The sequence below is a fragment of the Taudactylus pleione genome, unplaced genomic scaffold (genome assembly GCF_031769625.1).
Source record: "Taudactylus pleione unplaced genomic scaffold, aTauple2 ptg000040l, whole genome shotgun sequence".
Classification (NCBI taxonomy): Eukaryota; Metazoa; Chordata; class Amphibia; order Anura; family Myobatrachidae; genus Taudactylus; species Taudactylus pleione.
Genome location: NW_028284442.1, coordinates 11,698,991 through 11,771,079, shown reverse-complemented (window position 1 = coordinate 11,771,079; position 72,089 = coordinate 11,698,991). Strand labels below are relative to the sequence as shown.

Here is a 72,089-nt window from a genome sequence, read left to right as displayed (position 1 = left end):
ACACAAAGCTTGTTAGTGATCATATGGCAATGATTATAAGGAAATTTTCCTACCTATTAGCTCTCACTGCACAATTGTGCAGCAGATCATGATTAAAAGTATAATCAATGCAGAGTATGTTCATGAAACATCATACTATTGACCACTGAACAAAATAACATTAGATAGGGTATGGGAAATATAGAAGGTATAATTCGCAGAACATCATATATGTCTATTCCCATCATGTCATAACATTATATCAGTGTCCCAAAACACTCCATAGTATTCCTTAGTAAAAAATTAGAGGTGAGACAGTAAACTAAACATATAAGTGCAATGATAACAACAATAAACAGTGAAGTACGTGAAAGTGTAAGTAAAGTGTTCTAATGTGTTGCGTTTAGTTCTTTATCATCAAGAAAAGTGTAACTTAAGTGTACATATATATTACATTTAGTTCATTCTCGTCAGAAGAAGGAAGATGATTATAAGAAAAAAGTATGATGTGTAGTGATAAGTGTTATATGAGTAATCACAAAATTGGCTGCGAGCCAGGTGGAAAAAGAAAAAGAAAAAAAAGAAAAGAAAAACAATCAATGTGACTCTCACGGTGATGCCCTATTTGGCGTAGTAGTGCAAAAGAAATATAAATATATATATATATATACACTAGGGATGTGCAGGCTCGGTTCTACTCGGTTCCGTTCGTTTTTTTTTACCGAATCTTATTGGGTTTCAGCTGTCATGAGTTTTGGATAGCCAATAAGATTCGGTAAAAAAAACGAACGGAACCGAGTAGAACCGAGCCTGCACATCCCTAAATTATACACACATATGCACACACATGTACAGTATATACACATACATCCTAGACAAGTGTAGTTAAAGCATATTATTATTGATATAAAAACAGAAAAGATGGCCTAGGAGTGAAAAAGTGCCAATTAGAAGTATAGAAATAATGAAAATGCATATATAATCTGAAGAAACAGATTATGGCTAAGCATGTGTTGGAAACCATAAGATACTAAAGACCAACACCAAAATTGAAGTAAGTGAGTAAAAGTGGAATAATACAATATGTGCAGATAAATATAATCTGATATTTGATTAATGCCCTAATCTTAGTAAGTACCACTTGGAAGCCGAAATCCTTATCAATAATTTGTGGGGCATAACGATCTTCGGTATTTCCGAGTAAGTTCTATATGATCTTTATGGTTATCTACCCAACAGAGGAGTAGAAATAAGAGCCTCTATAGGGTGTTACAGAAATTGAGTGATATATAGCTCAATTTTATAGAAAAACACTATAGTTTATATATTCATTCATTCCTTGAGGATTGAGAGCGCCTAATTTGAAAGTCCACATGCTTTCCCGTTTGATTAACTCCTGTGTAAGGTCGCCACCTCGGATGCCCATATTGATTTTTTCTAATCCAAATGCTTGGAGTTCTTTATAGTTATTGTTATGATGTGTATGGAAATGATGTGCTACCGATGTCAATTTTTTTAATTTAGCTTTGTCTGAGAGGGCATTTCTAATGGTCCCAACATGTTCAAGGATGCATTGTTTAAGATTCCTTGTAGTCATTCAACAGACTTTGCCACATGTTGTAACAACTGATTGCGATTGGCTCTTAGAGCCTTACTTTTAGACTGTAACAAATTCATTTAAAGGATAACCCCTATCGATAAATTTAGCAATCATGATTTCAAGTTGTTTCTCTCGTTCTTTCCCATCACTCATGATGTGACAGACCCTAAGCATCTGTGAATAAGGCAAACTACGCAACGTAGAGAGTGGATGGAAACTATTATGTCTCAGCAGGGTGTTGCGATCAGTCGGCTTGACATAAAGTGATGTTTCAAGTTTACCCAACACAGATGTGATCCTCATGTCTAAAAATGTGACCTCATTGGTGCTAATGGTATAAGTCAGCTTAGCCGGGGAATCAGATGAATTATGGGATATAATAGTGTCACACAACAACTTTTCTGTGCCCGTCTAGAAGATCAAAATGTCATCTATATAACATAAATAAAGCAAAATATGTTGACTGATCTCTGGACGGGTAAAGAATAGTACCTTCTCAACCACTTACATGAAAGCATTGGCATACGATGGGGCCACACAGGACCCCATCGCACATCCAGCTAGCTGCATAAAAAAACACCCATCATACAAAAAGTATTGTGCGTTAATGTGAATTCAAACAATCTGATGAACAGATTGATATTAGGTCCTACATACAGATCATTGTCAGTAATCAAGTCTCTAACAGCACGCAATCCCTCAACATGTGGGATGCAGGTGTAGAGACTTGTTACGTCAATGCTGCGTAAAAGGCAATGATTTGGAAGATGATCAATTTCTAACAGTCTCACCAACAATGATGATGTATCCTTCAGGTAAGTATGAAGGATCTGTATGCAAGGATGAAGCATAGCATCAAGGTAAATCGATAAAGGTTGGCACAGAGACCCACGGGCAGAGATAATAGGTCTGCCCAGGGGACTCTGAGCATTCTTGTGAATTTTGGGAATGGTATAAAATACCGGTACTACTGGAAACTCAACACACAATGACCTCACAATCTCCGCTGACAAACTTAGTGAAGACAAAGCCTCAGAAAGTAACAAATCTAACTGCTTTTTGAAGACAAAGGTAGGATCTGCAGAAAGGGGACCATAGGTGAAACTATCAGCCAGCAATCTACCACATTCATCTTTGTACAACTGCAAGTCCATAACAACAATAGAGCCACCCTTATCTGCTCCACAAATTACTATGTCATTTCGTTTGCTTAAAGATTTTAAAGCATAATGTTCCTGTTTAGTCAAGTTAGAATAAGTGTGATGTGACCCATCACTAATACTTTGTTACAAAAGTCTTGAAAATGTTCTAATAGAGGAATTAGAGGATTTGGGCTCAAAGTGTGAACGTGGCATAATCTGGCGTAATTGTCTCGGAATAGAATGGTGACCATATGAAACTGCAGAAAGATCACATCTACCAAAAAATTATTTTAATTTCAGTGTGCATTGGCGTTTAAATGTATCAATCTTCCACTGAAACCCATCATGTTGGTTCGTGGGAACAAATGAAAGTCCCTTACTGAGAACTGAAATTTCAGAATCATTGAGAGGGACTGAGGACAAGTTAAAAATTACATTTTCTTGACCCTTGGGGGTTTGGCTCTTGTTCTGCCTCTTGGTTTGTCCCCCCCATCTTGTTGCTGTGGTCTGGTACCTGCTGGCCATGCTCTGGTATCCACACCTAAAAGGATGTGTTTACCACTCCTAGATGTTGAAGGTGCATTCTGTTGTCACTAGCTGATGTGCTTGAATTGAGCATTTGAGCAGTAATGGGTCTCCTTCGCTTAGAGTAAAAGGTAAAACTAGGTTTACTGCCACTATTGAGCCAGCTATACACATTGTGTTGATCGTAATCTTGTTGTATCTTGTCACGTTTTTGTTTTTTTATATTGTAACAAATCTTGGCGATAACATTCAACCTGTTGTTTCATTTTATCCAACCAATTGACACTTGAATCCTCAATAAAAGATGGTAAATGAGCATCCTCAAACACTTTTATTTTATCTTGTACTAACTTTAATTCACGGGAAGATTCCTCCACGACTAACAGTCCATAGAGCACTTATTTAATATCGCAATCCATTTTTTGCAAAACGGAATGCTGTGCCTGCCAATAGTTGGCATATTGTGGATGCGAAAACCACAAGGAATATGCTTTTCTTTGTAGTAATCAGATAAGGTAATTTGTGTGATATAAAAAATCTAATTCACGCTTTTCAACTTAAACAAGTCACGATGTAAGTCTTGCAAGGACTTGAGTATTCAAGTGTCAATTGGTTGGATAAAATGAAACTATGGTGCTGCCCGGTACCTCTCCGGCTCACTCCCACCAGGTGGGTTACATTAGGATGTTGATTGGGTAAGTGATGTGGGTATTTAAATGTGGGTTATGTTTGTTTATTTTTTGCTGTATGTCCCCGATGACGGGTTGAAGTTCCTGAATAAAGGACTGCTTTAAATATTGCTGAAAAGTCTCGTGAGTGCCTCCCATCTTCTATCTGTGTGTATTGGGCTGCTTAAACCCTGGAGGGCACCGGAGCCGTTGAAATTCTATTTTGGAGCGCCGGGCATATGGACATGTGTTTGTGAAGCATATCACTGACTAAGTGTGAGTACCTCTGCCAAGGCACACTACTAAAGATTATTCAATTTCACTGTCAGCGTTATCCATGTATATGTACCAACATATGGGACTACCTTGAATCAACACTTGTATTAGTTGTTGTTTGTTTTTAATATAATTTTTTGGGGGATTACCTCTACTGTGCACCAACTGTCTGCTTTTAAACAAGAGTGTGAAATGGATACAGACAGAGCCCTAGATTTTGCACAGATTGACCCTAAGAAACAACACAGCTACTCAGATATTGAGGCTGAAAGTATCCTATATACACAGGTGCTAGATGACGACGCCCCGGCACCTACAGCTGATTTACTTTATGGCCAGTGGCTAAAATGCAACAGAAAGAATGTGATTATTTGTACCATGGAATCTCTTTATCTGATTATTATAAATTATTATTATTATTGAACAAGTGTTTGATGGATCTTCTACTATTAGTAATAGAAGAATCCACCAAAGAGCTAAATATAGTTAGAGAAAAATTGGCAACATTTGTGCAAGTCCACAAACCAGCACTTATTCAGGACCCCAAAAACAACTGGGGTGATAAACTGAATCTGCATATGAAGCAATATAAAATGGAATTGATAATATTCAAGAAGAATAAATTACAGACGGTCCAGCTGGATTATGAACAGAGGAGGGTTTACCCTTGGTTAAGCAGTGCCCAGACACACAATGATCACTTTACTACCCAGCGACCAAGATGGAATCGATACCGCTTTAGAGCAATGGAAGGCACCAGCACAACTGATAGCAAGACTGAATCAGTAGCAACTACTTCTGCAGACAGCATGCTCCCTTTAGGGTTAAAAACCCGCTGCAATGTGTACAGCCCTACCGTCGGCCAATGAGGAGGGCACGGCAAAACCAGAGGCAATGCCAACAAAAGGCCACCACGGAAGTAGAGGATTCTGTGATCAATATTTCCCCGAGCCCTTTGTCGGTGGTGGAACAACGGGTACTATCAAAGGGTCTATCTTTTGTGCCAATGGAAGGGATAGATCTGTTGTCTTCCCATCTTCTATCTGTGTGTATTGGGCTGCTTAAACCCTGGAAGGCACCGGAGCCACAGAGATTCTATTTTGGACATGTGTGTATATATATATATATATATATACTATATATATATATATATATATATATACATACATACACAAAAATATACACAAATCAGCTGTAACAATAAGACCACCGACAGGTAAGGTGAATAACATTGCTTATCTCATTACAGTGGCGACTGTCAAGGAGTGAAATATATTATGCAGCGAGTTAACCATAAATTCTTGAAGTCGATGTGTTGAAAGTATGAAACACGGGCAAGTGCAAGGATCTGTGCGACTTTGAAACTGGACGAATTGTGATTGCTAGATGACTGGGTCAGAGCATTTCCAAAATGGCCGGTCTTGTGGGGTGATCGCAGTATGCAGTAATTAGTACCTACCAAAAGTGGTCAAAGGAAGTACACTCAGTAAACCGGCAACAAGGTCATGGGCAGTCAAGGCTTATTGATGTGAATGGGGAGCAAAGGCTAGCCCATCTGGTCCTATCCCACAGAAGAGTTGCTGTAGCACAAATTGCTAAAAAAAGTAATACTTACTATGATAGAAGGGTGTCAAAATAGATCACAGCTTGTTGCGTATGGGGTTACATAGCAACAGACCGGCCAGAGTACCCATGCTGACCCCTGTCCAGTGCCAAATAAAAATTAAGGGTGGTCACAAGGTATATGTGAAACTAAATCCCTTTAGATTTCATATGTCACCCATAGTTTCATTATTTTCACACCACTCTTAAGCTAAATAATAAATAAAGATATGACAACTGTATAAATTGCAAAAACAGGTCACAGCCAAATTTATTAATATGAATTAGAATTAGAATCAGAATTAAGCCTGGTGGCGAAAAAAGCAGTGCTCACTCGGTCTACAGCCCATATAAGTATTATTTACCAAAAATGGGGTGGAGTTTCCACCCCATATGTAAACCATCCTGGGTAGTACCACCTCCCCTTAACTAGCACAGTGCTGGTCCCTCCTTAGGATGTTGGCCTGGTCCTCTCATAAAGTAATGACCGACTCGCCTTTCTCAAAGGGGAAATGCTAGCCAAGATCTGTTGTGCTAAATTGAGCCACCGATGAGCACTGCTTTCCGGCGCTCACCTGTTGGAAGAATTACATAAAAAATACATTCCAACAACAACAATATTGGTACAAACCAATTCATTCCAAATTTGGGTGGGTGGGTGGGATCACAATCTGGAAAGAGGAAGCTAAATCCCTCCTCCAGCCTTTAAATAGTAATACTAAACCCTGATTAAAAGGCGCAGCTAATAGGATAGACAATTTGATTGACAACCATAACAATCAATCATAACCTGTCAACATCAAACCAGCTCTAACTAGTTTTGCTCCAATAGAAAACAGAGTGCTTATATCCTCTCAAGCTTATACAAGCATTCGAGTATTTTAAGTCACCCATAGTTTTATTATTTTCACACCACTCTTAAGCTATAACTAAGTAATAAATAAAGACACGACAACTGTATAAATTGCAAAAAGAGGTCACAGCCAAATTTATTAATACGAATTAGAATTAGAATCAGAATTAAGCCTGGTGGTGAAAAAAGCAGTGCTCACTCTACAGCCCATATAAGTATTATTACCAAAAATGTGGTGGAGTTTCCACCCCGTGCACAAACCATCCTTGGCAGTACCACCTCCCCTTAACTAGCACAGTGATGGTCCCTCCTTATGATGATGACCTGGTCCTCTCATAAAGTAATGATCGACTAGCCTTTCTCAAAGGGGAAATGCTAGCCAAGATCTGTTGCACTAAATTGAGCCGCCGATGAGCACTGCTTTCCGCCACATAAACGTGGACTCTGACCATGTTACACCACCAAGACCCCGAAAACGCCTCTAAACTATGCCAAACACAACAATATGGCTGCGACAAATAATTCTAAACCTTCGTCTGTCAGGTGAACTCCATCTGGCCTATACAAATGCTCCTCCTCGTAACGAATACATGGATGCCTCACAACAATCCCATTCAAACCAACTACAAACCTGCGGCATTCAACTTTCAAATGAAAAATTACCTTTGCTGGAGGCAAAGGCAGAGGGAAAGACAAATAACGTCTATGTTGGGGCACTCTTAAATATGAAGTAAAAGCCGTAATGTGATGATATGAGAGAAGATATAAAACTTAACCTTTAATAAAGAACCTTAAAAGAAAAAGAAAGATAATCTAGAAAAACACTGGATATACAAATGAATAATCAGTTAACTAATCATCCTAGTCAAGGAGCTAGTTAGGGTAAAATGTACAAATAAATCATGAAGATATGTCCAGTGAAATCCATAACAATAGACGTACACACTTAACACATATAACAATAGAGGTACACACTTAACACATATACATATTAGTCATCTAATCAAAAAAGATGATAATAAAACTCGTGGTACTCAAGAACAAATCAACAAATTCTAGTCACAAGAAGACATCTATTGTGACACATATAATGACTCTGTTACACAACAAATATCAAAATAAATCATAAGGCGAAAATATTACTGATGCGACCCTCAATAAACAAATTGTATTGATCAATTAAAGTGATACCACACAAAAAGGTAGTATGTAAAGTGCTGATTATAGGGATCATCCATAATATTAGAATAATATTGGATAATTAATGTGCTCTTAATCCATACATTGATTTGTAAGAAGAAAGTAAGACCTGGGATGGAATAAGAAAGTAAGACCTGGGATGGAATTATGCCCATACACTTCTGCTGTTGCCTGTCTATATCAGACAGGGGATGAGAGAGTGTCTGATGCGATAGTCCCAGGTGAAGAGAAAGGCAATGCTTCTGCTTTCTGGGATGTCTAAATGTAACTCTCCTCTGATGCAAAGTGCATTGCAGAGGGAGTGACAGAAAAATGACCCAGATGAGAGAGCTTGTTGGAGGGATAGAGAAGATATGGAGATGTGTGCTATGATAAATCCAGTCTGCACCTGAGAATAAATGGTCTCATAAGTTGAGCTTATAGCTCATGCTGGTACAAAATATTTAATATTGTCACCAGAAAATAGGGCTATATATTGGTGTACTACTGGTGCTAGGAACATAACGGGCACACATATATGGAAACAGAATGAAATAAATGCAGTCTAATGCCAGGTGTAAAATAAGAGAAAGAAGAAGGAAGTGAGTCCTGTGATCAAAAAGATGCGGGGCCCCCTCAAATATCCCCAGTCTATATCAAACAGGGGACGTAAAGAGGGGTAGCCGCCAGGGTCACAGGAGACAAAAAAGAAATGCCGCTGACAGCAGAGATGTCAGCTGTGTCTCTCCCCTGTTACCATCAGGTATTGCAGGGGGAGTCACCCGCCGATGTCCTCAGGGCAGCGGTGCGGTATAGAGACAGAAAAGTACCTGTAGTCTGGAAGGTAATGAGCAGCACAATGTGTGGAGGGCAGCATGCAGGCTACAAACGATAGGACGCGCGTTTCGCCGGAGGGCTTGGTCACCTTGCCAAGAAAACAAAAGAGTGTCCTACAATCCACACCTGACAATCTCTTCCCAGAAAACCTGTAAGTGTGAGGTTTATAACAAAGTATTAGTAACTTGAATTCATTTAAATGATTAACCAAGGCAGGGGAAAACTGAGTTATTTGGGTAACCCAGATGGAGGTGAATGACACCAAACCTCTTTTTACTTTTGAGGGCAAAGGTGAAAAGGACTCCAAATCCCCCCTAGCGTTCCCAAAGAACAAACTCGCAGGGAGCGCCACTACTTTTGCAGCTTATCGTTTCTTAGATAACTTTTAAACGCAGATTTCCACCTTCCTAAGTGTTTTATCGACTCAGCAGAATAGCCTGACTCTGCCGCACATGTTGCCACCCCTATTCTGAACTAATGAGTGCCATATAGCTTGACTGGCAAGCCCAGAGCTACAAGACAATCATTAAAAACACTTGTGAACTGAAACTTAGATAGCGGGGAAAGATCCGCATGTGCTAACCATTGCACCCCTCCCTTGGGCCTGCATTGATTGTAACTACCAGCCAACGCCACCGGGCATATGCTCACCTCCAGATGTGATGGGACAAAAATCCAACGCCCCATCCCTAACTGATCTATCTTTGATCTCTGTATTTTAATAAGAATTAAATCTGTTTTAACTATAACAACATAATACATGTACTAATGGAATTCTTATTAACAGCTGTTAACTCCCCTACCCTTAATGCCCCAAAAAATGCTAATGTAAAAGCCAAACTAAACAACCTGGCCTCAAAATCGTCTTTTGCTATACCCGATACTGCCACTTCCAAGTCCTTTAGCATCCCTGTGTCAATAGGCCTACGACAATCACTTGTCTTCAACTGCTCCTTTGCCCATCCCTTCAGTGCTTTAAAGATTACAAAGGACTTGGTAGGGTCCACCAAACCATTTAAACCAACAAAAAAAGGAAATTCCTGCCAAAGCGCCTGACATAGATGACTTTGAACGGCCACTCTCATGCCAACGCCAGATGAACTCTAACATCAAATCCTGAATACTCTTACCCTCTTCTTTGCCAACCATGAAGGCCTGCCATTCATTCCAAGCCGCTGAATAGGATCTCAAAGTACCAGGAGCGAGTGCTCTTAAAGAAAGTCCTATAATGCCGGCCTTATGATCTGCCAAACATAATCAGGACAAGACAAACCATGAACCGCCGCAGAAGGCGCAAACGCTATAAATCTCTCCCATTGAAAATGAGATAACGCGTCCGCAATCCTATTTTCAACTACAGGAACATGCTTAGCTGTAAAATCAATATTCATAGACAGACAAACAAAAACCAAATGCCTAAGAAGCCTTATCACTTGTTGGCAAACTGACCTTTGAATATTGATGGCCTGCACTACCCCCAGATTATCACACCAAAATATGATTCTATGATTACTAAGCTTTAAAACCCAAATCTCAACCGCTACCACAATGGGAAACAGTTCCAGCAGAAGTAAATTGCCTGTCAAACCTTCAACGCATCACAATTCTGGCAAAGCTTCCACGCACCATTCTCCCTCAAAAAACGTCCAAAGTCCATAGACCATGACACATCCGTATACAGCTGCAAATTATTATTAGCCACTGGTGGAGGCAGCCAAATTCGTACCCCATTAAATTTGCGTAAAAACTCAACCAAACCTTGAAGTCATCATTCATTTCCTCAGACAGGCGAATCATGTAACGGGGCTTTTTTACACCTGCTGAAGCTCACTTTAACCTCCTGCAAAAACCTTGCCCATTGGAATGACTACACGCGAAGTTAAGTAAACCAAACAAAGACTGCAGCTGCTTCAAAGAAACTTTTTTAGCTGAAACCAAACTGAACAATAAATCATTAATTTTCTGCACCTTATCAGATGGCAATCTGCAAAGGCCCAAATCAGTATCGACTTCAATACCTAGATAAGACAATCTAGTAATCGGGCCTTCCATCTTTTTTCCAATGATGGGGACTCCCAACACAGAGAAAAAAGCCTGCACCAAAAAAAGAAGCTCACTGCACACATCACTATTACTTAACCTTATGAATAAATAATCATCCAAGTAATGCGCTACACCTGACTGATTTGTACCCGCTTGAATACACCACTGTAAAAAGGAACTAAAACACTCAAAAAAGGAGCATGAAATAGAACAGCACATAGGTAGACATCTGTCTACATAGAACGAACTGCCCACTTTAAAACCCATATAACGAAAGGAATCAGGATGCAGGGGAAGCAACCTAAAGGCGGATTCAACATCTATCTTAGCTAACAAAGCCCCCTTCCCAAAACCCTGCACTATACTAAGGGCATCCTCAAATGATTGGTAAGTGACGCTGCAATCCACTGGATCTAAAGCGTCATTTGCCGAACCACCCTCTGGGTAAGACAGGTGCTGAATTAACCTGAATTTCCCAGGGTCCTTTTTTGGTACCACACCAAGAGGTGAATACAAAGGTTATCTAATGGAGGTGAGGTAAAAGGACCACACATCCTACCCAAACTAACCTCTACATTAATTTTCGCTGCTATCACCTCTGGTAAGTCCCTAGCTGATTTTCCTTTTGGCCACTACTAAAACCGGTCGAACTAACAGCAGCCTAAAACCTTCTTTAAAACCTTGAATTAAAAATTCCACCTCCTCCTAAAGAGGATAATGATTTAACCAACGCTCTAAAACTTTGACATTAATCAGAGACTCAGCTTTACTTAGAGTTAGAAAGCTGTTCTCCTTTCCCCCCTGCTAGACCTCCGGGATGACTGCATTCCTTCGACGGGTGATTTCCCCCACAGAGAATGCAGACATGTCTATAATGGCAGCTTGTCCCTCTAGCGCATTGCGAGTTGTTAAATGCATAACACTTCCCTCTACCTGCTCTGTTAAAACCTGGTCGCACCACAAAGGGCTGCTTATGCCCCACAGGTGCTTCGTTAGTAGGCCGCGTGTGCTGCATGACCTCTAACCACACTTCAACGTTCTTAAAACCAAAATAAAAAATTTTTGGACCATCTTGCTTTATTGTAAAAAGCTTGTCATATTGCCTCCAAACATTAACCCTAGCAGAAACATACATGCCTTGTACCAGATGTAAATATTTTAATACATTTAAGCACTCAACTTGTCGGGTTTCTATGTAACAGGCTGCAAAAACATAAATACCAGAAAGCCAATTCTGGTAACTCCTCTAGCCTCCTCTGCTGCCGGACTTAGCTAAGTCCAATGCTTTTTTAGCGTCATCCATGATTGAAAACATGTCTACATAACGACCTTTTCTTATCCGCTCCCTAACCTTAGACCTAACCCCCCTCAAAATCGCTGTATTGGAGCAATGGACTGCATCCCCCGATGCATCCGGAGCAGAGCTGGCTACGCTACCTGCTCTTTTAGGGCTCTTGCCCTTGCCCTTTAACTGCTGCATGAAATACTTCATCAGCTTACGTGGTTTTTCTGCGGAGCTAGAAGAATCAGAAGATTCTTCCGATCATGACAATTGAGCACTAACATTAGGCATTATGTTTTTCTCACCTGCTCCTGATGTGGAAGGAACCACCGACTCGACCGTAGATGAAGAAGCCTGTCCCTCATTGCACAGTGTGCCCACCGCACTTTGACACGTCGACAATTGATCTTCGGCGACCATAAAAGTGGATGCGGAGGCGGCCACCGCTGAATGGAGAGAAGGAATCTGCAAACCTAAAACATCAGAATTAGTACCAGCAACATCTAGTACGCTAGAAGCAACTACCAGCAGTGACACAATCTGCAGTGATGGGGTAGGTGGGGGCTGCGCTGGTGCTACCTGCACAGGAACAGGGGGTAAAGCTGGCAGAGGAGCAAGTGGAAGGGGGGTTGTAATGTCTGTTGCTGGCTTGCCTGCTGCCTATGCACATATTGCACCTGCTGTGCATACGGATTCAACGGCGCAGGTGTCGTGACATACTGTTGTGGAAATTGCCCAGCTCCCTGGGCAAGTGAGGGGGGCAAAACTGCTGAAAAGGCCCTGAAAATTGTGTTTGCTTTGGCTGATGCCCCAAACCCTGGTAAAAATAAGGGGACCAATAGTAGCCCGGCATAGCCATTCCACCCTGTACAAAATTTAATGTCTGCATCCCACCTTGAGTGATTCCTACAGTTGATGGTTAGGGGAACATAGGAGGGACAAAATTAGAAAATTGGGTTCCTTCATGTGGGGTAAGCAGCCTGTGCAAAGAGACCCCCCCTGGTGAAGCATGATGACTATCTAACTGACTGCCCAAATGGCCCCTAGGGGAGGAGTGCACACTGTTTATATGGGATGGCATGCAACCCCGGGCTCTTAGAACCGTGGGGGGGAATCTGAAGAGGTTAAAACCCCTTCAACATCTAAACTGGCGCCCGCGACTTGGTGGGCAAGGCTTGCTGGCGGGGCTAATTGCCTGTCCCCACTGGCACTAACCTGGGAGGCCTGTGAGCAGGGGGTGCCTGAAACACCTGCCGATCCCATTGCCAGCCAAGCCTGCAGGCTGGAAGGAGAAGGGGACAGCACTGGGTGCCTGGAGCTCTGCGCAGCCGACGTGGCTGCGATGGCTGGCAAGGAGTGGGGTCCGGCGCGTGCTGAAGCTAGGCGCGCGCCGAGGGTGACACATGAAGCAGCGGCGACCGGTAGAGGTCTTGCTGCTTCAACCAAGCGGTGGGGAGGGGGAGCATTGTGGCATGTCCGGGGCATGTTAATTACAGGAAAGCAGAGGTCTGTTCAAGGGAGGAGGGTTGCAGTCAGTTTTCTGCTTCTGAAGATTAGACCTACAATGGATCATAGCAACTCCCAAGTGGTGCAACATTACCATAAGTGATATGACCTTGTAGTCTCTGTGGCAGTGTTCTCTGGCTAAGAAATGTAATAGATTGTCACTGATTAAATGGCAATTTTTTTATTTCTGATTTTATATATGTGGCTCATATTTGCAGATTGAGTTTCATGAATATGTGTCTTGGAGCCAGTGTATTACTGTATTTACTAGTTATTGTTGTGTCCTCATTAGCTGCACCCCAAAATAATTAAAGTGGAAAAAAAATTCTGGTTTCATAATAAATCTGCCTGCTTTTATAATTCAATTTAATTAGCATTTCAAGACTGTGTGTCATGGAGAGTAAGTTTATATTACTGCACTGCAAAACAATTGAAGTGAAAAAAAAAGATATTTTATTTCCGGTTTGAAAACAAATATGCAGTCTTTTCAATTTAAATTATATTTCAAGAGTGTGTCTTATAGAGGCAGCATATATTGCATACTTACTTAATTGGTGTTATCAAGTACTCATTAGCTGCGGCACAAAATAATTAATTATGAAAAATATCTTTTTTCTGGAGTCCAACAATCTGCAGTCTTTTATATTTCAAATTAATTATTTTTCAAGAGTGTGTCTTTGAGAGGAAGCTTATATTACTGTACTTACTGGGTGTTGTGTCCACATTAGCTGCATGCCAAAATAATTAAAATGGAAAACAATACATTTTATTTCTGGTGTCAAAAAATCTGCAGTCTTTTATAATTCATTTTTTTTGAAAATCTTTACTCTTTTAAATAAAACTGAAAGGTAAAAGTAACAATCCCTCAATTCCCTATCTCATTGTACAGTCACTTGGTGTGCTGGCAGTTAAGTTCAACTACAGTAGCTAGCCTTACTCCTGTCCTGGTGTAAAAAATAAAGTCAATCAAGGATAAGTCAATACAAGTAAAGCAACTCAGTTCTAGTGCTGGCACTAATAGCACTTCAACAACTACTTTAAATGAGGTCAATAAGTAAAGAAGTTGTAGAAAGGCACCTCAAATCTTTAAAGTTTTTAAAAAGTTATTGCAAAATAATGTAAAATTGTCAACATGCCAAACACCACATGCTGTGGCAAGGAAAGACCATGGCCTTTCTTTGTGAGTGTTGGTCCTGCTAATGCATGAAAAATAAGTAGCAAGATCACCTTTTGCAAAGAAGGATCCATCTTTTAACAGAAAAAAAATTATTTTGTGAAAGCCACGGTGAAACACAGTCATTCATCTTCTGTGACCTTACATGTGTCACATTTCAAACAGGAAAATCAGTGCACAAAAATTAATTGAAGCACACAGCTTGTTCACAAACTTCACAGATCTCTGAGAAAAGTCTAAGAGTGTCCACAAGTCCTATGCCTGAGTCTAACATTTTTGATTTTGACACTATTATCATAAAGAAGCCTCCTTCCATCATTTCTGAACACTCTGCAAATGTGAGGATAAGTAGTAGTAAAAGTAATGATGATGACATAGAAATGGAGGATGCTATGGTGGAAGTGCAACAGGCTGATAGGTATATTTGTGTATCTGACATGACAATGACTGTGGTGATGAATGTGTTGGAAATGAAGTTGATAAAAATCAAGAGGAGGAAGTTGTTTGTGTCAAAGAAAGTCAGCCAACAGTTGCAGCAGTTCTTGCTAATGATACAAAGAAGGACATTGTCATGTCTGAGCATAAGACCACAAAAGCCACCTCTTCATGTAGGACAATTTTTACCCAAAAACTCACAACATTTGTAAAGGTATCTGTACCATTTGCAGTACAAAAGTAATTAGAGCTAGCAATCTAAGCACCTCTTCTGTGTTACATCATTTGCAGCGAGTTCATTCAAATTATTTGGGAAATTATCAAAAATCCTGTTTAATAATACCAAGCAGTCCAGCATCAGCTAGCAGCAGCATGAATAGATCCCAGTACATGCAATGTTTAACACCAACACCTTCATCATCAATCTCCAATTAATGATTGGAGGTAGTCTTCCTGTATCCCATTTATGAAAGCTAATTGACTTTTCCCCTATCCAGGATTCCCAAGAGGAATCCTTGCAGGCTAGGGATGCAGCTACTAGGGGTGAATATTCTTTCCAGAAGAGAACCAAGAAGACTAGTTTCAAACAACAATTGACTGTGAAACAATTCTTTGCATGAGAATGAGTATGAATGCTGCCATTATGTAGCACAGCAAATCACTGAAGCCATGATGGCTATGCTAGCATTAGATCTACATCCAATATCCACCATCAATGCATCTGGTTTGAGACAGTTAAATGAGGTCCCGTGTCCCTGCTACCAAATTCCATCTTGATTCTATTTTTACCAGAACAGCAATTTCTTACCTGTACTGAGAAAAAAAACTAGTTCTTGGCCTAGAAAATGCCATTGTACCCACTATCCACTTAAACACAGGTGACAAGTGGTACTGCTCAAACTAAAGATTACATGACTGCAACAACCCACTGGGTTGGTGTATTGCCTTCAGCAGTAGCAGCAGCAGTATCTAGCACACAAAAGCAGCTCATTCACAGGCAGGCTACACTCTGTACCACCAGCTTCACTAAGAGGCATGCTGGTGTCAATCTGTTAGAAAAACTCAGGGATGTAATAGCAAAATGGCTTACCCCACTTGGACTTTCCTTAGGTTTTGTAATTTCCGATAACACAGTGTAAGAGCATTACTTATGGGGAATTCAAACATATCCCATGTCTTGCCAACACAATAAACTTTGTTGTTCAGAATATTTTTAAAAACCAGAGGAGCATGCAGGAGATACTGTCTATAGCCCAAAAAATTTCTAGCCATTTTTTGCATTCAGCAGCTGCAAGAAAATTTCCATTTGCCATGCCGTGAACTAAAGCAACATGTAGTAACCAGGTGAAATTCTACCCTTTATATGTTTCAGACACTGGGAGATCAACAACAAGCCATCCAAATGAACACATCAAACAATTACATAGGTAGACAGGGGACACGTTACCACCTTACTACTGCACACTGGATAATACTCGGTTTTATACAAGCTACTGAAACCATTTCAAATTGTAACCAATTAAATTAATTCAGACACTGCCAATCTGAGTCAGATCATACCCTTAATTAAGCTACTAGAAAAGCAACAAGAGAACTGAAATAGGAGATGAAACTAAGCATTACTGCTAATTATGTTGTACTTGTAGATCATGTTCTTTATTCTCTTTGCCAGGACTCAAGGGTTTGCAAAATGTTGCAATTGGATCAGTACATTTGGGCAACCAAGCTTGATCCTAGGTTTAAGTCCTATGTAATATCTTTCTTGCTAACTAACACAGATCTTAAGAGATGCAAAGAGCTCCTGGCAAGTAAGCTGTCAGATGAAGTGGTATCTGACACAACAACAACTCCTACTTCAGTTTTTACTGAAAATACTACTGTCAGGAAAGAAATTTCCAAGAGAGATGATAATGAGTCATCTCAGTGCACCACACTGAAATATTATAACATCTGTTTAGGCCTAAAAGAGATAGCTAACATATATTGACACTTCTATAGAGACTCAATATGATACAGTAAGCATCAATTGAATGGTGAAGTATTACTTTAATGATAATATACAAATTAGCATCTCACACAGTGCCATTAAATACATGGAAAAAAAAAAGGCTATTTGCCACCCCTTGTTCAAACTAGCTACAGTGTACTTAAGCTGCCTACCCTCCAGTGTGTACTCAGAGTGTTTAGTACAGCCCATAACCTTGTGAGTGATTGGCATAGGAGGCTATTTAAAAAAAATTGGAAAAACTGATGTTCATCAAAATCAACTTCAAATTCTATGAGGAAGACCTTTGCTGCCAATTACAACACAGTACAGAGACATACGTGAAGGTGGATTTCAATAGAGATGAGCTAATATTGTGTGATAATGATATTAACAGTGATGAGGGTGTTGATGAGTATGACAATGACATCTTCCAACTGTGAAGATTAACAACACTGTTAGCTGCCTTAAAGCAATTGTTAGTACTTCAGCTACAAAAATGGCAGTCCCTGTTAAACTGTGCAGGACCTTTTGAATGTACAACATAAGGGTGGATGGGAGGGCCCAATGACAATTTCATTATGCAGCACTTTTCATTATACAGTAGGCTTTGCCAAGATTGTGTGTGTTTGACAGGCAGTGTATATTATTGTATTTTACTGGGGCATTGATGTTCTGTGTCTTGCAAGACAATCCATCACCAATTTCTCATTTTGTCATTAAGGCCCCATATCTGGCAGTTTTTTTCACAGATACAGAGTAGTGTCATCCTCCTTATCATCCTTTATTGTGTATGTTTAACAGACAGTGTCTAATTTACTTTGATAAACGCATGTCATGTCAGTTTCTCATTTCAGCTTTTCCTTCGTCAGTACATGTTTACTTTTTACTTCCAGCTTCTCAACTCAACTATTCTATAGGTCATGGTAGCAGCATACTGTACATCCACTTGTCATAGTTGTTGGTTTTCTGTATCTTGTATTTTGTAACTTGTATCTGTATGATTTGTTTTGATTGAACCTGTGATTTACTGGTTGGATTCAGTGTGTTTGTAAACTCATAATTTGTTGCATATATTTGAAACTTTTTTCTACACCACTAAATATACTCCAATCACTTGAATTGGCATGAGGCCTGTGATTTGTTTTTTCAAGTAGTGTTTTGGTAATAAATTTTCTACTAGGCTTATACTTCTAGGCTATTAGTTTTTGATTAATGAAAACATTCTATAGGGTTGTATAGTTTATTAAACTGCCATCCTATATCTACACAACAAAATATTGGGAAATATTTTTTGATATGACATGAATACAAAATACGACAATACATTGGGGGTAGACTGATTGATACGAATAGAAACTTGTGGTAAAAATGTAAATGTGACTGATAGATAACAAATGCTGAAGCTTATTAGACAGCCCCCCTTTAAATATAAAACACGGCTGCTTCTCTGTTGAAGCAACAGTGAAATGCACATTAGTATGTAGCTGTGTGTGCCATCAGTCTGTGACATTGCACTAACTGAAATTATAGTTAGGGACTGAGAACTCTGGGGCACCTGAGAGGAGACAGTACTGTTACTGTAATGTTTTGTACCTTGCATGTACTGCACAAACCATCAGTAGTCACTTTACAAGTTACTCTGACATAGGATGCTATGGATCATTAGGAATAATTAAAAACAGTTATTGTGTACAACAGTGATCAAATACTGCCATCCTGCATTAACAATGATGCTAGATACAGCATATTTAATTTCTCTATTTTTGGACTCATCTCTATGATAGTTAAGGATCTAAAAATTGGGATTTCCTGTGAGAAAGCAGCATTGTTATTACTATTTCATTCTGTGTGTACTGCGTGGGTTGGGTAACGGATGCCAACTCTCAGGATCCTGGCGATCAGAATCCCAATGCTGGCATCCCACCCTAACCCCAATACTTACCAACAGGATGCCGGCAAGGCTGGTCTTCAGTGGCCATCCATCTCCTGTAGGGGTCTTTACACAATATCTGTGTACTTGACAAGTGCATATAAATTGAGCTGGTGTGTCCAACACATTTCAACTGGCATAAGTGGCCTTTTCCTAGCACCGTACATCTGCCGCTGATCGCCATTAGAGATACTCTGTTCAGATCAGACCTCCCACTGCATGCTGAGACTGATGATACCAGCTGGTGAGTAAAACTTATTCTCCCTGTGTGTACTATTTGCATGACTCCCAGTGACCTCCTGTGTACTGTTGGAAATACCGGGATACATTGTATACAACACAGGGCACGTATCCTTTGGTGACAGCTGCCACAGTGTGCTAGTTGGTTATCCAATCATACTGCCATCACTGGTGGACAGCAAGTCCCAGGAATTTGCACCTATCTGACTATTCAGTCTCATTGAGTGTCCTCTCTAGTGGACACAGGATGGCAGTGAAGCTGGCCCTGTACAGATCGTGGCTATTGCAGAGCCACGGTATACAGCACAATTAAAGTCACTGTGAAAAGGATAAACTTGCCTCAAGCATAAAAGTACTCATTAATTTTTCACTTTGATTTTTTGGACTGTCGGATTTTTTTCAGTTACTGGGCATTGCTGGACTAGACATATTTTTTTTATTCTTATTTATTATGTTTTATATATTTTTTTTGTAACCCTCACCTTCACCTTCCCACTTCCTACCCTAGTGTGACCTAGTTTTTTTACCTTATCTAACCTTTTATCACAGTTGCGCTATGACAACATATATTTCACGATAACCATATCAAATTAACATTATTGTTTTTAATACTAAGTTATTGTCATTTTAAAAAATGTTTTACTGACTCTAATATCTTGTTATATCGGATTTTAATAAGACTACCTCAGTACGTTTAGACCATTTCGGACAGGTGGCATATTAGGTATATATATATATATATATATACAGTATATATATATATATATATATATATATATATATATACATTTTATATACACGCACTCACATTGTGGCATTTTACCCTTGATTTGAGCGCTTACTGGACTAATAGTGTTTAGTATTTTTGTTCGGAAAAAATCAGCTTGCAAATAGTGATTCACTTCAAATTTTTCTGAAAGCTGGATCTTAGCTTCACACTTTCTTATAAATCATCTACAATCTCTTTGGATCCAGCTATCAGCAATACACTACACACAATAATTGTACCAACCTGACAAAGGACCTCAGGTCTGAACAGTGTTGAGCTGGTGACTCTTCTTATTCCTAGAGGCTGATTACTGGATCCATCTGCACTTTCCCTGGACTGTAAGCTTTGGGTATCAGGACCTTGGTTACTTTTCTTGCCCTATACCAACTAGCTGGGCTGTAATGCAGATTGTGAGCAGAGCAAGCTGTATCAGTATGATACCACAAAATATGGTTTGTTATGTGTTTACAAGTTTTACAAAAAGTGAGTGTAATGTGTGAATAAAATTGTACCTTTTTAACCAAAGGCATTGCACTACTGCTATATTTTTTATATTTCAGTTTCTCTTATGAAAAATTGAGGAATTCAGGGATCTATGTACTAAGCCTTAGAGAATGATAAAGCAGATGAGATAAAGTACCAACCAATCAGCTCCTACCTGTAATTTTTCAAACACAGCCTGTAAAGTGACTTTATCTCTCTCCAAGGCTTAGTACATATACCCCTCAGTTTGTGGAATATAATATATTGAAACCGCACATTGGCTAACATGGAGTAAAGGAACCATCTGGAAGAATAATAAGAATCATAAGAATATAACTTTGTGCTTCTTACAAAAATTAAGAGACTTAGGGCCGCCTCGATGTTTGTCCAGTGCGCATGCGCACGAGGGAGCCGGCTCCTTCGTGCGCATGCGTGAGACCCGCTAAGACCGACAGCGCCGATCGTAGCGGGTCTCTTTCCAAAGGGGGCGAGCTGTCGATGTTGATTGACAGCTCGCCCCATTTGGAAGGTGGGCGGGAGGGTGGCAGCCCAAACGGAGGCGTTCCCATGGGAACGCTTATGAAGAAAACAAATGGATACTAGCGCACCAAGACTTTTAGAGGGCATGTAATGCAAACGAGCTGCTGTATAGGATATCTGACTGAGTCCTTAAGTAATAACAGAGAAAAAGAAATACTGCGCTCAGCTAGCATATATTAATATCGTATGGTGTCTGTGAACCAAGTATGAAGTTAATCTATGTTTATCACAGATGATATGATAAATCAATAGGTAACAATTTCTTAATAGACACTGCAAATAGTATGTAATAAAAATTGATTTATTCTCAAAGTGGCTAAACCATATAGAGCAGAAAACCTGCACATGCACACATACAATATCCTACCAGATTAGTTAGGAATGAAATAAAAATTAACTGTTAAAGAGACCATAGGATATATGCATGTCAGGATTGAGTGAATGGGTAGTGCATATCAGGCCAAGGGGTGATATTAATATGAGTGATAAAGTGCACTGGGGTGCATGATCCAAAAATGAATCTGGATGCTTAGTGTCAGTCTTTTTGATCAGAAAGCGGCGTCCCGCTGTAATGGCAGTAAGTAGTTGTTATAAGTTCAATCTTAGGTATGGTGCCCGGGATGATCTTCTCGGGGACAAGAGTACGGTGTAAATGCCGGGGAGCAGTGGCCTCCTGGTTTTAAGTGTGATCCGCTCACCGTGTCAGTATCGGAGGTTGCCTGAATGACCAAGCCACCTCCGACCTACAACACCGGGGATGACACTGTGTCCAACGGGAGACTGCTCAGCACCAACGCTCGCTTGAGTAGCGTGCCGTGTGTCTCCCCCTGCAACCGGTGACTTACCTGTCTCACCCTGGGATTCACCGCTCCTTCCCCTGCCGGCTCTCTTCCTCCAGATGGTAGAGTTGCTAGTAGTCCCGTCCGTGATGTGATCACATGACCGGTGGTCACGTGTGTGAAATTGGTAATGAGTTCAGTCTGGGTATTCTTAGTATGCAGTGCACACTGGTATTGGGAGCCACAATAAAACACAGCAAATGCTTGGATGTATGGGATAACTCCAACGCGTTTCTGCCTGGATGGCCTTTCTCAAGAAGTAATGTGTTCTGTTCCTGTCAGCGTTAAATAGCAGAGTTTCTTCTCTCTGATTGGTCATATGCACACTGAGAGGGTCTAAAGTGCTCATATGCAATAGAATTGACTGCGATCAGTATATATATATATTCTACACCTATTCGAGAACAATATATGTATGCAATATATTATAGATTAGAGCAAAGGTAGGAATATATTACATTAAGTATTAGAACAGTTCAAATTGGGTATGCATATATTAATCATACATAGAATATGTATTAATTTAATTATACATAATGCTGCGTCAGTATTCCACCAGAAAGAGTACCCCCATATTGGCAGATACCAAGTGAAATTTATAACAGTAAGCTTATTTCTATTATCCATATAGCCCAGATAATAGACAGCGGTAGACTAATATCAAATTATCTGCGAAAGTGTCTATTCATCTTGAGCTCCATATTTTAAGTGAGCATTGGATTTGCATACACAACTTAGTGATAGAGATATAAATGATATGAGTGATAGTATTTCTAGACGCACTGTATATGATGTCCAATACGGGCTAAAATTGGCATTGTAGTGCTTCTATTAACAATAATTGGTTGACTCAGGGATACTAATTAGTTTCTTTTTTTGCATATGATGGATTTAATTTCGTTGTCTAAATTGTGTCCTCGGGGGGCAAATGTCTTAAGTTCGTATATCCATTCAAGTTCTCTAGTATTGATCTTATGCTCGAAATCCCCACCTCTCCAATTGTGTATCACTTGTTCTAGACCTAGAAATTTTAATAATTCTGGGTCACTGTCGTGATGGATTAAAAAGTGGTTTGACAGATTGTGCTCTTTCAATCCTCTTTTGATGTTCCTAATATGTTCACTGATGCGGGTTTTCAAAGGTCTTGTGGTCCTGCCTATGTATTGTTTATTACAGCTACATTCTAGCATGTAGATGACCCCTTTAGTGTTGCATGTTATCGTGCTCTTAATCAGGTATTCCTTTCCTGTCGTGCTAGATGTAAATGTCATGATTGGTTTCGTGGATCTGTAACCGTAATTTGTATAACCTCTTTCTCTTTTCTCTTTTCTCTGTTCCCATGGGAACGCCTGCCATTTGGGGGAGGCCCCACTGACATCACTAGTGATGTCAGTGGAGAGCTTCTGGCTCTGACAGAGCAAGAAGCTCTCCGGGGCTTACGACAAGTGAGACCCTACCCTAGGGTCTTGTCGTAAGCCCCGTTGGTTGCGATGGTCTATGACCATCGTGACCATCACCCTAGTGGTCGTTAGAGCTGTGGGTGTAAACCCACAGCCTAATGACCGAAACAGAGGCGGCCGGTCAGGATGCAAGCGGCCGCCCAGTTTCTGAGCAACCGCTTGCATCCTCCAACCGCCTCTGAATGAGGGCCTTAATTCCTTGCCAGCTATTTATGGTTTCAGGGTTTTGGACTGACTATGTTTAAAATGGTTTATATAATCAAAATAGTCTTCAATAACTCAACTTACTCTGGTTTTCTTGATATTGGCTTCGCAATCCTAACTTGCATATTTTTAAAATGTAGTGATACGCAAAATTTGCAAAATTGGTTAATTAAATAATGATGCATTTTGACAGTGGAATTGGTCCTTAGTGTTCGTAACCACACTACATCCACTCCGCACAGCAGAATGAATTTATTGCATAATTCCAGCTCTGTTTCTAGACTATACATTCTGAGACGTTACAATATACTAATACAGAGCGGAATGACATACAGCAGAAAGCGGCTGCCATGATATTCTGAATTGGGTCTTTGGAACTACCATGCTTCAAAGGGCAAAAGCACTCCTTGGTATGCTGTGAAGCTCAGCCCGAATCCAGATGAAGGCTCCATAAACAACAGTTTACACACACCACAGCCCAATATGGTATTATGGCAAGATCCCATTTTTAATGTTTGTTTATTTTATGTTATTCTGAACCACATGTGTGGCCAATTGGCAATATCCTATGTGGATGTCTGTTCTTGTTTTATATTGTATATTCAATAAATGTGATATTCTGTTGACAAAGTTTGATCATACTTGAATATCCACTGGTATACATTGTTCAACAACCTACATCTAGCATCAAGGAGTGCTGTATTGGATTTCATTTCTTTTTCTATACAGCAGAATGGCAAAGCAAAAGCAGAAAATTACATTCTATTGCCACAAATTAGAACCTTTACAAAATGGCCTCTTTCACTACAACACTTGATTCTAGTGAACATTTTCTGTGACTTACCTCATCTCTAATAGAGAGCACTATTATCAAAAAATGAATTCCATTATTGAAAATCCTTTTAAAGTCATATTTCATTTGAAATAAATATTTTACAATTATGGAAGTATGACAGCCTGTTTCCAATAATGTACTTGCTTTCCACATAAAGCAAATAATTTATAAAATACATTGTTTTACTTTGCAATATTCTCACTATACAGATGGAACTTTCTTGACCATATTTGAATCATTTTGGTGTTTCAGATATACTCTCAATATGCTCCAAAAATGTCTGAACAGTATTCTAACATAATATCTCATAACGATCTAGGAGCTTTTCTTTTTTCTTTTTTTTTTTTTAGGAATGCATCTTCTCTACTCTCCTAGACATAGTGACAGAAAAAAATCTATTGGGTTTTTTTAGAAATAAAAAAGTCAGCTGAAAGATGTGCTACTGTAACCAATAAAGCCTTGATGTCCTCCTTTCTTTAAAAAAAAAAAAAAAGAATGTTGTCTTTGAAAAAAAGTCACAAAACAGAAATTAAGTCTGATAATGACTTAATTTGGCACAAGTAACACCTTTTGTGTTTATATAACTAAATTGGCTAATTTTTCATATATTTTTTTAGAATTTATTTATTTTATTTATTTAATTAAATTGGCATGACAACTTGTGTTAACTATCCAGTTATAGCACTGGAAAATAAAAACCAACTGCCATTTCCAGTAGCTTATTTCATCCAGAATATGTCTGTTCACTACTAGTCCTTTCATGTGACTACTTAGAACAAACTTTGCTTCTAACTGATTTTAGGGTCCATCTTGCAGACATATTGTATTTATTTTTAAAATGTAAAAATCAACATGTTTTCGTTTTTAAAAAAAATGACATTTAAGAAACAATATGAATAAAAACACATTTACTGTACATTAATGACAATCATTTTCCAATATATTTATAACACAAATATAACTTTAATTGTAAGTAAAATAACCATAAATCACACTAACTTATAAATTAAACAAGCATTACTACATCTTATTGAATTAGTTAGTAATAAGAGCCTCTTTTAAGTATGTATGGTCTTCTGGCTTTGCTTACATATGACTGTCTTTTAAAAATATAAGGGGTTTTCCTCTTAACTATATCTTCGTTTTCGTTATTTGAACTGCTGGGGTCCAGGTAATCCTGCTGAAGTAACTGAAACAAAAGAAAAAAGTTGAGGTACTAGGATCAAGTGTTTCATGAATTTAAGAATTTAGCAAATACTTATTTTCAGCATCTTTTGGATACAATCTTATAATAAACAAAATTCAATCTAAGAATAATCTTTTACTATATACAATACTATGCATAAGCAATTGAGTTATTTCAGCATGAACTTGAACAGTTACACTATCTTTATTAACATACAAAAGAATTTAATACACATTTTGAATTTAAAGAACAGGTTAACAAACTTCAAAAATGTAACATTTCAGTTATGGACCACAAAGAAAAAATACATTGATCAGTGTTAAGCTGAGACTCCACTGCAGCTCTGTTCAAAAGTAGTGTTACCTCTATTATAAACTATAGACATCTGATGCTGCTCCCATCATTAGGACAATGGCCCTCATACAGAGGCGCTCGTAAAATGCGAGCGGTCGCTCTGAATGAGGACAGCCACTTGGCTTTTGAAGGGCGGCCTCCTGGTCGCTAGCTAAGCTGTGGGTTACCACCCACAGCTTTAACGAGTGACCAGGATGATGGTCGCGATGGTCAAGACCATTGCGACCATCGGGGCTTGCAACGAGACCCTAAGGTTGGGTCTCGGCAGGAAGCTCCCCACTGACATCACTGCTGATGTCAGTGCAGCCGCCCACAAAACATTCGTGAAACCACCCCTCCCACCACGCCTACAAAATGGGTCGAGCTGTCTATCACCATCGACAGCCGCCCCTTTTGTAGTGAGCTCTGGAGTGAGAGAATTTCTCTTTCGCTCCGGGGCTTGCGGACGTGCAGTGCGGCCTCTGCGCATGCACAGGGCCTAAACATCGACCTACTTGTGAGACTGCCATTTTGAGCTTTTTAATAAGCCACCATCAGTCATACCATTGAAACTTGTACCAGCCCAATGCTAAGTGCAGATTCTCCATATGATTGTGGCTTCTAATGTGAACGATGAGGCATATTTGCCCGTAACCACTTTTGACACTCCCATAACACATCCATAAGGTGCAGCATCTCCACATGTCAGAACTCCCCACAGTACATTCAGAGTGTGTTACACCATGCCTTATGGCCAAATTCAATTACCTGCTGCACTTACTGTGGGCTTGTAACTTCTGGGTTATGTGCCCAGGGCTATTTAATTGCAGCCTGTGGTAAGCCCATGGGCTGCACTTAATGTGGATTTATGTTCACACCCTCCTGAGGTGTGAAAATAAATTTGCAGTAAGTGGGACTTTTGGGGCCTACTGCGACTGCCCAAGAGTGGCTGACCCATAGCTTTGGGCACAAAAATCCACAAGACAAAAAAGGCTGCTAATTGAATATCTATGGACGTTAAACCTGGGAACTGCAGTAATTGAATTCCCCATAAATATAACCAAGCTTAAATAAGCAATACATGGTAATATTGGGTTCACACTCTTGCATGTGTACCCTTTGAAAATGCAGTCACTAGGCCGTCTGCCTGTGATCACTGTTAAAGGTGTTTGTAAATTAAGAAAAGTTATGTGGCTAGCTATAACCCCTCTGTTTGAACCGGGATGCAATCGGTAAGCCGGCTGACATTATACCAACAGCTGGCTTCCCGACTGTCATATCCCGGCGAGGGTGAAATGCCCGGCATCTAGATGAAGATGCCGCTCATTTCCCTGACGCCGGGCGCCACGAGCGGACAGCTGTGGGGGGGAGGGTTAGGTTTAGGGCTCTGGGGGGACTTAGGGTTAGGCACCCCCCCAGGAGGTTAGGGTTAGGCTAGGGGGAGGGAGAGTTAGGGTTAGGCACCCCCTGGGGGAGGTTAAGGTTAGGCATCCACCGGGTGACTTAGGTTTAGGCAGCGGGGAAGGGGGGGTTAGGTTTAAGCACTTAGAGGGGGGATTAGGGTTAGGCACTTGGGGGGGAGGTTAGGTTTAGGCACTCCTAAGGGAGGGTTAGGGTTAAGGGGGTAGGTTAGGTTAGTTAATACTTACCTAGGGACGATCGGGATTTCTAGCGCTGACGGGCAGCTGCTGCTGGGATTTGTTCCAGTGTCGGCCTGCGGCCGGCAGTATTTCCTACCGATTCCATTTGAACCTATTGTCTGTGAGGGAGGGGTACTTTCTACAGTGTTACTATACAAAAAACAGCTCTGGCTGTTACTTTTCTTTCCTCTTTATATAGTTGTTAGTGAATCACAGATCCCATGACCCATCTCCCTAGCCCCCAACCCCTTCCTTTTCTCTATTGCTGGAAAATATTAGCTGACTGATTTCAGTACTTTTTGCTTTCTGATGTACCTATCCTGATACTTGAAATTGTACAAATCACCACCAAAAATGTTTATTCCAATATCAGCTATTTGTGGTGCTGTTTTTTAAAGCACGTTAAAACTTCATACATGCCCTCTCCACAATCTCCAGATGTATATAATTTTTAGATACACTAAATGTGTTCATTTAATTTCCAACTTATTACACAACCATATAAAACACCAAGTACTGATTTAGATGAAGATCAACTGCAATCAGACTTTTTATTACTTCATACCAGGTTCTTTTTTAAATTCTACAATCTCACCCACTCTACGTATAGTTTTAATTTTTAATCATAGTTTATATAACATTGACACCTTTTACAGTGCTTTTACTAAGAAGAACACACACTTACAAAAAGGTTATTCTCTCATTCAAATTAACCTACCATTATGTCTTTGTATTGTGGACAAAACCTGAGTAGGCATAGCTATCAATGGATAACAACCATTCATGTTTTACCACTGATTTCCAATGTTTTTGCCATCAATGATGGCGATCCAATGATTCTCTCTCATTGATGGCACAAAAGCAGCATTTTTTTATTATTCCCTGGCACATGAGGAACATAGCTTACTTAACTCCATCCCCCAACACAGCTCTCATAGCTCCACCTTTACCTGTTTGGCCCACCAAGTCTTGCATCACACTCAGGCCCTGATTCAGAGCCAGATGCTCGTACAGAGCGCTCGCTCTGAGTCAGGGCCGTCCCTCCTACTTTTTGGAGCAGCCTCCTGGCCGCTCACATAGCTGTGGGTGACCACCCACAGCTATAGCGAGTGGTCAAAATGATGGTCGCGATGGTCAAGACCATCGCAACCATCGGGCTTGCGATGAGACCCTTGCGGTAGGGTCTTGCTGTAACAAGCCCTGGAGTGCTTTTGGCTCTATCAGAGCCAAAAGCACTCCCACTGACATCACTAGTGATGTCAGTGGGGCCGGCCCCAGATGGTAGGCATTCCCATGGGAACACCTCCGTCTGGGCAGTCACGCCCCCGGCACACCCACCAAAGGGGGCGTGCTGTCAATCACCATCAACAGCACGCCCCCTTTGGTGCGAGACCCTTAACGACGGCTTGGCCGTCGTTATTCGTGTCTTGCGCTTGCGCACGATGGAGCCGCCTCCGTCGTGCGCATGTGCACTTGTTCAACATCAATCCGCTTGCGAGCGCTCAGTGCTTGCGAGCGGGTCTGAATCAGGCCCTCAGTCAGAGCCATGGCACTGATGGCCGTGAATGGTGAAAGACAATGATAATTTTCCATTTATGGCTTCCTGCCATTGATGTAAACTGTCAGTGAAATCATCCCTAAACTAGAGTACCCTAAGAAAACCTAAGCAAATGAATGGAAAGCACATAAACTCTACACAAAAAGGCCCCTATTTGGCCATGACCATGGTGCTATGGGTCAACTACAGTATATGTTAACACTGTGTCATCATGCTTCTCATATAACTTATTTTACTTTCCTGTTGGAGCTAATAGTTTATAGTATCTATCACACAAAAACATTAGGACCACTTTTCTAGCTGCTAATTAACCTACCATTATATTTTTTGCTGTGGGTAGCAAGCAAGAAAAACATATGGAGAACATACAGACTCCACACAGATCATCTGCTACTTAGAATTAAATGATGACCACCAATTTTATTGGTTATCTAAAAAGAGGAAAGGGGGAAAGCAGGAACAGACAATAATTCTAACCAAATATACTTGCAAAACAGATGCTAGACCAAATATACTTGTAAAACAGATGCTAGTCATGTTAGGCTTTCAGAGAAAAACAAATAGGTGCGCTAAAGCACCTTAGGCTTTCATTCCACCTGGTTGTCACAAGGAAAAGAGACTGCCTGAGACCACGAGGAGGCAGACTTTTTGTGTCTCCTACCACAGATCACCTCTTTCACATATACTGTACTGTATTAGTCTACACTTCTTCAGAATTTTTTTATTAGGTCCATTGTATAAACTGTCTAACCTTTGATACTACCCAGCACATTACCAGTTATGTATCCAATTACACGCACAGCCTAATACTTTTCTCTTTAATTAAGTTGATAAATTTTTTTTTTAGACACAATATATTTAATTTGGGAGATAGTTGAAAGGTATGCAGTCAGGAAGCCGGCGAACCTAATCCTGACAAATGGCTTCCCAACTGCTTAATCCCGGCGAAGGGTTAAATTACCGGCATCTACATCTAAATGCCTGTCATTTTACCGATGCCGGGAGACCGGCGCCCGGCATCCCGATCGAAGGGATGCTGGGTACCGCTGTGGACTGCCGCAGGGGGGGGAAGGGTTAGGTTTAGGGCTCACGGGGGGAACTTAGGGTTAGGCACCCCCTCGGGAGGTTAAGATTAGGCTAGGGGGAGGGAGGGTTAGGGTTAGGCAACCCGGGGGCGATTTAGGGTTAGGCACCCCCCCAGGGGACTTAGCTTTAGGCTGTGGGGAAGGGGGGTTAGGTTTAGGCACTTAGAGGGGGAATTAGGGTTAGGCACCGAGGGGGAGGTTAGGGTTAGGCACCCTAAAGGAGGGTTAGGGTGGGGTACAGGTCTGTGAATACTTACCTTAGGGACGATCTGGATTTTCATCCTGTTCGGGCAGCCGCTGTCGGGATTTGAACCGCTGGCCATGGGTCCGGTGGTAAATCATACCAATTCCAGTTGAAATGCAGACAGCCAGGATACAGCTGCTCACAATGCCGGTGCTGGAATCCTGACACCAGTCAGAATCCTGGCGCTGGCATCCCGATGGTAAGTAGTGGGGTTAGGGGAAGGGTTAAGGTTAGGCACTAGGGGAAGGGGAAGGGATTATGGTTAGACACTAGGGGGGGTTGTTTAGACATTAGGATGGAGGTTAGGTTTAGGTTGCAGGGAGGGAGGATTAGATTTATGGGTAGGGTTACGATACTTACCAAGAGATGTCGGTATCGTAACCCTGTCGGGATGCCGGTATCGGGATTCTGACCGCCAGGATCCCAAAGTACATAAACAAAAACACAATTAATAAAAGAAAAAAAAGTGCCCTGCAGTACAGAACATTGCATCACAAAGACATGACTTATAAACATATAATACTCAATTAAGCAGCAGGGTGGCAGGACCCAAGGGCTAGGTGCTATTGTAGGCAGTATGGAGTAGATGATGGTATAAAGGAAGGAAAAGCACATGAGGGAAGATGGCCCTGCTCATGCGAGCTTACATTTTAAAGGGAACATGTGACTTCTGTTATAGAAGAGTAAAACAAAGTACAGCGCCAATCAAGTGGAAAACTAAAGATTGAAGCACTTTTGTGCATTAATTATAGCACTTAATACAGTTCAACTACTCCCTAATTTGTAAAAACAATTCCCAAGTATTCCACTTATCTGAGCAGCATTCTACGGTTTCTTAAGCAGTATTGTAGGTTTCTGAAAATCAACAATCATTCTGAAATACAATAAATGATATAATTTACAATACCTCCCAATGCTGAATGATTCTGCTTTGGCAAATTTTCTGAAGCTGAAAAGCTGTCAGCATTGCTTCCAGATTAAACCCATCTGCAGATGTAGGATATTGTTTTCTGATTGTGAGATCATTTTCTCCACTCTCCCCTGTTTCTTCAGCTTGAGTGTTGTAATTGTTTATAAGGTTGCATACATTAAGAAGAGTTGTTTTCCAGTATGGAAGTCTTGCTTTATTCACCTATGATGTAATGATTGAACACATTAATGACCAATAATATTTTTCTTCTCTCTATTATGTGTCACTTAAACATCTGATTAGTGTGATGCCTTGGTGCAGTTGGCTTGTGCTGGCCTGGTTGGTCCCGTGCTCTTGACCTTAGTGTTAGGGGCCCACCTGATGAAGAGGTTACCTGGATGCAGTGGGTGGGCCCATATTTTTGGCCAAAATTATGCTAAGCACCTCAAATTTATTATATTGCAGAGTTTTTTAGAATTATTCTGATTGGCAGTTTTTAGTATTTGTAGTGTGCATCTGCATTTTCCCTTTTCTCTGTGTGTATACATACTGCACATGCTCAAAAAATAAATGCAAGCAAAAGCCTGACTGGAGTGTGGAAGCGATCTCACGTAGGCATATTTTAGTGAGGGCCAAGCAGACCAGCATGCAATTGAAAATATACCTTTAAACTCCCTAATAGTTGAAGTCTTTAAAATTAAAACTTGTCTGAATAAAGAATGACACATGGCAACTGAAGATGGCATTTAAAATTGGTAAAATTATTTTTTTACTTTTGATCAAATTATGTTCAAATTGTTAGAATGGGGGTGGCCAAAAGAATGAAGACAAACAGGACAACAACATACATACCATAATACAGTAATTGGTGTTCAACTCTCCCCTAAACAAAATAGCATGCCCGGACCGGTGGAGCCCAGTTTCCTGGTTGGGATGATATGGCTTAAATTTATAATTATTTGCGAGGAGAATGCTCACAGCTAATGTAATATTACCACTTTCTCAAACAATATTTTGTTCTTTCCACCACCAGACAAATAATACATGGTAACAACCCCTAATAAAGACTAAAAACTCCACCCCTCACACACAATAAGCTCTCTCATACTAAGGTAACAACTGGGTCACCTACAAAATGTCAATCATAATTTCTTAAGGGACCACTGTCAACTCAAACTCAGGATTTAAAATGCTCATGCTTAATGTCAGCCTTACGCTTCACTTAGGAGCCATATTTTTGTAACCTAATAAAAGTCAGGGACTATACACCAATCACTAGTAATAAATCAGGTGCATATGTCAATCATCGTAGAAGCAGCAGCATCTTGACATACATAGAACTCTGCATGTGGCCACAAATGTGGTGTTTTTTAGGCTATTTTTTTGCATAATGTACCCAGTTTATTTCCAACTCTGCATCTGCCCATCGAGTGTTCAGCCAACGTAACTGTACTGTGGGCAGTCAGAAGCTGATAAGAAGTTTCTTTTCAATATCCTTGTCAAAACTTATAAACTGAGAATAATTTATATGGCGAGCAGAGCAGCTATGAGCAATACCAATTCATTATTTACCTGAAACCACATGCAAAACAAATATATTCCCCAGGCATAGCCCATGATGGGTAAAATGCATAGGTTATTAATTGCATCTCTACCTCTGCTCTGACCACATTGGTTATACAGTAGCTAAGGAAGAGAACAGTCTTAACATTCTTAGAAGGAGATGCAGGTCCTAATACTATATGGGTCTAATCTGGACCTCCAACAAAATAGGGTTTATGTCTACAACACTTAATTCTAACCAGCTAACAACTGCTCCGTAGAAGCCAGTGAGAAAATAGGCAACAAAAATGCAAACAAGTAATACTGAAAGCAACCCCAAAAAACATCACTGGCACAGGAATCAATGTTACCCTGAATTGAGGGAACTTTTAAACTGTATGTTTACAGTAAATCTAAATGGAAAAATCATGCTATAAATAACTAAACGTGGATAATATTACTGCATACGGTATAACGTTTAAAAGTACGAAATTGAGTATTAATATAGACATTGCTATGATAATATTTTGACTATTGACAAATGGTTCTATATTGTACCAAACTAAATATGTATAACTGACTATATACCTCACGCTGCACACCCACACTGCCCCTTTGTTCTTCTTCATTTCAAAGCTGGGAACACATTGTTAAGTAAGCATGCTCTAAGAAAAATGCACATGGGCGAAATAGGGGTACACAGTAGTGTAATACAGGTCACACTAACTTGACACCTGTCTTTCTATTAGGAACAAACTCACTACTTTGTTTAGTTTTAGCCCAGTCAGGCTCCATGTGCCCCCCACCCTGTTACTTTCAAGAAACAAAATAAATTTTTAGCTCACTTGGAATGGTTGACCTTTAATAATAGTACGCCCTTATCCTAATTGTGCTACTGGATAAATAAAGTTGTGTACGAGGGTGGTTCAACAAATAAGATAACAAGACCTCTCGTTGTGTAAATTTATTCAACTTGTATGTATACGTATAATCAATAGTAGTATGGCCTTGGTGCAGATTATTTTCAACATACTGTTGTCCCCATACTTGTCTAAGCATTGTCTAAGCATTTGTTCCAGTGGTACACCAAGGCATCTATCCCAGCATAGAAGAAATCAGTGTCAAGCACCTGAAGCCAGGACATGACTGCTTGCTGAACTTTACTATCAGTTGCGAAACAACTTCCACTGAGGTGCTTCTTCAGAGGGCCAAAGAGATGGAAACAACTTGGTGCCAGGTCAGGACTGTACGGAGAATGGTCCAGTACCTCCCAATAGTAGTGCCATAACAACTCACGCGTGCAGTTGACTAAGTTTGGCCCAGCGTTGTCATGTAGCAATATGATGCCTGTTTGTAGTAACTCAGATCGTTTTCAACAAATTGCCCCCCCGCAACCAGCTCAATGTGTCACAATAGTGGACAGCATTCACAGTATCTCCCTTGGTGAGGAAATCAACAAGAAGCCGGGCCTTTGGGTCCCAAAACACAGTCGCCGTGACCTTCTTTCCTGATAGAATTGTTTTGAATTTCTTTGAAGGTGTGGATAATGCATGTTTCCATGTCATAGATGCTTGCTACATCTCCGGTGTCACATGTTGCACCCATGCTTTATCACCTGTATCAATACGCTGCAGGAGCTGCACTCCCTCTTCATGGTACCGCATCAAGTGCATGAGAGACATTACCATCCTATTGGTTTTGTGAACTTCTGTGATTTACCCAGTGTGAACACTTTTTACTGTACCCCAGTTGCTAATGAACGATGTTGTGCACAGTACCCACTGAGATGTTCAGTTCATCAGCAATATCACTAACTCAAATGCATCTGTCCTCCTGAATCAGACCTTCAATGCGGCACAAATTGTCATCTGTAATGAACGTGCTTGGTCGGCCAGATCACTGCTCATCTTGAACATCTGTTCTGCTATTATCAAAGGCAGTGCACCAAACCCAAACCTGTTTCCATTACATGACGTTATCACCACACACCTCAACAAGTTGGCAATGAATTTTATCTGCTGATGTGCCTTTTAGATGTAGAAATCTGATCACACTATGACTTCAATGTTTGACCATGTTTCCGCCAGCCCCGTCATCTCTCAACTGATGTTGAGACAGTATGACTTATATAAGGCAATTGCCAGTAGGGGAAGCAGTGGTCTACCTGCTGTAGCATGGCAGGAAATTAGAATGTAATAGAGAACATCACACATGTGAGAGGTCTTGTTATCTCACTTAATGTCACCCTTGTAAATCCAATTATCCTATTGTTTGAAGATCAATAGTCCCAGACCATATAGAGTCTCCTCCACAGAAAGAAAGTACCAAGTGCCCAGCTATAGGCCAGACCATTAAGGACCAAAGTTTGTATATCCAGCACAAGAGGAGTGAGGATGAGAATCACCTTGGGTGCATAAGAAGTAAAGAGGGTTAAAAGAGTATTTGCCAAGAGAATGGAGGTAGGTAGTTGTGGTTCCTTTTTTAACAAACTTAGATTTGCTATTGCTGGCAGGCTTGACTATAGGTAACATGTTTGAAGACCTCTTACCTACTAGTTGTGTGAAGTGTGATTGCACTGGTTTATTACATTTAGATATCTTGGTTAAACCTGCTAAACTTACTTGTTTCCTGCCTTAGTGGGAGAAGAAAGAAATTGCACCCTAGGGCATGCAGTTAACAAAAACCCCATACCAGTCTACCAAAAGTACCAAAATTCATCTCAGTCAGAGTACAAAGGGGCTTGTAATAGCATTTGGTTATGTGTATATATAAATGTATGATGCTGGTGGTAACTATGGTTATGTAATTTACAAATGGTAAATGTAAAAGTGGAAGAAGTGAAACACATGAGTTGCTGTCCAGCTCTCAGTCCTGGATTAATATCCATAAAGACTAAATAAAAAGCATTTTATTTTGGTTGTGTGAATGATGATAACAATGTTTTTTTCAGTGGTATATTATTTTGAGGATGTTCATGTCCTTGATATATCTTGCTGATGGAATCCTAGATGTAAATTATATTTTTCTTACCACAAAAAGACTTTTAAGACATATATTATTGTCTCAAAACTCATTAATAAGCAATTAACTTTGTTATTCCTTTGTAATCCTAATTTTCAACAGTGCCACACAATTACTATAGCAATTATTCCAGTTGTCTTCACTGTAAGTCTGTCTCTTCCTGCCTCCTACTGATTGCTCTAACTAGTCATCTCCAGAGAGACAGAAGACCGACAAGGGAACCCCATAAACACTATCAGCTTCTATATGTAGTATTCCCTATTCAGAAATTACAGATTCCACATTTTCAATAACATGTCATTTCAAAATACATTTTAGCTTTTTAGGAAAATTCATATGAAAAATGAAATTAACAGCTAGGACAGTTTTGTGAACAAAAACCATTGGGAGTATGGCTCATCTCACCCCATTTGGTTTTATGACTGTCATCATTATCAGTGCAGCCTATCCTTGGTGCAGAAGATGGTAGATACAAAGGTACATTCAACTTTCTATATCGCATAATTCCAGCAACACACCCTCTCTGCTCCTAGCCTTTGTGAGACTGCCTGTTACAGAACAGTTAGTTGGAAGTGGTGATGTAACGGAGATACACATGACTCCTTATTGCCATTAGATATGAACACATTCACATATATGCATTTTATAGTATGTATGTGTTGTATTTTCAAGTGTATTTTCCTAATGCTCAGCACATTTTACTTCCTATAATTGATAGTGTTATTATTTTTTATCTCCCAGCTAGTACATACAAATTTTCATGAAAAAACAAATAATAGTGTATTATATTGTGGTACATTTAGATGTAATGTTTATGATTGGTCCATTGTTTTTCTTTTGCTTTGAGTAGTTTGTTTTATATATAAATGTTCATGGACCCCTGTGTTTTGGTTTTGCCAAAAACTACCTCAAAAGGTTTTGGTTTTGGCAAAACCACCCTCAGTTACTAGTTCTCAGATAGTTCTCAGATCAAATAGTTACTAGTTCTCAGATAGTACAATGACAAGCAAATCTTGATTACAATAAAAAAATAAGTTTGCATTTAACAGGTTTAAGGTAAAGCAAATTATATATGCAACATGCATTACATTTTAAAATAATTTTCCTTGCAGTGATTTGTTATTTAATCAATGTTATTTTATTAACTGTCATTGATATAGTATATAGCTTTATATAGTAATTTTATGTCTAGACACTTGACAAGAAATATATATGACAAGCATTATGCATCAAGTACCTCAGTAAATCTAATGAAAGATAGATAATTAACACCAATTTATTTTACAATAGGAATATTACCACTTACTGAGACACAATACACTGGTCTGTATGACTGAGTACTTGATTGGGTACATGATATGATAACTGTCTCTTTTTCTGATAGATTCATTAGAGCACAGATATTATAGTACAGTATTTATTAATGATGTTAAAAAATGTTGAACGTGTTTGAAATTTTGCTGGTTTGAAGTATAAAAAGACATTTGTGGTATAATCTTCAATATACTGTATGCTGATATTATTTTGCACTTCAAACATTTTGGCTTGTATTCACAGTTTACGTTCAAGGTTTACTTTACTTGTTCAAGGTTTGCTGTATGTAACTCGTGAAAATGTTAAAAACAATTTGAAATACTGTCTAAGTTTAATTGGCTGCATTTTATAGCAATTAAATTTTTTTTCAACATCATACATTGCTGTTCTCAGTGTTTGATGTTTACGGTGTGCATTAGATGAGTTGTAAAATGTGTCCATGTAAGCTGGCTCCACCATGTGTAATTGGCATAATTGTGTGCAAATGGGTCAATTGTGTGAGGATCGTCTTACCAATGATGGTATTAGCTCGAACATGGTCAAACTTGTTCATATTTTTTTAATTTAGCAATAAAATACACAAACATCTTTTTTTTTCAAACTACAGATCTGTTTCACGAAAAATGTGACCAACTGTAGTAGCAATTGTCAGTCAGGAAGATATTTTTTTTATTGAATATCTTGTTTCACAGATTAATTGATGATATAAAAGAAATATAGATTCTATGCTGTATGAAAGATACATACATAAAATGATGTGTGTTTGTTGTCTGCAAGAACAACGTCAAATAAATGTCTATATATATATATATATATATATATATATATATATACTAATTGGGCTTTTTAGTGTAGGCTACATAGTCCAGAGAGTATTGGCAAATATTGGAATATTACTCCAAGCATGTTCTTAATGCATTGAAGCCCTAGCTATTGTGGCTTGCCAGTAATGATGATTGTGAAAAAATACTGTTCTACAATATATATTTAATGGTATAAAGTGGCTACAAGGAGTGTATGGTGTGAGATTAAAGGAGTTCTCAGCTTCATAACTACTACAGTAGTTGAGGTACTGAAAAAAAACCTCTTATAGTCTCAGTTCCATTCTAGAAGAATTGATTTATTCTCTAATCTGTTGTCAGACAATATATGTGACTAAAGAAGAATTAAATTGATTTGAACTCAAAATAAACAAACAACAAAACATACTTAAATAAATACTTAAATAAATGAAATACACACCTTTGATGAGTACATATTGCTAAGCACGTCTGCTTCTAATGCTTTCATCTCCTCTTCAGAATCTGTCACAAGCAACATATAAAATAAAACAAAAATAAAATTAAATGAAATGCAAGCACTGTAGCTGCTGATTCGTGTACTTCCATTATCATTTATTTTTAGTTCTTTTTGAGATATCCCACTCATAATTTACATAACATTACAAATAAACATGAAGTAAAAAGCAATTGCTTTTAAGAATTTTTTGTTTAAATATTAATTCAATCAACACATAATTATGTTTACTGTAATCCTCAATGTTAATATATTACACAAATATTAATTATACAAGATTGTCCAAAATAAATTACATACTACAGTACTTTATGTATAAGTGACTGTTATAATATATATTCAATATTTCCTAAAAAGATTGGCATTTGTCTGCATATTGTATATGTCAATATTTATCATTCTTAATTATTGTTCTTGTTTATTGTATCAGTTGACATTTGGTTCAGCCTGTCTTGATAAGGGATGCATTAGTAAAGTATGTGTGATAAATGTACTACCGTAATACATGCTTAAACTCCTCTTACTAGTTTAGGTAAGTGTCAAATAAACATATGCGATGACAAATATTGTTTACTATAATATTTCACATTATATGTCATACTAGCTATGCAAACAGAAATCGTACTTGATAATAGAGAATATTGTAACATAGCACATATGGAGAACAAGTAAAATGTAAGTGAAATATCCCTGTAATACATGAAACAATATTTATATTCTGTGTGCAAATGCTCTATGGCTGTCTAGTTTAAAGTATAAAGAGAACAAGTCTTACACTTGAAATACAGAAAAAAAATATAAAAATATATAAAAATATAAAAATATTACTATGCCGCAGGTTTAGTTATATGTTTTGCTGCATGTATTTTATTGCTGTGCACTAAAACAAATGTATAAACTGTAAATAACTCTTTACTAATGTTGTGTTGAATAAAATGGCATTGATTGTGGAAGTAAGACCTAAACTGTAAGGTCAAAGTAAATACATAAAAATTCTTGTTTCATTTAATTGTAGAGAAGTTCTAAGTGGTAAAGTAAAAATATGCACCAGCATGAATATACTTGAGTTAAATATGGAGAGAAAATGGTTGATACTCTTAATATTATATAAATAACCCCCAACATCATACATTTTCTGAATGGTTGTTCTACATAGGCTACTATGAGACCAAATGTACCTAGAATGCTAAATTAGGATAATCTTTACTCAACACACCTCTATCACAATACACATCTATTCACACAAGAGAATCGGGTTGTCTTTGTTTTTCTGTGTCCTACGAAGAAAGCATTGCTATTTTAGGAAAACAATTTACCATAAAAAGATAGTAAATTTACAGTGTTGAGGAGTACATTTATCAAGTTTATTCTTCTACCATCCCCCAATCCATTTAGAGAAAAAAAACGTATCTATCACACAAATTTGATTGGTGCACATCTTTCTATCCACATGTACAACTGTTTCAAAAGAGAATAAAAATGAATACATAGCCGAAATTTGGGTGTTTGTAATATGCGTAAATAAGTAATTGCACATATAAAGCTATGTGTTTTTCTTTTATCCGTAATTCCAAAATTGTACTTTTACAAGGATGCAGGTTTCATAATTTCAAATACAAGATTAAAAATGTGCATATAGCTTTACATATGTGCATAAATTACATTGTCAGGTGGGCATTAATCATAAGGAGTGAATGTCCACGTTATAACAAATGTTCATGGTTTATAATGGGCATATAAAATAAAACATGTTTATGCATATGTGAAAGGGTCTTAGTGACAGTTATTAGCCCTCTTATGTTTTGCAGACCCACTGACAACAGTCATGTAAAATCAAGACTATTCAACATTTGGAAAACTTTCTGATATCACTGTGTGATTTGGATACTGCATAAGCAGGGCTCACGGTAAAGGCACACATCCACTTAAAGACATGAAAACGAGTGCACGATTACAACATTGTAACCGTGCAGTAGTTTGTCAGTCTGTGATGTGCCTACACTGAACGAGAAGTTGTTCAGTGTAGGCACAGCAATCATCTGCAAACATGCTGAACCTGACGTTATCGTCAGGTTGTCCAGCATATTTGCCCAATGATAGATGTCTAAACGACCAGTGGGAGAGCGCATCACATTTTTTTAAACGATGTGCAAATGATTTGCAGACAATTATTGAACGATTGAACGATAACGATATCGTTATCGTTCAATCGCTCAATTTAATCGTCTAGTGGATGTGTGCCTTTATTAGTCAGTCAGGTATTACAAAAAGATGGACTTGTTTTATCACTTTGGTCAGGGTCACAGGAATAATATAGAACAAAATAATTTAATGACCAGTACTTTGATAGTGGAATCACTCTGGTATGACAGTGACACCTTTTGTTTAATGTTTTGCCTACTGAAAATATCATTGTTTCAGAAAACTGCAATCTTCTGTTAGATCACTGCACCAATCCAAATGTGACCCTGACCTTACACAGGGAAACAAATCCAATTATTTTCCATAAATCAGTATAAAAATTGTACATTATTTACCTGTGTGATTTAGAGTTGCTAGGTGGTTATAGCTCACTAATCTGATTGAATTCGGAACTGAAGAAAGTGGGGAAGATATGGCTAGGATCTGTAATTTCTCTGGCACTTACCCACCCCATCCTTCTAAGCAGTAAGCATTTCAAAGTGATGTGTGTATGCTTGCAGACAATTTCACAAATAAAGCAGTTTTAACTACTACTCTGTAAATTATCATAGTCCTCTAACAGATTCTAGGCACTAGTAGTAACACCCACTTATACTCAGCACTGAGTGATATAGGAGTCAAGATCAAAAGAAAGAGAAGATACATTGCTTTGAAGAAAGAAAGAAAGAAAGAAAGAAAGAAAGAAAGAAAGAAAGAAAGAAAGAAAGAAAGAAAGAAAGGAAGAAAGAAAGAGAAAGAAATTGTAGAGAGAACAAATAGAAGAATAGAATAACAACTTAAAACGAGACGAAAGAGAAGAAAGAGAAGAAAGAAAGAAAGAAAGAACGAAAGAAAGAAAGAAAGAAAGAAAGAAAGAAAGAAAGAAAGAAAGTCTATATCTATCATAGTATATTACCAGCATAATGTTTGCATAACACTTTTATTCCAAGCTGTTGCACTCCAGTGAATGTCATATTTTTTTCTGTGTTCTTATAGAGCAGTCAACAATAGAATTGGAGTATTTCTGTAAGTGCTATGTTAGACAAGCATCTAATACACAGAATAAAGCATCATTAATCTTATCATCCCACATTACTAATTTAAAAAAAAAGAGCTGCAACAAAGAAATGACAAATAAATCTGGCAGTTTTGTAAAGAACAAGCTTCTTGCTGCATAAATACATAATGTAACAATACAGCCTAGCACAGTTAAGAATGTTCTATTTCACATGTACTCAGTAAGAAGTCTGATACTAAGGCAGTACATTACCTGTGCACATCCCGCAGCAGCTGAAAGCAAAGAGCATCAAACACATCATCTGCATTCTTTGTCCAGTCATCATTGAATATTTTAAGAACTTAAATCCATACAAAAAAAACAACTGAGATGCAACTGAGACTTTTGAACCTTCTCTCTCTCCTCTGCTGACTAGACTGCTCTGTGTCTCTGTACCATTATAGTGCTGGAACCTCCCTAAGTATATAAGCAGTGAGATGATGTCACAAGTCTACAGGAGAGCATATTGAAGATATCCCCAACCCTCCTCTCTTAGCTATTGCTTTTCCATACAGCATCCCCTAATTGCAAACGACATGACGCATAATGGTAATAATAGTGGTTTCTTGCTGAGGATGTAGCACAATGACGTTCCTACTTAGGGCACAAGAAATGAAAAATAATCTTCTTTTCTAATTAATGTTGCAGAATTGATAATATATTTATCTGACAAGTATTTTAATATTTTTGGTACATAGGGCCTGATTCAGACCCGGACTAGCAGCCGTCCTCTCGCTATTGCCGATGTTTGCTAATCTGCGCATGCATATGCATCGCAGTGCGCATTCGCGGACTACTCATAGCGATTGGGAAGCGCTCGCTCCCCCCGGCAAAGTCAGCTCAGTATAATGAGTGATAGGAGAGGCCGTTTGTGGGTGTTAACAGGGGCATGCCAGTAAAAACGGGGGAGTGGAGGTGCGAACGCAGGCGTGCCTGGGTGTTTCAACGCCGTTTTTAAGTTGTGCATAATTAACAGGCAGTGTCGTAGTATACATCACATGCCTGTTTTTTACACTGAAGTCCTCGCAGTGCTTGCGGCAGGGTAAAGCTACCGCAAGTGCTGCATTCACTACCGATGGTGCTCGATGTACGAATGTTTTAATACACTTCCTGGAGATGACGTGCGCTAGTGGGCGTCTCTACATATGGTAGTGGGTGTCTGCATACACAGAACGATTACTCGCACAGCTAAAGTGGGTGTGCTTATGCCTTAGCGAGCGCTCACTTTGCCATGACATCACTCTTAAAAATTTGCATACGCTGGATGCGAGTGATCGCATCTAGCGAACGGGTCTGAATCAGGCCCCTAGTCATATAAATATAGAACTAAATACCAGTTAAACAGCTAACCAGTGTTGATGACTCATGAGGTGTAATTGTAATGCTCAAAAGTTGGTGACATTCATTGATGCTGGTCTCTCACACACTACTGTAAGCGAATGGACAGTTGACACCTGGTCTGAGCATTGACTGTTTTTAAACAACAGACATTTATAGAAGAACAAAGAAAATGTAGCTATCTGGGGGAAAATTTACTAAACGTGGTTTTGCAATATCTGCACATTCAATTGAAGCACCAAACCAGTGAATTGATTAATCAGCGGTTTTGATGGAGTTTTGTAAACCCCCATCAATGACCATCTGTTTTACCCCTGTTTTACGGCTGTTTTATGGCGATTTGGGTGAAAAACCCATGAAAGAATCACTATAGAACTGCTGTAAAATTGCTGCAAAACTGCCACATCTATCTCGCCAATCAGAAGGAGAGGAATCACAATATTTATAATGAGGGTAATTATTATCTATTGTATAAGGATACAGATACTGTAACATTGATAACTCTCTTATGGGGTAAATACAATTTTATTCATATATTAGGGGAACATGATTGTTATTTTTTTTTAATAATAGAGCAATATTTATTATTTAATGATGTAATCACCATTTATATAGCCATAAAGTAACAAATGTTGCCCCATCATAAAAATGTTTTTAAACACCAATTAACAATTAATTTTTCTGTAATATAACTAATAAATAATATTGCTCTCTTAATATACAAAACAATAATTTCCCCCCTAATATAGTAATAAAATAGTAATTCCCCATCAGAGAATGATCAGAGAATGTTCAAGTTTATTTGCCTTATTTAATACATAATGATTGCCCTATTTAAGAGTGCATAGTGATTCCTCTTCTGAGTGACCAGTTAGATGAAGCAGAATGTTTTTTGAGCAATCTCATCTGTCAAAACCATTTTTTTTTTGTCGACTTTAGGCCTGATTCAGAGCCGCTCGTAAGCGGCCGCTCGTTCGTTCTGACCGATGTTCGCACAACTGCGCATGCGTACGGATTTTAATACGCATGCGCGAACCAGTCAGTGCGGCCGAAAATCGTTTGTTCGCTAAATAGCGAATGCCTGCTATTTTGAGTGACAGGAGGAGGCATATGTGGGTGGTAACAGGGGAAGGTGCTTGAAAACGGGGAGTGGAAATCAGAACGCAAGCTTGCTTAAAGGTCAAAACGGGCGTTTTATGGGTGTGCATAATTAATACAGGAGCTTCATTAACCACGTCACTTGGTTGATTTATAGTCAGAACTGCTCGCAAGATTGTGGTAGGAAAAACCAACCACAAGAATAGCGAGCAGTTCATACGCTGTTCGATGTACTCGATTAATCTATTAAATAGCGGACATGACGTATGGTGCGAGCGGCAAGGGGGCGTCTTTTAAAAATTACGACCGCAAGTTTTGATCGCTCGTTCAGACATAGAGGCGTGAACAGACCGCAAAGAGCGAACGGTTCATTTGAATAGCCACCCCTTTTTTTTGAACGAACGACCGCAAATAGTGACCGGCTCTGAATGAGGGCCTTTGTCAGCAAGTTTGCAGTGGTTACTATTCCTGTCACTTAGTAAATTGTGGGTTTCTACACAGTGACGTATTATTATTAATGCCTGTCAGGGGTGTTGAGAGACAGGGTACTATTTACCCAGGTTTGGGCTGGTTGGAGGAGCCTGGTGACCCAAACCCCCGCCGCCGCTGGCACTTTACTTCAGGCAGGTAGAGAGGGGACTGATTGCTGCTGCAGCAGCCTCTCTCCCCAGCTCAAACACTCACGCTGCAGTCACGCTGTGTGTTGGGCTAGGAGCAGTGGCGTAACTAGGGCAGGGCCACTGGGGCTCATGCCCTGGGCCCAGTCTAGTTAGCTAGTGTAGTGCCAACCGCAGTGAGTTTGGTCAGCACTACACATTTACTCAGAACCGGCGGTAGGCTCCCCTGCGGCCAGCGCCGTCCTATGCTGCACAGCCAAGCCCCTTCCCTCCCCCTGAGCACTTACCCAACAGCATCAGGCTCAGGCTAGTGGATTTATACACACATCACCATCAGTGTGGCGGTGATGTGTTAATCAGCAGCCACTGAGAGTCAGACTGACTCTCATTGGCTGCTGGTGCTTTGCCCACTGCAAGAGCCGGGCTGGAGCTTACTCAAGAGCTCTGCCTTCCAGATCCTGCAGTGGGTAATGATGTCATGACATCTCTCCCATAATGCAGAGCGCGCCAGCCCAGGAGGATTGATGTGCGAATGGCAGCGGGAGCAGTGGCCAGAGCCAGAACGTGGATTCAGGTAAGTGTATTTTTTTTCTTTTATTTACTTGTGTGTATTTGTCAGAGGGGAGGTGGACTACTACTGGTGGGGACCTCTACTGGGGGCACCTGTACTGGGGCACCACTGGGGTGGACCTCTACTGGGAGGGGACAACAACTGAGGGCACTGCATCGGGAGGGTGGACTACTACTGGTGGCACTACTGGGGGGGACCTCTACTGGGTCACTGCATCAGGGGACCACTACTGGGGGCACTGCATAGGGGGTGCAATTACTGGGAGCACTCTATAAAGGACACTTCAAAGGGGGGACTACTACTGGGGGCACTATATAATGGCACTTCATAGGGGGGACCACTACTGGGGCACTGCATAGGGGGGTCTACTACTGGGGGCACTATATAAATGGCTTACTACTGGGGGCACAAGGGACACTACCCTGGGGGACCACTACTGGGGGCACTGTATAAGGGGCACTGAATAGGGGGGATCACTACTGGGGGCCTGCATAAGGGGGGACTACTACTGGGGGCACTGTATAAGGTGCCCTACTGGGGGCACTGCATGGGGGGACCACTACATAGGCCACTGCATAAGGGGGATCACTACTGGGGCATGCATAAGGGGAACCACTACTGGGGGCCTGCATAAGGGGGACCACTACTTGGGGCACTGTATAAGTGGCACTGGATAGAGGGGATCACTACTGGGGGTCTGCATAAGGGGGACCACTACTGGGGTGCACTGTACAAGGTGAACTTATCGGCTGCATAAGGAGGACCACAACTGGGGGTACAGTATAAGGGGCACTACTGGGGACCTGAGGGCACTGCATAGGGGGGACTGTATAAGGGGCACTGCATTAAGATGCATAAGGAATGAAAAGGAATGTTTATAGTGATGAGAAAGGATTGTGTGTCATGTTGACATGCCCCATTTTTAAATGACCACATCCCTTGGGACCATGCCCATTTTCCGGTGCACTCCTTTGGTGTGTGCACATAGGGGGGCTCCATTTTTATATTTGCCCTGGGCTCCACATGTCCTAGTTTTGTTACTGCTAGAGAGAGAGGCTGCTGCAGTAGCAGTCAGTCCTCTCTCTCCCTGCGTTATATCCAGGGGATAGCGATTGTGCCCCCAACCTTTATTTTTTCCTCCCTGGGTTTGCCATGACCCCTCCCTGTACCTGGGCCCAGCAGATCTTTTGGCAGCCCTGATGCCTGGGGGGCCCCTGTACAGCGGACCCCATCATCTGAACAGTGGGCCCCCCTAGCCAGGCATCTTACCTTACTCCAGCAAGCGAGTATATCCTCCTCCTCTGCAGCATCATCTTCCCAGTGAAATTTGGGAGCATATTGCATGCACACTAGAAAGCAAAACCTTCTACATTCTGTGCTATCAGTGTACAGTGCCATGTTCTCAAAGATGTTACTGGGAAGATGGCACTGCAGAGGAGGAAGGACCCACTTGCCGGAGGGAGATAAGTATGCTTTGGCTGCAAGGTGTGCAGTGTGGGGCCCTCTAGATGCAGGGCCTGTGTGCGCTGCACACCCTGCACCCATTATATAAGCCTATGTTGCTATTCATAAAATGGTAAAAACACGGTTATTCAATGTTCTATTCTACTCTAAAGTGAGGTATCTCTGCAGTTTTGTATTGAGTTTGAGCTCAGTAAATGCAAATACAGTATATCAGTAAACCGCATCAAAACCATAGGATTTCAAAGTAAATGTCAGGTCTTTTTCCTCTGCATTGTCAGAAATGCTAGTCAGAGTGACAATGAAAAGAACAATGAATAATGTCTCACAAAGAATTATGATGGCTATTGGTGACTCCCTAGCAAATTCAATTGATAGTGGACAGCTGCAAGGGAGCAGAGAGGGGGGATCAGATAATAATTACCAGGGCATCTTGGTAGGGCCCGGCTTGGTCCTGGGCCAGCTGCTGAGGGGGACACATATCCCACTTTCCAGCCTCCGGCACTATGTTTACCATTATTTTTTTCTGGGAGGGGGTTTGACCATGCCTTCCTTCAGTACCCATTCCTGTGGGTGTTTCAGTGGCCCTTGTAAGCAGGACCAATTAATACTTCCTGATCCAGAGAACCAGAGTATTTCTCAAGCACTATTGAGAGCTGTATTTTATCCTTAACTGTTTTTTTTTTCAATCTATGCATTGGTCTTTTTATGCCCCAAAATGCAGTAATCCTCTTATTTCTACACTTTCTGTTAGTCTTTGATCACCAGAGGTAAGAATTCACAGAAAACAATATTTTTTTTGCTAGAGATGAGTGGTTAATTTTTGCTGAAAACACACCCAAACTTTGGAGTTTTGACTTCCGAGTTGAACCGAGTTCTGGGGATCTTTCATTTTTTGGATTGCAATTAAATTAAGTCCCTTCCTCATGATTTCAGGTGCCATATCACACAGGAGAGTGTATAGAGAGAGCGTGGGCCGTTGTTCATGCAATTGTAGGTAGATGGAGATCTTTGTCACTGCAGGGCCATAACTAGGGGTGTGAGTGGTGCGGCCACACAGAGCACAACACTCTGTGGGCAGCACTGATGCTCACCCACTGCTTCCTGCATCTGGATAGCAGGGTGCCTAGAATGGCACCCTGCAGCCAGAATCTATGCAGCAGTGCTGCCTGGAGCATCCTTAGGATGCTTCAGATGTTCACACAGACACCCAGAGCATCCTGAGGATGCTACAGGCTTTGCCTCAATCAACGGTGATTGTGGCCCTGTCCCCTACTCATGTCGTCATGTCTAGGGGGAGTGGCCTGCCTGGGTGCCAGTAGCGCTGTGTCACTGTCTATGTTTATTTGTGACACCTGCAATCCTGTGCAAACAGGTGTTTGTTTGTTAGAAGTGAGCAGCACTTACTTACAATTGTTTTTTATAGATCTGCTATATTCTTTTAAACTGCCATGTGTTTGTGCAGCTACTCTGTCGCTTAGTTTAGCCAACCAGCTCACTGTATCCTTTGGCCAATATTGATGAATACAATATTGTGAGCTGTGCCGTTGTCAAAATTGACTAAAATTGACTGAAGATAAATATTATTGATGTTAATAATACTATAGGAACAAAAACAGGTCCAAGTTACACGATTTTAGCTTTTTTTATACATTTTTAAATAAAACTAGATCCAAAACTAGAAGCAAAACTGAACCCAAAACACTTGAGGGTGGTTTTGAAAAAAAACAAAACCAAAACACAATGATGATTTAGAGCCCAAACCAAAACACTGGGGTCTGCACACTAGGATGGGTTGAAAAAAAAAAAGTTTCCGCATCAATTGTGATGGTCAAAAAAAATTTGTGGGATCACTCGAGAAGATGATTGCCATTTAGTTTTTTCCAAATCAGATAATTTGCGCCCTATAGGCATGCCTGCAGAACCCCAACGCAAATCGCTCTGGCAGCACGTTTTTTCATACTGTTTGTTGCTAAGTAGCAGAATACGATAGTTTTGACTCATAATACACGCCCTATTCACCATATATTGTCATATAGTAAGTGTGCTCAACATAGCCCTATCATCTAAAATGCAGTAGTAGGGTATCTGTTGCCCTCTGGCTGCAGCTCTCAGCTTGTTGTGAACAACACGGGAATTTACCAAGAATTGTGATTATAATCACGAGTGTACTATAAGCAAACACGGTTTAAAAATAGAAGTGTCAAGTAGACCCCCTCCTGAGCAGTGTATTTGGCAGAAACATACACAGATTAGTGTGATCTGTATATGTTTCTGCCTCTACTTTTTTAAAATTAATGGTTAATATTTAAAAATTGACGTGGGGTCCCCCCTTCAAAGCATTACCAGCCCTGGGCTCGTGAGCCAGTCCTGGTTCTAAAATATGGGGGAAAATGTGTAGGATTCCACCGTATTTCTTGTTAATTGATGTCTTCATTTGTAGTCTTTATGCACTTGAACTTTAAGGATTAGTATTAGAATAAACATAAATACCATTTTACTGAATGTGACATCAAAAGGGAAGTTTGTAACTTTTAAAGATTGGACAAACTGCATGTCATTTGGATGAACAAATGTTTTATTATCAAATTACAGTAGCTTCAGTAATATCCATTAATTTATTCTCAACTACAACTTATTGTACTATTAAATACAGCACAATATTTCACTGAAAATGTAAGGAACTAAAGGTTTTAAAATTGCGTAATTGTATTCCTGATTGCACATTGTAACACTAAATTAGTAGAATTCTGTAAAAAAAAAAATCACTCTATTAGTATAATATTGTAATAATGTTATATTTTTAATGGCAGGATTAACAAGTGTATTCATTTCCATAAAATGTTAAACTAAATGTGTCCACTAGAGGGCAATAAGTAAATAAATAATTCAATAAAACTACACTATCAGTACTTAATGCATTGTATGTTGAACAGTAGATATACAGAAACTATAAAAAAATAGAAATATAATGATAATAACGCACTTTTGTATGTGACTCTTGTGTGAAGTAACTGTAAAAATTAAATCAATGAATCAATAAATATTTATATTCAGGTGAATGACTTGAGTGTTATAAAAATTCATGATGTAGTATGAAACTAAATAAGACACATTGCAGCTGACAAATTATATAATTCAGTTATTCAAATAAAACATGTCAAAACATTTCGGCAAGTTTAATTTCACTCTATCCAAGATATTGATAAAATGGAGTTGTATATGTTTTAATCTAATCAATAAACAGTCAAGCATTATAAAATACAATATTCCAGGCTGCCTGTTATATTACCACCTACTGAACAAGTCTGAAAAGTTACTATGACAAGGTTGTGTACAAATTCGGACTTTTATTATGAAGGAATACAGTGTTCATCATTGTGTCCATATTATAGTATATTGTAGTGATCCACACCACTACATGCTACTACCTGATACTTTTTTATATTTAGAGAAAGGGTTCATGCTTATAGGTTTATTCTTCTGATCTTGGTATTTAAATTTTACCTCATTATAAAAACACATTTATCCTGTTTTTGGTGATTGCTAGTAGGTCTAAATGTGAACACGACCCATGATAAACCATCATTCTAAAGGGCAAGGCTGGTTCTAGACCAAGCAGAGCCCCAGGGTGAAAATTTCCTTTGGTGACCCCTCCCCCATACAATAAATTAACATATCTTAGTTTAAGCATAACGATATGTGGTGCAAGGCATTGTGTGAGCCACTCATATCGGACCTCTGACCATTGTCTTTTTCTACCCAGATTGAGTACTTTTTGCTAGATTTGCATCTTAATTTAATAATAGCGTACTAAGTAATTGGGATTAGTCTTTTTATTGACCCCTCTATATCCAATAATACATTACTGACACCACTGTAGTCTACAATATTGAGCCTTCTATACCCTACACTACATCATTAACTCATCTATACCCACCACTACATTATGGACCCCTCTATATCCTATACTTCTGAACTCTGTATACCCTACACTACTGTACATTAATGACCCCTTTATACTATACACTACATCAGTGACCCTTCTATATCCCACACTACATTACAGACCCCTCTATACCCTACACTACTGAACTCTGTATACCCTACACTACATTACTGACTCCTTTATACTCTACACTACATCAGTGACCCCTCTATAACCCCCACTACATTACAGAGTCCTCTATACCCTACACTACTGAACTATGTATACCCTACACTAGATTACTGACATCTCTATACCTGACACTACATTATTATGGACACCTCTATATCCTACATTACTGACCCCTCTATAACCTACACTACATCACTGACCCCTCTATACCCCACACTATATTACGGACACCTCTATACCATACAATACTGAACTATGTATACTCTACACTACATTATTGATCCATCTATACCCTACCCTACATTACTGACCAGTGTCTGCATTTCATAGGCTGCAATTTTTGTATCCGTCTCCTCCCTGCTATCCAGATGATTGACAGCTGATGTCACTGGGAGTTGGGCTTAAGTCTGACATCAGCCAGGGGTGGAAACGAAATAATGGGGCATGGCTTAAGTCCAGCACTGCTACATACAGGCCGGCTTCTAGGGACTGCATCAGCTGCAGGGCAGAGGCTCCCATGGTAAGCACTCTCTCTGCCATTGCAGTATGGAATGGCAGTCCCAGGGGAAGAAAACACCTCCCCCTGGGACTGCCTGTCTGGCTGTGATCAGTAGGGGGTGCTTCAAAAGAGAAGTCACTGCCACTGCTAGGCAGGTTTTACTGGGGTGCCTGCAGTCCAGCAGACCCTAGGTAAAATCCATTACTGTTACTTACTCCTCTATACCCTACACTTCAGACCCTTCTATACCCACCACTACATAATGGACCCCTCTATACCCATCACTACTGAACTCTGTATACCCTACCCTCTATACCCTATACTACATTACTGACCCCTCTATGCCCTACACTACATTATGTACCCATCTGTACCATACACTATATAACTGATGACTCTATATCCTACACTACATTACTGGCCCTTTTATATCCTACACTACTTTACTGACCCCTCTTGTTAATACATCTCTGTCATTATTAGAAAAAATAGCAATGCAGACACTTCCCATCTCTACAGTTCCTTCCAGAAAACTCCTTCCCTCTTCCTCCTTACTCTGGAGAGATCTGTAGCACTATAACTAACCTTAAACTCCTCTGTGCTCATCAGCTCATCACTCTTCTGCTCCTCCCTGCTCAGGGCATCTCCTCCCAGTGTCCCAGTACTGTTATGCAGACAGCACTGCAGTGGCACCAATGTTTTGAGTTGCGGGAAGCAGGGCACCTTATCAATGTAATCAATGTAATTTTACTCAGTCAATGGCTGTATGGTCCCTGTTCTCTCCCCTGCAGCAGATGCAGGGCCCACCAGGGATCTCACCAACATCCTTGTGCTGGATCAGTCCAAATCCGACACTAATGAGGGGGCAAGGCTAGATGTGGCCAAGTTAGGCACATGACATAAAAGTGCAGCTCCCTATAATCACAGGATACAGCCAGACCCACACAGTGAGGATAAGATGGAACAGTAGTGGATCATGCTGACCCATCATTCGTGGTGCACACAGGAGCACACCTGCAAGTAGCATGAAAAAATTTACCCAAACTGGATGTTGAGGACTTGCCTCAATGACCTACCAGCCTCTGCCACTATGGCATGGGAAGGCAGCATAGATAAGCGGGCTTTATGGAGGAGTAGTGGAGAGGCAGTAAGAGGGGAGGCAGAATGATGCAGACTGGGACAAGGCTAGCTGCAGTTGCACCCTTCCAGACTACATCTTTCCAGGTGACAGCCCTGTCAGCCCACCCCTTGAGCCATCCCTGTAAAGGGCATACTTGCCTACTCTCTTCTGAGTCAGCCGCCACCCACATGCATACCCCCATACCCCTCACACACACCCTGGCAGCTGGAGGGGGGCGATGAAGCAATTTGCACTGAATCACATCATCATGGCCCTGCCCCCTGCTTCACAATGCTGGTAATCTTGACATTGTGCAGTGGGGGCAGGGCCATAAGATGAAATTGTGTGGTCATTCCTCCACTCCGTCCCTAATGTCGGGTAATGACCCCAGCCACGGGGGAAATTTTTCAAGTTTTTTAGAGAGATAAAGTATCAACCAAGCAGATTTTCTCATTTTTCTAGCACAGCTTGTAAAATGTCAGTTGAAAGCTGGTTGGTTAGTACTTTATCTATCTCCACTTTATCGCTCTCCAAGATTTGATAAATCTTCCCCTAAGGTTGAGTGGTTATATTCAATGAGTAAGACATTTCACATGTTGATGCTTCCAGTAAAATGTGATGTGTTCTAACTAGTTATCATTGTCACTTTTTAATTCTATGCCATTGTCATTATTGCAATTGCTTATTCTTCTATTAAATGTTATTATTGAATGACATTAACTAATGTTATTATTGAATGCCATATCTTTATATCTGTTATTTTTCAACTAATATTTTGCTTTAAAATTGCATTACCATTTTGTCACATGCTACTTATGTTTCCATAGTTACAGACATCTTAGCCACTTTTTCTCTATAATCATTATTTATTAAGGTACTAGCATTCTAGTTATAATGACACTTAATACATGTGCCAAGTGGGTTTTCACCTGGTATTTTATGTGAAAGAATCTAGATATATTTTTCAGAAAATAAGAACACTGTGATACACAAAATAATGCTTAGAAATTACCAAACACAAAATTGATATGTGAATGGCAAAATTCAAACTAAACAGTAAATAGAAAAGTAAAATAAATATTTATTATGAAAGAAAAAGAAACACAATACATAAAACATAATCCATATACAAAAAATCTATTTAATATTATTTCTTCCAAGCAAGGGATACTTGGTAAGTTAATGTTTAAGTTATCTGAATGAGTCCTGGCATATTTGTTCACCAAGTTAAGGCTAGGTATACATTAGAACGACATACAAAAGAAGCGATGGTCATTCCAATTTCCCTTCATCCTAGAACACACAATATAGAGTGTACACCTGCTACAATCTTCCAAAACAAAGGCATGATATATCATTTTGGAACATTTGTTACAATTACCAAGGAAGCACTGTGTGAGACCCCTAGAGTCACACCGGTGAGGTCTTCTACCAATATCAGCTATCCATGTAATATGCTCACTGGTACTTAGGTGGCTGCCTGATCTTAAACTAGAGACAGTAGTGGCTTACACTGCAATCCTGGTGATCACTGGACATGTAGTGGCTTATGGTGGTTCAGGCTGGCACAGGTCACAATGGTAGTTGCTGTGCTGGAATAGTTACTATAATGTGACCAGAATGATGATTAGCGAACTTGAGGGTCGAGATGCAACTTGTGTGGCAAGGTGCAGCCTTGAGAGCCAAGGTTTGGCCTTGTGGGCCGAGGTGTGACTTGTGTGGCAAGTTGCAGCCTTGAGAGCCGGGATGTGGTCTTGAGGGCCAACGTGCATTCTTAAGGGCCAGGATGCAGTCTTAGGGACAAGGTGCAGCCTTGAGGGCCAAGGTGCAGCATTGAGGGCTGAGGTGTGGCTTATGCAGCAAGTTGCAGCCTAGAGGGCTGGGTTGTGACATTGAGGGCTGAGATTGATCTTAGAATAGCAGAGAATGGCAGGGTAAGCAGGTAAAACAGAATAGGATGACCTGGCAGGATACCGGCAGACAGAGACAGGCACGTACTGACAGGAACCAGTGTTCACACACAAAGCGTAAACTATCACCGGCAATGTGGTGCAGGTCCAGACATACTGATATAAGTTCTTCCACCAATGGGCAGTGAGTGCACAGATGATTGATAGCTGAGAGCTTGGATGCTGCACATCTATCCGGCAGATCCAGCAGCACATGTGACTGTCTGGAGTCTTGGTCTCCCAGCAACTGCGGTTGCCATCCCAGTTTGGCAACCCACATTGCATGGTGATTGGGGTCTGTCAGATCATGTGGCCGGAAGAAGGGGTGTGAAGGTAACAAGCTGCAGCAGTCGCTTGTGACAGTACTCTCCCCTTGACGAGGGGTTAAGGAACCCCTAGCACCGGGCTTGTCTGGAAACTTGCTGAAGAAGACTTTTGTAAGTCCTGGAGCATGCAAAAATGTCTCAGGAACCCAAGATCTCTCTTCTTGCCCATAATCCTTCCAATGGACCAGAAACTGTGTGTCCCCACACAAATTTGTACAAGATCTTTTTGACAATATACTCCTGTCTACCCTGAACAATCACAGGAGAAGGCTTTCTAGGGCATCTGAGTCAAAATCTTCTTGGGAAAATAGCTGGCTTAAGCAGGGAACAGTGGAAAGTGTTGTTAATCCTATGCGTCCTGGGTAGCTTGAGACAGAAGGCTACCAGGTTGAATCTGAAATGGACTGATGTACTTCTCTGAGAGAGTTGGTGAAATTTGATCTTTTTTTGGTAGAAAGCCAAACCAAATTACCAACCTTCAATTTACAAGGCTGCCGGTGCTTATCTGTCACAGTCCTGGAGCAGAAGGAAGCCCTCAGAAGAGCCTGATGAACCTTGTTCCAGACAGATCGAAGGCAAGAAACTGATACAGGAGAGTGAGAGGTTCCAGAAACCAGATCAAAGGAATTTGATCTTGGGTATGAACCAGTAAAACACATGAAGGGCAAAACTGAGGAGGATGTGTGACAAGAGTTATTTTAGGCAAATTCTGCAAGAGGTAAATGATGGACCCAGTCATTGTGATACTTGGACATGTAACATTGAATGTACAGTGGCAAGAATTGATTGACTCTCTTCATTTGCTCATTCAACTGAGGGTGGAAGCCAGATGAGAGAACCGAGCAATAAATTTGGTACCTCAGTCCAAGACAATGTCCTGTGTTAGACCATGGAGATGAAAAATATGCTGAATAAACAGAGTGGCCAGCTCCTTGGCAGTGGGGAGTTTGACCAATGGGATGAAATGGACCATCTTACTGAACTGATACACCACTGTCCATATGGTGTTACATCTAGATGATAGTGGAAGGTCCAGCATAAAGTCCATCGAGATGTGCAACAAAGGTTTAGAAGGCACCAAAAGAGGAAGAAGATATCCAGCAGGAGCAACATGGGGAACCTTATTACTTGCACAGATGTCACATGCCAGGATGAACTCTGGAATATCTTAAGTAATAGATAGCCACCAGACAGATCGGAACAATAGCTCAAGAGTCTTGAATACCCCCAGATGCCCAGAGGCCCTGCTGGAATGGAACTCTGTGATAACTGCTCCTCTGAACTTTTCAGGCATAAACAAAAGACCAAATGGTTTTCCTGGAGGGGCCTGAGATTGTCAAGACTGAATCTGCTCTGCTAGAGTTTGTGCCAGACCAGCAAGAATGCATGTACAGTACTAGGAATGATCGGATTGTTAGTAGACACTGGCTGTTGAACTGGAAGGAAGCTTCAGGACAGGTGAAGGAGAGAGCCTAACAGGCCTGTCACAAATTTAGTCTTTTAGCAAATGTTTATGGTCGGAGTAGACCGTAATCTGGTGTTTGGATCCCTCCAGCCAATGCTTCAATCCACTAAAGCCCACTTGATGGCCAGCAGTTCACAATTGCCCACAACATAGTAATTTTCTGCTGAAGAAAACTTCAGAGAAAAGTAGGCACAAGGATGCAGTTTGTTGTCCTAGTGACCTTTCTGAGACAATATGGCTCCCACGCCAACTTCAGAGGCATCCACCTCCACAACAAATAGCATCTCCAGGTTAGGGTGACAAAGGACTGGAGAAATGGTAAAAGCTTTCTTAAGGTTATCAAAGGGCCGGATAGCCAAGGGTGACCAATTGACTGTATCTGCTCCTTTTTTGATTAACTCCACTATGGGCGCCACGAAAGTGGAGAAAGATTTAATGAACCTCCAGTAGTAGTTGGAGAATCAAAGAATTGCTGAATGGCTTTAAAGGTTGATGGACAGACTCAATTCAACATTGCTTGCACTTTCCTGGGATTTATAGAGAACCCTCTGGGGGTGATGATGTATCCCAGAAAGGAGTCCTTGCTAACTTCAAATTCACATTCACATCAAACTACTTCAAACTTTCCCAGAAAGTCTCAGAGGACATCATTAATTAGGTCCTGGAAGATGGCCAGAGCATTGGCAAGGCCAGAGGGCAAGACTGAATGCTCATAATGTCCCGACAGAGTATTAAATGCTGTCTTTCATTTGTCACTCTCCTTAATGTGGATCAAAATATATGTTCCCCGGAGATCAATCTCTCAGAAGATAGTGGCTTCTTTCAGTTGGTCAAACAGCACTATGATTAGTGAAAATGGATAATAATTCTTAATGGTGATTTTGTTTAGCCCCCTATAATTAATACAAGGCTGCAGTAATCCATCCTTCTTCTCAACAAAAAAGAATCCAGCTCCCACTGGAGGCTTAGATGGTTGATAAAGCTTTTAGACTATCCTGAATATACTCCTCCATCGCTTGACTTTCCCAAATGGATAAAGCATAAAGTCTTCCTTTTGGTGGTTTGTGCCTGGGATAATATCATTTGCACAGTCATAAGACCGATGAATAGGGAGTGAATTGGCCTTCCTTTTAGAGAACATGTCTAAAAATGTGTGATATGGCTGTAGTAACTCCGGGGGAGCTGACTGTGGAGGAAATTGAACTGCCCAGATAGGTAGTGAGAGAAACTTAGAGCTGCATTCGGAACCCCAGTGGATGATTTCATCAGACAGGAGCCAAGGGACACTGTAAGAGGTTAAATGAAAAATGTTCTGAATGCAGAGCTCCAACTGAGAGTTGGATGAGCAGTGTCTGCTGTGTAACTTGGTCATTAGATAGAGAGCTTTCATCAAGCCTGCAGTTGGAGAGTGGGCTAGCCAGGTCTTCAGGTGGAACTCCCAAGGTCTTAAATATGAGGAATCCATGAAGTTCCCAGCTGCTCTGCTATCAGGAAGGCTGTAGTTGGGAAAGTTTCACCAAGAATCTTGATGAGAGCTGGAACTAAAATTTTATTTTTTTGGAAATATGGTGGAAAGGCCCAGATGACTTTATCTTCCCACACCTAGGCCTTGGATTTTCCAGATTTTACTGGGCAGCAGTTGGCAGAATGACCCTTGCCACCACAATATAGACAAAGAGCCAGGGGCCACCTCCTGAGTTTCTCTTATGTGGACAAACAAAAAGCCCCAATCTGCATGGCCTCATCTTGCTCTGAAAAGAAATCAGTAGTTACCAAATGAGAGGGTAAGGTTGGTAGCTCCTTCTCCATCCTCTGCTCTCTAATGCGACAGCCTATCCAGATAGCGAGCTGCACAAGGCTATCTAGAGTTTCAAGAATAGGATACTAGACTAAGATGTCCTTGACTTGCTCCGATAGGCTGAGATGGAATTGGCTATGGAGAGCAGGGTCATTCCAACCACTGTCATTGGCCCATCTGTGAAATTTAGAGCAGCAGTCTTTAGCTAATTTATGTCCTTGCTTGATCAATCGTAGATTGGCTTTGGCCAATGCTGCTCTATCAGGGTCATTATAGAGCTAACCAAGGGCAGTAAAAAATGCCTCTAATGACTGTAGGTTCAAATTATAGGATGGTAGATCAAATGCCCAGGCATAGGTGTCTTCTTGAAGCAGCGAGATGACAATTCTTACACACTGAGCTTCAGAACCAGAGGACAGAGGCTGGAGAAGAAAGTACATCTTGCAGTTCTCCCAAAAATTCAGGAAGGTTTTTCAGTACCCAGAAAACCGATCAGGCATATTTACCTTGGGCTGTTGGACTGCTGCCTGAGTGACAGGAGCTGTACAAACCTCCTCTACTCAAAGGGACAGCTCCTGAACCTTCTGGTTTAAAGCCTGAATCTGAGCTGCCAAGACTTGTGCTGGATTCATGTCGATATCCATCATTGCCGCAGTGTCTGGCCAGTGATAATGTTATTATCACCAAGTAACCACCTTGCAGACCCCTAGAGTCATTCCAGCAAAGTCTTCTAATAATAGGCATCCACTGTTCCCTTAGAGCTGGATATGCTCAATGGTACTTAGGTGGCTATCTGGTCTTAAACTTGGGACTTACACAGCAATCCTGGTGATCACTGGATGTAAAGTGGCTGATGGTGGTTCAGGCTGACAAAGGTCACAATGGTATTCACTGTGCAGGAATAGCCCCTGTAATGTGATAAAAATGACAAGTAGCCACCTTGAGGGTTGAGATGCGACTTGTGTAGCAAGGTGCAACCTTGAGGGCCAAGGTGCGGCCTTGTGGGCTAAGGTGTGACTTGTGTGGAAAATTGCAACCTTCAGGACCAGGATGCAGCCTTGAGGGCTGAGGTGCTGCTTGTGCAGCAAGTTGCAGCCTAGAGGGCCGGGGTGTGGCCTTTAGGGCTGAGGTGCAATCTTTGAGGCAGCAGTGCATCCTTGGGGGTACTGGAAGCTAGGCCACAAACAGATGCCATAGATGAAGGTGGCGCAAGCAGCAAATGCAGATAGCACCAGGGTGATCTCCGCTCCGAGGTGAATGCAGCAAGGCCGCAGACTGAGATCGATCTGGGAATAGCAGTGAATGGCAGGATAAACAGGCAAGCTAGTAGCACGACCTGGCAGAATACCAGTAGACAGAGATAGGAACGGACTGACAGGAACCAGGGTTCACACACATGGCATAAACTATCACTGTCAATGTGGTGCCAGTCCAGACATACTGGTATAATATCTTTCACCAATAAACAGTGAGTGCTCAGATGATTGATAGCTGAGAGCTGGGGCACTGCACGTTTATCCGGAACACCCAGGAGCACTCGCTACTGTCAGGCGTCTTGGTCTCCCAGCAACCACTGGTGCCATCCCAGTTCGGCATCAATGTTGCTTGGTGACCGGGGAGGCTATCAGATCCTGCAGCCAGATAAAGCGACATGAAGGTAACAAGCCGTGGTAGTGGCTTGTGACATCACTGTATCCAATTAATCTTTTCTCCTGTACACATTCTGGCAATTTTATAATACAGATGTGTTGACTTGACATACATCTATGCTCCATTCACTACAAGTCACACTACACATAATGCATGAGCGTGTGTGACTCAGTAATGCAGAGCATTTATTTGTGTAACTGTTCCCCTTCAAATGCTTATTCGGACAGTGATGTGGATAGAATGCCTAAGCAGCTTTGCTGATGTAAATGATATGTGACATGCCTATATTCTGTGTGTGACTGCAAGTGTATCTGCATGCAAAATGTTATGTTACAGTGTCAGTGGCTGTGACACTATAACATAGCAGTTTGCATGCAGATGCACCCACATGAAAGGAAAAAGTCACACAAAAAGACGTTTGGTGCTACCAAGTCATGCCACAGCATGGCGCAACTAGAAGGGATGTTTAATGTGCATAGAGGCTAGATGTATGTGGACACATCTATAGGTTCTGGCACACAATATGGAATAAGTAATGCAGCCTCTTACAGGTGAAGGTGGAGCTGGTGCATTCTGTGCTGTTTTCACCTCTTCTATTTCCAGCTATAAAGTAACTAATTGCCCTTGCAATATCTGTACAATCTGAATTGATGTTGCTTTGATGGACTGATTTTGAGTGCCTAGGAGGTCCATCCCTTCTTGAGTCTAGTTGATTCTGTCACAATCAGGTATAAATAATTAAATCTACAATTTACAATTTTAGACTGTAGTGGCAGAGACACGTAACATCAATATTAATGAGCAACAATGTGGGTATCCTGTGTTGCTCACCTGTCAGAAGGTTGCACAGTGGTTCTTGTAGTCTGGCAGTCCAGGTCTGGTACACTGTATTAAGCTGGTAGAAACCAATGAGGATAATGCAAAGGTAAAGTCCAGTAAAGAATCCAGTGTTCAGTATACTTCAGATCAGATAGTAGTCAAAGAGTTAAGCAAAAACAAATTCAGGTAAACAAAGCCAATTTGCTGCATGGGCAATCCAACAAGAAAGGTCCAAAATACAAGCTAGGTTGGTACACAGGTATTCCAAAAAATGGGGCAGGCAGAAGAGTAGTCAAGAATGAAAGTCAAAAGTTAACAAGTATCAAAAGCAGGAATGTAACTTACCTATCTAAGTGCTAGGTTGCTCCTCAAAGTTGGTTTTATGCTAGGAGTTTTGTGTCAGGCTATAATATTGCATACATGGTGTCACAATACAAACAGTAGAACATTCCACCTCACCCATCAAGGGAAGAAGTTCAGGCATGGAATAACTTTATATTTATATTTTTTATTCTATGTAATCTCTTTTTATTTATAACTTTTGATGATATATACATCACAAATATTAACATACACAAAAATGATTTGAATAATCAACAATTCAAATATATCAAATAATACATCCAAAAAGTAAAACTTCACAAAAATCCACATCAATCAAATTTTCGATTTTTTACAAAAATACATAAAACAAAAACAAAAAATAAAATGTACAGAAAAAGAAAGGAGAATAGATGGGGGGTGGGATTAAAGAAAGGCAAACTATAGTATAGTTTATCACTCATGAAAAGCCAAAATCACTCCATTCCGGGCATCTGTCTATGAAATGCAGAGTACCATGGGCCCCAGGTAGCATGAAACTTATTCACTGAATTGTGAAGGAGTGCAGTGATATATTCCATAGAAGCCAAGTACCATATGTTATTTAACATTGAGGCTATTGCCAGGGCTTCAGTTTGTTTCCAGTTTGTGGCAATCAACAGTTTGGTAGCATTATAGATATGACCACAAAGTTTGTTCTGAGGTTTAGAGAGAGAGAGAGAGCCAGTGGGTTTGCATAAAAGCATAAGTAGAGGGTCTCTAGGAGGAGAAACACCGAGCACCTTGAGCACTAAAGATGTGACTTTGTCCCAATATTTGGATATCACAAGGCAGTCCCACCATACATGTAAAAAGGAACCTATTTGGCCACATTGTCTCCATCATAAGTCCAGAGACCCTGGGAAAATCTGATGTAATTTTGCAGGAACCATGTAAGAAGCAAGAATAAATTTTGAAGGAATTTTCCTTAATATAAGTGTTAATGGAGGATTTAGCCACCCATTGCCTGATATCTTCCCAGTCGTCATCCTCCAAGCTAATACCTAGGTCTCATTCCCAGGTCTGTTCAAATGGTTCCCTAAATTCAAGAGATGAGGGGGCGAACATCAAATACAAAATAGGTATCGATCCCTTGCAGCCAGGGTTGTAAATGCATTTGCGCTTGAATGTGGTAGGTTCTTGCAATTTGTGAGGTTTGCTGAGTGAGCGAATGAAACTGCAAATTTGTAAGTATGCAATTGAAAATTAGAAGATATACCATATTTTTCACTCAGGTCTGCAAAATTTTTGGAGGCAAAGTCACCTAGAATATGCATAAATCTAGTTAACCCAGCCGATATCCAAGGATGCATATAAGAGTACACGTACCCCAGTGGGAATTGAGGATGGCGCCATAGTGGGGTCAGGGGGGATGGATATGGTGCCAATTGTAGGCATTTATTTAGTTTATCCCAAACTTGTAGGACAGCTCTTATACAAGGAACTTCTCGAACTGAGGCTGGTCTCAAATTAGGGGGTATCCAAGGAAGGGAACTAGCCGAAAGGGTGCCAACCAGTTCATTTTCAAGTATTACCCATTTTCTACTCCCCTCTTCCGAATGCCATGATGTAATGTGGCTCAGTTGTGCTGCGGAAAAGTATCTATCAAAGATGGGAAGGCCCAAACCACCATTAATCGTCGATTTGGACAAACAGGTCCTACTAAGTCTCAGATTTTTACCTGACCATGCTAAAGAGCCATATACTGAACCTTATGAAGATAAGAGGTCGATACTACATTTGGGAGCATTTGAAATAGGTATAATAACCTACAAAGGATGGACATCTTAAATGCATTAACACAACCTGTCCATGAGACGCAGAGTGGAGCCCATCTGGACAGATCCTGTTTAATTAATTGCAGTAGAGGGATATAGTTAGCCTGAAATAAATGTTCATATTTCTTAGTAATAGTAATCCCTAAATATCTGAAGGATTTAGGTCACCAGATGTAATCAAAATTAGTCTCTAAAAGCTTCTGTGATGGAGGAGAGAGGTTGAATGCCAAGGCCTCTGATTTGCTGCTATTTACTTTATGCCCGAGCATTTACCATAAGCATTTAATTCGGCCTGTAAATTAGGTAGCAAAATCATAGGTGATGAAATAGTAAGCAGTAAATCGTCTGCAAACAAAGATATTTTGTATTGTGAGCTTCACACAGACACCCCCTTAATATCAGGATTACTCAGCATTTTAGCAGCAAGAGGTTCTATGCTCAAGGCATAGAGCAAAGGTGAAAATGGGAATCCTTGTCTTGTACCATTACACAAAGCAAAAAAGGTGAGGAGAGGCCATTAGTTGATACTATAGCCGATGGTTTACAGTATAGAGCCTTGATGGTCAACAAAAAACTACCACAAAAACCATATGTTTGTATAGTAAACTATCAAAGGCCTTTTCTGCAGCAAGTGGCAACACTATGGCTGGTATCTTACATGTATTTATGAAGGAGATCAAATTAATCATCTGGCTGGTGTTGTCTAGGGCCTGTCTCTTGGGAAAAAAACCAACTTGGTCAGCATCAATCAACTGTAACAAGTACTAGTTCAGTCTATTGGCCAGGATCTTTGCGAACAGCTTAATGTCAGCATTTAACAAAGATATTGGCCTGTAGTTAGTCCGACAAGTGGGATCTTTATGTGGTTTGGGAAGTACTATAATAATAGATTTGAGAAAGTCAGGATGAAAATGTTCCCCCTCCAATATCCTATTATAAACTGTAATCAGGTGAGAAAGCAATGCAGAAAATGACTTATAGTGCTCTGAGGGTAAGCCATAAGGGCCAGGAACCTTAGAGGATTTCTGTGATTTCAGAGCTAATTCCAACTTCTCCCCGGTAACAGGCGCATTCAAATCTGCCTTGGCTGTGTCAGAGAGTTTAGGAAGTCTACATGAATCAAGATATTCCTGTGCGACCAAAAAAGGAGGGAGCGATGCCCGGTGGGGACCTTGAAGGTTATATAATGCCTTATAATCGTAAAAAGAGTGGTTAATTTCTACAGGGTCATAGGTAATAGCTCCCTGAAGGTTTTGAATAGCTGCAATAATTTGGGAAGCTTTTCTAGCCTTCAACTGTGATGCCAACAGAGTATCAGATTTGTTACTTTTTTCGTAAAATTTTTGGTTTGCCCACCTAAATGAATTTTCCGTCTGTTCAGCCAGTACAGACTGCAGTTCACCTCTGACACTCTGCAGTTGTCTAAGCACCAAAAGAGAGTGGGAACGCTTGTGGGAGTGTTCCAGCTGCTCTAGTTGCACAGTTAAGTCATTATTTTTTTTAGTGTATTGCTTTTTTCTGTGTGAAGCATATTTAATTATCGCCCCCCTGATTACAGCTTTATGTGCTTCCCACACTGTAGGATAGGGACTTCTTGGCTGACATTGAAATCAAAATATTCTTTAATGTGATTGCAGAGGTAATCTTTCAATTTAGGAATGTGGAGAAGGGTTTCATTTAATCTCCAGGAAGGGCGACCTCGTCCAGAGAGTAATAAGTCCATATGAGCTACAACCATGGAATGGTCTGACTACACAATAGGTACAATCTCAACCTTGACTAGCATTTTCAGTATCCCACTACAACCCAAAATCATATCTATCCTGAATAGGAGTCATGCGGGGTCAAATAAAATGTGTAATCCCTTGAAGTCGGATTATGGGCCCTCCAAGTATCAAAAAGACCAGCCTCGGTGATTGTCTTGCGAAGAGTGCCATACGGTAAACGAGGAGGGTGGGTGTGTTTTGGGGTGCTTTTATCCAAATCAGGAGACAAAATTGCATTGAAATCCCCTCCCATTAATAGTAGGCCTCTGTGAACTTTAGAGATTTCTGCTAACAGGGTGCAGAGAAACCGGGCTTGGCCTGCATTGGGAGCATACAAATTCACAATAGTTAGGATTTGATGGCCTAGTTGTGCAACCAAAATAAGGTATCTCCCATCTGAGTCACTCTTAAAGGAAAGAAGCTGGAAAGGGACCAATGAATGGATCATAGTAGCCACCCCTTGTTTTTTAGAGCTGTGGGTAGAGTGGAAAACATTGGGGTATCGTTTTGATACTAGAGAAGGATGAGATATCTTTTTAAAGTGGGTTTCTTGCAAAAAAAATTATGTTAACCCATTGAGATTGAATTGTGTTAAATAAAAGTGAACTTTTTTGGGGAGTATTAAGGCCCTTTACATTAAGCGATAACACAGTTAGCGTCATGATTCAAAACCATTAACCTGATTCTCTTAGAAACCAATAATTTTGCCTAAAACAGGGATAAAAATGAATAAAATAAAATAAAAAAGGGGAGGGAGAGAAAAACAATAGAAAAGTGAACAGTTCTATCCCCAAAAAATAAAAAATTGGGGGATGAAGTTCACAATTAGTACGCCCTTTAGAAAAATAAAGGTATGAAGTACTTCAAAGTAGAAACACTTCTAGTGGGTGCTATGTTTGGGAGAGCAAAAATACTTATATAATAACTAATGAATGGTGAGAGATACCTCTCGTTAGTCCCACTTAGTTGGGGGGGGGATGGTTTGAGAATGAGTGGACGAGGAACTGTCCACCTGGTACCACCAACCAATACAGTTAAACCATATACAATATCAGTTCAAGGAAAACAATAAAAGATAAACACATTCAGCACAATTTGTAAGTGAGAACCCTCAAAAAGATATGTGAAGTAAATCTACTGGCAGCAAAAATTTGGTCCTTAATTTTATAGGACAGAAACTTTAAAGGGGGAAAGGCACTAATTTTTTGGGGGGGAAAGGCCCTAATTTTTAGTATTAGTTATTTTTCAGTAAACAGTAAACAACTTTGTGAAATGTTGTCAGTAAAGCTGGTCAGCTTTATTGGAATATTTGTGCTGAGCAATGTACTCATTTAAGTTTGTACATAGCAGCTTCCTTTAAAAGTAATCATGACTCACACAATAGAATAAAGTGACTCATATAAACTGTGTTTCAAAAAACTGTGGTGTATTCACACACAAAACCCTCTGCGTATCATTTCTGAATGAGGAGTACTATCTTTTATATTTAAATTCGGTCACGTCGAGCACTGGGTCCTTACCTGTCTGGCTGGGGGCTCTGTAATTATGTGTATGTGCAGAATCCCAATCCCGTGCACATGCATAAATTAACAATCTGGCTGGCTTCTAGTGACTGCATCAGTTGCAGCCCCTAGAAGCTGGTAAGGACTGCCATAATAGCAGGGCATTGGCTTCCCATAGGAGGCACTCTCTGCTATCACATTCTGGACTGACAGTTCCAGGAGGAGAAAACACCTTTACCTGCGACTTCCTGTCTGGCTGTGATTAGCAGGGAGAGCTTCCAATTGGAATTCACTGCCACTGATAGGCAATCCCCTGGGGGTATCAGATTTTACTGGGGTGGGGTGGGGTGTGGGGCTGCAGCCCTGCAGTCCTTAGGTAAAATCTGCCACTGGTCACCTCCTTACTTTCATGGTACTTTTAAATACAATGAGAAGGGTTGGTGGAATCTTAACTGATTGTTTTTTTTCATACAGTAGGTGTCCTATTCACTACTACAGGAGAATTTCATTAATGTAAAAATGTGCATGAAAAGATGATAGACTGCACACATCTGTACATCAAATAAACCCAAAAGATTGTTGGATTGCACTTCAGATTAAAGCCTATAAAAAAATACTACAATATAATAACCACTTGACTTTGAAACAAAATATTAAGACAAGGCTTCTCTTAGTAAAATATAACAAATTTAATATACATATTAAAATTTAGCAATTTTGACACACATGAGATATAACAAATCTACCACATAGTAAATCATACATGTATAAAATAGTGTCTCTTCGACTTCAATCAGTCCTTGTATAAAAAGATGTGAAATATGAAATGAGGTAACATTTCAGTATAAGTCCTCATTAATGAATTACAATTAATAAATCTCCTGTATAGTTTAGTTGCGTACATATAGTGTGCAATGCTCACCGGCAAGTTTAAAAAGCACAAACTGAGATTCCTTTAGCTTAAGTGCACGGGATCCAGAGGAAATTCTTTCACTCAATATTAGTGTCTGCCTCCCCGTATAACTTGTGGAGGATGGCGGCAGTGCGACTCCACTATATCGCTCTCCTCCTGAGTCTGTGGAACCACAATGTCTCTGTTTACAGTGTCTGGTGTGGTATCCCAGCACTCCTCGCACCGGGTCCTCCCTGTGGGGATCACTTGCCTCTGGTTACTGCCGGTGATAGCCACTTGGTAATGGATGCATGCTGATGGACATTGGTAAGACTAAGTCCTCCAAATGGTACAGGTCCACACATTGTGACTAAGTAGGTATATCTGGATTGTCTGGATGCAGTCTGTGGGCACTATTATCCTTTGGTTGATCGGTTTCACTTCCTCCAGGGAGCTTTATCAAGGTATCACAATGTCTTGATATAGCTCCCTGGAGGAATCAAAACCGGTCAACCAATGGATAATAGTGGCCACAGACTGCATTCAGGCAAACCAAATATTCCTGCTTTGTCACATTTTGTGGACCTGTACCATTTGGATGACTTAGTCTTACCAAGGTCCATCAGCATGCATCCATTACCAAGTGGCTATCACCGGCTGTAGCCAGTGGCACGTGTTCCCCACGGGGAGGACCCGGTGCGAGGAGTGCTGGGATACTGCATCAGCCGCTGTAAACAGAGACATTGTGGTTCCCCAGACTCAGAAGGAGAGTCATACAGCGGAGACGCACTGCTGCCCATCCTCCAAAAGTTATATGGGGAGGCAGACACTAATATTGAGTGAAAGCATTTCCTCTTGATCCCGTGTACTTAAGCTAATGGAAACTCAGTTTTTGCTTTTTCAACTTGCCGGTGAGCATTGCACACTATATGTACTCAACTAAACTAGTCAGGAGACTGTGATTAATTGTAATTCATTAATGAGGACTTATACTCAAAAGTTACCTTGTTTCATATTTTACATAATTTTTTACATGGACCAATTGCAGTCCAAGGGACACTATTTTATACATGTATGTGGTAGATTTGTTATATCTCATGTGTGTAAAAATTGCTAACTTTGAATATGTATATTAAATGTGTTATATTTTACTAAGAGAAGCCTTGTCTAATATCTAGTTTCAAAGTCAAGTGGTTATTGTAGTAATTTTTAATAAGCATCACTCTGAAGCGCAATTCAACAATCTTTTGGGTTTATTTGGTTTTGAGAATTTTTAGAAGCTGTGAGAGGGAAAACTAAATGATTTATTTATTTATTTAGACTAGAGCAAGGATTTCAGCGGTCGGGAAACCGTCAAGCTGTAACATAAACCACATCTGTACACATGTCCACTTGCTAAACCAATTATCATCCACACCACATAGATACAGTAGCTCATTTGTGCAAGGTAATCTTATTTGACTTTCATGTCATTGTATTTTATTTATATTTATCCTGATCCTCTAATGTGTGCTAATGAAATAATGATGATGATAATAATAATAATAATAATAATAATAATAATAATAATAATAATATCTGTTCAGAATGCACTCTGTAGTTATTCTGGCTGGAAATGTAATGTTCTTCAATGGAAGCTTTATGGATCAATTCTTAATGCAAACTTATACCATTGGGATTTTATAAATGTATTGGTCTAGCACAACTGTGCTCATCAGAATTCCAATTGCTTTATTTGATGAGATTGGTAAGATTGGTTGGTATGTGAAATTACATTATTCTGTTTATATATTGTACTTAAAGTCTAGGGTGCAGGAGCAGAACACATATGATAAATAAGTCATATTGGGAAAACATATTTCTGGTGACAATATCAGAAAATAGAAAATATGGTAACAGAAGTGCTCTTCCCAATAAAATATTTTCAAATATGTAATCTTTTATTCTTTGTAAAAGCTATCTGATAAGTGTAACACACACTGCATAATTACTGTACAAACTGCAAGCTATTTCTTTTTAGTCGTATTTAGTTATATAAATACTTAGGGATGTCAATTAGGGTTATAAATAAAACAATTTTATATTAAACTGAAATGAAATGGAATTAATGGGAAACTTTTGGGGGTATTGATAACACAGGAATATGCGGACTGTACATGTCTCGTCAGCAATTCATGAATATATGCATGTTATGTATATCACTATTACTTTTATTGCAATTAAGAATGTATAGAAAATAATTGAGAATATATAAATTAGTTGTGTGAGTTGCAGAAGACCGTATTTATCGAATGGCTTCAGCCTAGAGCGGATGGGGCCTAATCTATCACCTCTAAAGTAAGCAAATCCTGTGTCTAATGCAGCAGACATCTTGTTTAGTGGTTTAACAATAAGAATTGTAGCTTTAAAATGTCAGTTTTTAATGTGAGCAAACTAGCAGACATCAACTCTCAGACTTTGTAAATAAAAAGAGTTAATCAAGATAGCATTTAGCCTTGGCCTGCAAGAAGCAGGTGCGAGAAGCTACATGGGAACATAGTAAAAGAAGATAACATATTATTATGGTTAGGACATATAAACAATTTGGGTCTAGTACGTATGAATATAAATTTAATTAATATTCATCATTTTGGATGTATTAGAGATATGGACGAGTTATAGTATAAAGCTCATGAGAGAAAGAGGGGAGGGAGCAGTCGGGGATCACTTAGAGGAAGGAGGAGGGAGCACACAACGAGGGTCTGCAGGGTGCCGCTGCTGTATGTATGTATGAAATTGGCTAACTGATGCTGTACTGGGTGTCACAAATGTATTTTACAAAAATTCCCTGCTGCTAATATAAACTTTTGTTGAAACTATGCATTGGCAAAATACATGTATAATTATGCTGTATTTAAGTAAAAGCATTGTCATTTATTTTAGAATCTGTTTTGGTGTGAATTATTTAATTTCTTCTTATAACAAGTAATGTTTATAAATAAATCTATAACATATCGCATTATCAGTATATTTACTAAAGTGAGAGTTTTTAGAAGAGGAGATGTTGCCCATAGCAACCAATCAGATCCTAGCTATTATCTTCTAGAAGGTACTAGTTAAATGTTAAGTAGAATCTGATTGGCTGCTATGGGGAACATCTCCATTTCTAAAAACTCTGACTTTAGTAAGTATACCTCTTGGTGTACTGGGTGGTATCTCAGCTCGAGGAACTTAAAGAGAAAACAGCAATAAAACTTAGATCATCATCATAGATACTATATACTGTACTGTATGAAACATTTGTTTCATTTAAATGTAAGTGCCACATACAGTGAATTGCTCTTACATATTTTTATTTAATAGAAAAATATATTCTATATATCAGTGTTTCCCAACTCTAGTTCCCAGGAGCCCATAACAGTGCATATCTCCTTAGTATCACAAGTGAAATAATTATCACCAATTTTGGATCATTTGAAACATCTTGGCCAGTAATGGATACAGCTGTGTACCTGCCAGGAGATCTGGAAAATATGCACTGTTAGGGGTCCCTGGGGACTGGAGTCGGGAAACACTGCTCTATTGTAATAAACATTTTAAGGATGAATAAACAATAAATTAATAATTTGCTGGCAAAAATTATCAATCTTTCCCCCTTTTCCCCAGGTTGTACTGTGCTTTAGTAAGAAGAGCTGCTGGAGTAACCCAGTTTAAAAATGAGTAAACATTAATTTATTGTTTATTAATCCGTTAATGATGTGTGTAAGATAAACTTAGGGACGTGGAACTATTTTGTATCAGATATGAAAAATTTATGATTTTTATGAATTGATATAATAGCAAGGCTGCAAACCTAGTTGCTGAAAGTGTTTCCCATCCTACAGTCTATGTTACAATTTCTGATAATCAAATAAAATTATGCTCCTGCTTTATCCCTCTGGATTAATAACAAAAGACGCTTGATATGAAGAGCATATTTCTATCCTTTAAGAACATCTCTATTCATTATTCCCATCATAAATTGGAATACAATAGGGGTTAAAGTGCTGGATTAAATTATATTATTAATATATGTGATCTTTAACTGTAACATGTTATATTTGATGTTTGATTAAAAATGCATATTGATGTTTAATGTGCCTTTTGTGGTTCTCTTACATACAGTATCTAAGCCAGATTCTATTGTTTGAACTTTGGTTGTTTTTAAAGGCTACACACACCTTTTGGATCTTGTGGCTGTGTCTCCTACATTTAACCATTAATTTTTAATATCAACTGTTTTACATTAATGGATTAATTCTAGATTATACTTCTAAAGTTTTTTTGTATATGTTTTGTAAAGTGCTGGTAACATGCTCCTTTGCCTTTCATGCTACTATTTTTTGACTATTGTCATTGATATTCAAAGTAGACAGTAGAAAAATAAAAAACGTATAGTTTCAAAAGAAAAATGGGGCTAAATGTAACAGCCTGCAATCCGGCACCACTGTGGGAATATATGCGAGTATTTTTAAAGCAGCAAGCAGCGTGGCTTAGCCTTTCTCATGATTGCTGCTGTAAAAATACAGGCATATTCGCATGTATTCCTGCAGTGGCACCAGCACGCAGGCTATTACATTTAGCCCATGGCATTTGATGCTGTCAATTTAATTATTCAATCTGGGATGAATAAGCAGTTGCAGTATACAAAGAGCATCTGACATTTTAATACATGTAAGTGGTACTTTCTTTTAAAGGCAGGTGCAAATTGGTTTGTAATGTTGTGCATAAGTAGATTGGGGCCATGCGAGCCATGGCCTTCACCCAAAGGGTATTCAGGGGAGGATTGCAGTGGCAGGAACAGGTGTAAATATGACAATAGGGAGAGAGTAATCAAATATTTATGATGATGCTTTATTTAGGAAGCACAGCACAATGCATTGATGATTGGAAGGCAGAGTTAAGGAAGACTAGAGGTCGGTACACCTTTAGGCAAAAATTTTAACATAAAGGGGCTGTGGCAGAAAAAAAGGCACTCGGAGGGGCAGCATATTAATTGCAGTAAAAGGTAAAGATGAGTTTGTTACACAATAAGTCACAGGATTAGCAGACAAGGGCAGAGGCAAGGCATGGTCAAGGTCAAGGTAATGTTCTGAGGCAAGGCATGGTCAAGGTAATGTTCTGGAGCAGTCAGTAAAGGTTTGAGTAAAGAGTGAGGTCTGGACATAGCAGACAACCAATACACAG

The 72,089-nt window shown here is 40.0% G+C and overlaps 1 protein-coding gene across 2 annotated transcripts; it reads right to left on the bottom strand.

Annotated features, from left to right (window-relative positions):
• Positions 1-25,155: 25,155 nt before the first annotated feature.
• Positions 25,156-42,147, bottom strand: NTS (neurotensin). 2 transcript variants are annotated; one of them, XM_088453772.1, is made up of 4 exons: positions 41,969-42,147; positions 38,464-38,525; positions 31,342-31,566; positions 25,156-25,577 (listed from the first exon to the last, which is right to left on the bottom strand). In XM_088453772.1, exons 1-4 carry the CDS (start codon positions 42,039-42,041, stop codon positions 25,428-25,430), a joined length of 510 nt encoding a protein of 169 aa, XP_088309898.1. In that variant the 5' UTR covers positions 42,042-42,147; the 3' UTR covers positions 25,156-25,427. The 2 variants fall into 2 exon arrangements, with proteins under 2 accessions (XP_088309898.1, XP_088309907.1); XM_088453781.1 differs by lacking the exon at positions 41,969-42,147 and adding an exon at positions 39,734-39,762.
• Between the last annotated feature and the right edge of the window lie 29,942 nt (positions 42,148-72,089).

Bases quoted from the DNA above. Each gene is read 5' to 3' on its own strand.
- NTS (XM_088453772.1), bottom strand. From the start codon at position 42,041: ATGATGACTGGACAAAGAATGCAGATGATGTGTTTGATGCTCTTTGCT. The intron at 38,526-41,968 runs GTAATGTACTGC...TGCTTGTGACAG, and splicing joins CTGCTGCGGGATGTGCACAG to ATTCTGAAGAGGAGATGAAA. The intron at 31,567-38,463 runs GTGTGTATTTCA...ATTACATCATAG, and splicing joins GCAATATGTACTCATCAAAG to GTGAATAAAGCAAGACTTCC.